Raw genomic sequence first — 72,089 nt, 5'->3', positions numbered from 1 at the left:
TCTGACGGGACCTTAAGAGCTCGACGCACCCGTCCCACTGAAAGGAGGGAACGGGAGGATTGCTTCGCTGGATCTAGTAAACCAGCCGGCCAGCCGCTTGATCATCAACGGGCGGCCGAGGGATCAGCCCCCATCACTAGAAGCGAACTCATGACCTTCATGAATGGTTTCAAAGGGGAGATCCAGGAGCTTATCAACAAGAGGACGCCTGTTCCACTAAAGGAATAGTTTGCAAGAAGACCCTCCCAATCTGGGAGGAAGAAGCTTGTAAAGGATCGAGAGGCGACTCCTTACCCTAAGCCTAGGGCGAGGGCGAGGGAGGAACTAGTGATCGACCTAACTAAGTACCACTTTCACCAGGGAAGAGAAAGCTCATCCGTCATGTTCAGCCGGACGGGTCAAAGAGAACATACTCTGGTGCTAGAATGTTTCTTGAGCAGAAGAAGAATGACCGACTGTCAGAGTTGGCCTCTACGTCTGATTTTCAAGACAGCCTACATAATACCTCCTTGAGGTATTCAAAATCAAACTATGAGAGCCAAACGCCCAGAGCCTCCTCTCGTTTTGCTTCCTAGAAGCATCAGGCGGCCCCGTGTGTGCCTCCTTAACCATACGTTCCGTAGTCCCAATATTTAATGCAGCCTACTCTTTTTGGAGGACAGGTGGCAAAGAATGTTCAGCCTTTGGACTGGCAACTTAGGTTGCTCAAACTTAGAGAACAACAATCCGCCTTCTCTAAGGAAATAATAGAGGCCGCCAAGCGGGCCAAAGTAAAAAATGTGTTGGTAGGGTCATATGATAACACTACCAACCTAGAAGATCACATGATGGCCTATACCAACCTTATGCACCTCCACGAGTTGGATGACGGCACATGGTGCAAGTGTTTCCCGGCCACATTGAAGCGAGTCGCCAAGCAATGGTTTTCCAACTTGCCGGCCGGGTGTATTAACAATTTCAAGACCCTCTGATCAGTGATATTTATGTCACTCCTAGGGTAGTTCTTTCTAGTAGTTTTAGCAATAATTCGGTTCATCCTAGTGTGCTTTTGTTATGTTTTTCCTAATTTAAGCAGTCTACCTATGTGTTGCGTAATGTGTTTTTATTTGGTTTAGGTAGGCTTTGCTCCCCTCCCTCTTCGTTGTATTACGCTTTGCCTTCCTATTTTTGTAATTGCAGATTGATTGCGGTTCGAATTGACAAGGAGCCAGAGCAAGGATCGAAGCATTGAACCAGCAGTTTGGAGCAGGCGCGCAACTATAGGCGCGGGCGCGCCACCTTGGGCGCGGGCGCGCGACTTCCTGGCGCGATCGCACGCTGAGCTGGCCTAATCCTGTGACACCCATTTTTGAGAGCGGGCGCGCTTCTTGAGGAGCGGCCGCGTCACCATCTAGCGCGCGGGCGCGCCTGTCTGCTGCGGTCCGTAACCTGAAATCAGATTTTAAAAGCAGAGAAGAGGAGAGAGAAGGCAGCATTCATTACTCACATATTGAAACTTTCAGCATATTCTTTAGAGGAACATTCTTAGCATAGATTTTAGCTTTCTTGTATTGGAAATTCTTCCATAGATCTTAGTGTAGATCTTCAATTTATCAATTTTAGCTACTTTGGGTATTTTGAGGAAGCATTTTGGAACTCTATTGGTGTTTGTCATCTCACTTGGTATTGGATGAAACTATTGGTATTCTTCTTTTTATTCTTTTGTTATATGCTTAAAGTTCCCATCTTTGTTGGTTTAATTGGTGAAATTATCATCGCTCTCATTAATTTTTAATTACTTTGTTGATTAGTGTAATTGAAGTTAGGGTTATGGATTGTGAGTAGTTTTCTTATTGCTAGGGGTTTGGTGGAGACATGCTTTGAATTTGATGTATGATAGGCTAGGCTAGTTTGGAATACTTGCAATTAAATCTTCCTTGCGCCTATACTTTTTGGCTACTCCATGTTTATGGCCATCTGCATGTTGTGGTTGAGTGACTTGAATTAAATCATGACGATAGTGTGATTTAGGAATAGTCATTGGGTGATTGATTATTGTCTAACCTTAGTATTGCATGCCTTATGACGATAGTGTAAGTGCATGTTAACTAGGAAAGCTCTTAATCCCGATAGGTGATTAGAGAGTACTCTTGACTTTGCCTTGTATGAGTTGCTTGGTTTGCATGTAAACCTACTTCCCTAAGCCTAGCTCCTTTGACTTTATAGCATGTTCGACCCCTACCCCTAGCATTTATTTGAACTAATTTTACATACTCTTTAGTCATTAATTCATCCACTACTTTCCTTGACCGAACTAGATTAACTTTAGGAGATAGATAGCAGTGCTTAATCGTTTCCCTGTATTCGACCCTTGACTTGCCTCTATACTCGTTTAGTTGCATGTTTAGGACCACAAATATCATTTGATAGAGGTGTCTTAGTAACAACCTAAAATACCCTTTGTCAAATTGGCGCCGTTGCCGAGGAAACGGTTTCCATTGTGTGTATATTTTCTTGTTGAGACTAGTTCATTCGTTTTCTTTCTATTGTTTTTCTGTGTCTTGTCAGTGCTCACTTTTTGCTTAGCTTTGTATATGCACAGGAGGCTTAATAGCTCTAGGCCTTTGGTGTCCATAGACCACGAGCTAGAGCGTACTCTAACCCAATTGAGGAGACAAGCAAAGGAGAGAGGTGAAGACCCACTTCAAGAGGAAGTGAGAAGTTCCCCTACCCCATCTTCACCCAATTCAAGCGAGGAGAGTGAATTCACCCACAGGCTCAAATCCCCAACCCATTTGCCAATAACCATAATCAACAAAGTATGGGTGATCAAGGAAACGTGGGTGATCAAAGGTCACTAAAGCAACTTGGAGCACCCGAACCATATACCTCTCAAAGTGGGATCCTAGCTTCCTACTACCCAAGGAAACAATTTTGAAATCAAGCCTAACTTCATCTCCTTGATAGAAAAGAGGCAATTCACGGGTGGTAAGTTTCAGAACCCACAATGAGCATCTCAAAGAATTTCTCAAGTATTGTGACACCATCAAGATCAACGGAGTAACCCAAGAGTACATTCGATTGAAGATGTTTCCATTCTCTCTTATGGGAGTAGCCGAGCATTGGTTTAATAATGACGTGCCTCCCGGTTCTCTCACAACATGGAATGAGGTTACTACGGCATTTTGGCAAGGTTCTATAATCATAAGAAGACTGCCGAGGCTCGTTCTAAAATTCAAAGCTTTCGCCAAAGGGGAGGTGAGTCTCTATGTGAGCTTGGGAAAGGTACAAGGAACTCCAAAAACAATGCCCTCATCATGGCATTCCCAACTACCAAATTCTTCAAACTTTCTTATGGAGGCCTTTCACCCCAAAGCAAGACAAGTTTTAGATGCCGGGGCCGGTGGCCCTATTATGAACAAGAGAGAGGACGAAAGTGAAAGCATAATAGAAGATGTGGTCCGGAATTATGAGGATTGGTATGAAGGTGAGAGGGAAGCCACTTCAAGCAAAGGAACGGTGCAATCCATCGAGCAAACCAATGCCATCACAAATCTTTCCAACCAAATGGCAAAGATGGCGAAACAAATGGAGGAGCTCATGAAATCAAGCACTCAAAATACTTCCTCTCCTTCTACCAAGAGAGGCCATGGTATGAATCCTTCTACTTCTTCTCCCTCTAATTACAATGCTATGCCTCCCGGTTGTATGTTTTGTGATATATGTGGAAACTATGACCATAATTCCGAACAATGCATGTCCATTAATGAATATCAAAGCCCTTCCCAAGAAAATGATGATGATAATTTTGAAGATGTTAATGCTATGAATTTTGTCCCCCGTGAGGGAAATGTTGGAATGCGGCCAAATTGGAATCAAAACCAAAACCGCGGTTGGAATCAAAATCAAGGTTGGAATCAAAATCAAGGTTGGAATCAAAATCAATGGAATCAAAGTGGTGGTAGTTATGATAACCAAGGCCAAGGTAAGGGGAACTCTTCTAATTACAATGGAAGAAGTTACTCAAACCAAAGGCCCAATTGGAATCAAAACCAACAACACTATTCCAACAACCAACAACGTTTTAATTCCAATCACGGTTCCGGAAATGGAAGGCCTCAAAATAGACCTCCCGATTTTGAACAAATTAGGCCACAAGCCCAAATTTCTAACACACCTCCTCCTCAAGTTGAGGCCGCTCCGAAATCTATGATGGGCATGCTCCAAGCTTTCATCAAGAATCAAGAGAGCTACAACAAGAGTCAAGAGGAGGAAAAGAAACAAATTAAGGCACACATGAAAATGCTTGAGACCCAAATCTCCCAAATTGCCCAACCAAGTTCTTCATCCTCCCCTTCTTCCTCTTCTTCTTTACCTAGCCTAGGTGTCAACCCCAAATCTATGTATGCCATTACCACTAGAAGTGGGAAGATCCTTGAGAGTGATTTAAATGTTGAGAAGAGTTCCAATAAAGGGATAGGACTTGAGGTTGAGGACGAGTCTTCAAGAGAGGGTGAGGTTCTAGAAGGAAGTGTCGAAAAGCATGAGAGGGGTGAGAGAGAAAAAGAGAAGGAACCCGAAAAAGGAGAGCACCAAAGAGCAAACACCTTTACCCCTTAATCTCCAACCTAGGAATGAGAGGTTGCCTTTTCCCCAAAGATTTGCTAGGTCTAAGCTTGATACCCAATTCGGAAAGTTTTTTAGAAGTAGTTAAAGGCTTGCATGTTTCTATACCCTTTAAGGATGCTATGAAGGAGATGCCTCACCACTCTAAATTTATAAAAGAACTTTTGAATGGAAAGAGAGGAGTTGAGACCGTTAATCTAACCGCAAATTGTAGTGCCATTCTCTTTAGTAAGCTACCAACCAAATTGCAAGACCCCATAGTTTTTCCATTCCTTGTTCTATCAATGAGATCCATTTGGGGAAAGCTTTGTGTGACCTAGGTGCTAGTGTGAGTTTAATGCCCTTCTCGTCTACCAAAAGCTCAACGTGGGAAGCCTTTCACCTACAAACATCACTATCCAACTAGAGGATAGGTCCACAAAATTACCTATAGGGAAAGTAGAGGACATCCCCCTTAGAGTTGGTAAGTTCACCTTTCCGGTGGATTTTTATGTCCTTGAGATGGATGAAGATGAAAGAATTCCTATAATTTTGGGTAGGCCATTCCTAGCTACTTCTAAAGCGATCATCGATGTCAAAGAAGGTAAGATGACCTTGAAGGTTGACAATGATTCTATTGAATTTGACTTGAATAAGGTAATGAGACAACCCTCCTTTAGTAATGAATGCTTTAGAATAGATACAATTGAAAATTTGATGAATGAGTTTAGATACCCTCATATGCATGCTTCTAATGATCTACTTGAGAATGTTTTGTTGAATGAGAATGAAGTAGGCGATCAAAAGGAGATGCAATTGTATGAAGAAATACTTGATGAGAAAGAGAAGACAATCACCGACCAAGAGATGCTCCAAACACATGAAATCTTCAAGGTAAAGAAGGAGGAGATCTCCAATGGTAAGGGAGCTCCGAAGGTAGAATTGAAACCTCTACCTTCGGGCTTGAGGTATGTCTTTTTGGATGCTAATGATACTTCCCCGGTTATTGTCAATGCTAACCTCACGGAAGAGCAAACCTCCTCATTGCTAAATGTCCTGAAAAAGCATAGGAAGGCTTTGGGTTATACTCTTGATGATCTCAAGGGTATAAGCCCCTCCCTATGCATGCATAAAATTGATTTAGAGGAGGGTGCTAAGTCGCGTAGGCAACGGCAAAGGAAGCTTAATCCTTCCATGCAAGAGGTTTTGAGGAAAGAGGTTTCCAAGCTACTTGAAGCAGGGATCATCTATCCAATTGCTCATAGTGATTGGGTATCCCCGGTTTAAGTAGTGCCGAAAAAAGGAGGTATGACGGTAATGGTCAATGATAAGCAACAATTAGTCCCAACCCGGCTTGTTACGGGTTGGCGTATGTGTATTGATTACCGCCAATTGAATGCCAACACTTCCAAAGACCATTTTCCATTACCGTTTATTGATCAAATTCTTGAGAGGCTTACAAAGCATGCCTTCTATTGCTTTCTTGATGGATATTCGGGATTTTTCCAAATCCCGATTGATCCCAAGGATCAAGAGAAGACAACATTTACTTGTCCCTATGGTACCTTTGCGTACCGTAGGATGCCTTTTGGGCTTTGTAACGCTCCCGCTACATTTCAAAGATGTATGATGTCAATCTTTAGTGATATGATTGAGGATGAGATAGAGGTCTTCATGGATGATTTCTCCGTTGGAGGGACCACCTATGAAAATTGTCTATCTAACTTAACTCGTTGTTTGGAAAGATGTGAGATGGCTAATCTTGTGTTGAATTGGGAAAAATGCCATTTCATGGTAGAGAATGGGATTGTTCTTGGCACAAAATTTCCCATGCCGGAATCGAGGTGGATAAAGCCAAGGTGGAGGTCATAGAGAAAACTCCCACCCCCTACCAATGTAAGGGAAGTGAGGTCATTTCTTGGCCACGCCGGGTTCTATCGTCGTTTTGTAAAAGATTTTTTCTTTAATTGCTAAGCCACTCACATCTCTCTTGCAGCAAGATAAAGATTCTGTATTTTATGAAGCTTGCCATGAGTCATTTTGTAGGTTAAAAAAGGCTCTTTGCACCGCCCCCATAGTCAAAGGACCGGTTTGGTCTTTACCATTCGAGCTAATGTGTGATGCAAGCGACGAGGCCATTGGATTGGTTCTAGGACAAAGAAAGGATGGGAAACTTCATGTTATATACTATTTGTCCAAGACTCTCAACGATGCTCAACGGATTTATACAACTAGCGAGAAAGAGTTCTTGGCGGTTATTCATTCATTTGAGAAGTTTAGAACCTACCTCATTGGTTCTAGGACAATAGTGTATACCGATCACTCGGCTCTCAAATATTTGATAAGTAAGAAGGAGGCCAAACCGAGGTTGTTGAGATGGGTCCTGGTCCTTCAAGACTTTGATTACGAAATGAGAGATAAAAAGGGGGCCGAGAACGTGGTGCGGACCACCTTTCTAGGTTGGGAGGTGCAAGAATACACGAGGATGGTTTGCCAATTGAAGATGCTGATGAGTGACATTTATGTCGCTCTTAGGATAGTCTTTTCTAGTAGTTTTAGTAATAATTCAGTTCATTTTAGTATGTTTTTGCTATGATCCTCCTATTTCGAGTATTCTACCTTTGTGGCGCGTAATGTGTATTCATGTGGTTTAGGTAGTCTATACTCCCCTCCCCTTTCGTTGTATCACGCCTTGCCTTCCTGTTCCATGATTGCAGGCGTATGCTGTTGATTCAGAGATGGAAGGGATAAGGGCAAAACAGGAAGAAGTCCAAACCAGACGAATGGCGCGGGCGCGCAACCAAAGGAGCGGGCGCGCATCTATAGAGCGCGGGCGCGCTGATGAGCGGGATCAACCATTAAATACCCTCTTTGGAGCGGGCGCGCATTTCTAGGAGCGGCCGCGCCATCATTTAACGCGCGGGCGCGCCACTGTTGGGCGCGGACGCGCCTCTCTGCTGCTGATTCAAATCCCGATTTCAGCCCAAGTTAAAAGGGGAGGGGGGGAAAAGATAAAAAAAAAATAGCATAGAAACCCAAGGAGAGAGCTCAAAAAATATCAATTCCTAGGTCTTTGATAGAAAAATTTTGTATTGAACAATCATATAGCTTTTAGTGTAATTCTCATTGTCTATCAACATTAGTTTTACTTTTAGTTTTTGAAGAAGTAATTTTGCAACATTGATGTATGGTCAAGCTTGGAGATTGAAGATTGAATGATGTGTGGCTCTTTATTTGGATTTCAATGAAGGTTTTGGTATATTTCTCTATTGTCTCTTGCTTTTATGATTAAAGCTTCTACTCTTGTTAATTTAGTTGATAAAAACTTTGTCTTTCTTACCATTTCATTGGTTATAATGTTGCTTAGCATGATTGTAGTTGTAGTTATGACTAGTGAGTAGTTTCTTGTTGCTAGGGGTTTGGTGAAGATATACTTTGAGTTTGATGTATGTTAGGCTAGGTTAATTTGGAATATTTGTGATTAAATCTTCCTTGTGCTTATACTTATTAGTCACTCCATGTTTATGGCCATATGCATGTTGTGGTTGAATGACGTGAACTAAATCGTGACGATAGTGCGATTTAGGAATAGTCATTAGGTGATTGATTATTGCATGACCTTAGCTTGTATGCCTTACGACGATAGTGTGAGCGTATGTTAGCTAGGAAGGCTCTTAATCCCGATAGGTGATTGGAGAGTATTCTTGATATTGCCTTGTATGAGTCGCTTGGGTTACATGTAAACCTATTTTCCGATGCCTAACTTCGTTGAAATCAAAGCATGTTTGATCCTTCCCCCTAGTACCTATTTTAATTGTTGTTCTATCCCCTTTAGTCATTACTTTACCCACCACACTTCTTGATCGAATTAGATTAACATTAGGAGATAAATAGCGGTGCTTAATCGTTTCCCTGTGTTCGACCCTTAACTTGCCTCTATACTCTTTTAGTTGCATGTTTAGGACTACAAATATCATTTGATAGAGGTGTCTTAGTGACGACCTAAAATACCGCCTGTCAAATTGGCGCCGTTGCCGGGGAAACGGTTTCCATTGTACGTTTATCCCTTCGTTGAGACTAGTTCACTTGTTTAATTTTCCTACTACTCCTTGCTTGTCAGTGCTCACTTTCTACTTAGCTTTGTATATGCGCAGGAGGCAACGAAGTTCTAGTCCTTTGGCGCCCATAGACCCAGAGCTGGAGCGCACCCTTGCTCAATTGAGGAGGGAAATTAGGGATAGTGTGGAAAACCCTTTCCAAGAGGAAGTTAGTAGCTCTCCTACTCCTTCACCCTCTTCTAGTGAGGATCGTGAATCATTTGCAGGTTTAACTCCCAACCCATTTGCCCAATACCATAATCAACAAAGCATGGGTGATCAAAGGTCACTAAAGCAACTTGGAGCACCCGAACCTTATGCCTCACAAAGTGGGATCTTAGCCCCCACCACTCAAGCGAACAATTTCGAGATAAAGCCTAATTTCATTTCAATGATAGAGAAGAGGCAATTTACCGGTGGGAAATTTGAGAATCCCCATGAGCATCTCAAAGAATTTCTCAAGTATTGTGACACTATCAAGATCAACGGGGTGTCCCAAGAGTACATAAGATTGAAGATGTTTCCGTTCTCACTCATGGGAGCGGCGGAACATTGGTTGAACAAGGATGTTCCTCCCGGTTCCCTCACGACTTGGAATGAGGTAACTACGGCGTTCCTAGGAAGGTTTTACAATCACAAGAAAACCGCCGAGGCTCGCTCAAAGATTCAAAGTTTCCGCCAAAGAGGTGGAGAGTCTCTTTGTGAGGCATGGGAGAGATTCAAAGAATTACAAAGGCAATGCCCACACCATGGGATTCCTAATTGGCAAGTTCTCCAAACATTCTACGGAGGACTCTCCCCTCAAAGTAAGACTAGCCTTGATGCCGGAGCCGGAGGCCCAATCATGAACAAAAGGGAAGATGAAGTGGAGAGTATCATAGAAGAAGTTGTGCGCAATTATGAGGATTGGTACGAAGGTGAGAGGGAAGCCACTTCTAGCAAAGGAACGGTACATTCCGTCGAGCAAACCAATGCCATCACAAATCTTTCCAACCAAATGGCAAAGATGGCGAAACAAATGGAGGAGTTCATGAAATCAAGTTCCCAAAATGCTTCCTCCCCTTCTCCCAAGGGAGGCCATGGTATGAATCCTTCTACTTCTTCTCCCTCTAATTACAATGCCATGCCTCCTGGTTGTATGTTTTGTGATATATGTGGAGGCTATGATCATAATTCTCAACAATGTATGTCCATAAGTGAAGGTCCCCCTCCCCATGAAAATGATGATAATGTTGAAGATGTTAATGCCATGAATTTTGTGCCCCGTGAGGGAAATAATGGAATGCGACCAAATTGGAATCAAAACCCAAACCGTAGTTGGAATCAAAACCAAGGTTGGAATCAAAGTCAATGGAATCAAAGTGGTGGTGGTTATGATAACCAAGGCCAAGGTAGGGGAAACTCTTCCAATTACAATGGAAGAAGTTACTCAAACCAAAGACCCAATTGGAATCAAAACCAACAACACTATTCCAACAACCAACAACGTTTTAATTCCAATCAGGGTTCCGGGGGTAATAGACCTCAAAATGCTTCTACTTTCTCACAAAATAGTAGACCCCCCGGTTTTGACCAAGTAAGGCCCCATTCTCAAATTCCCCCTACTCAACCCCTCCAAATAGAAGCCCCTCCTGATCCTATGATGGCTATGCTTCAAAATTTCATTAAAAATCAAGAAAACCATAATAAGAGTCAAGAGGAAGAAAAGAAACAAATCAAGGCACACATGAAAATGCTTGAGACCCAAATCTCTCAAATTGCCCAACCAAGTTCTTCATCCTCCCCTTCTTCATCTTCTTCTTTACCTAGTCAAGGTGTCAACCCCAAGTCTATGTATGCCATTACTACTAGAAGTGGGAAGATCCTTGAGAGTGAACTAAATGTTGAGAAGAGTCCCGATGTGAGGATAGGACTTGAGGTTGAGGATGAATCATCAAGAGAGAATGAGATTCTAGAGGGAAGTGCCGGAAAGAATGAGAGGGGTGAGAAAGAGAAAGAGAAGGAACTCGAAAAGGAGAGCACCAAAGATCAAACATCTTTACCCCTTAATCTCCAACCTAGGAATGAGAGGTTGCCTTTTCCCCAAAGATTTGCTAGGTCTAGGCTTGATGTCCAATTTGGAAAATTTTTAGATGTAGTAAAGAGCTTGCATGTTTCTATACCCTTTGTGGATGCTATGAAAGAGATGCCACACTACTCTAAATTCCTAAAAGACCTCCTGAATGGAAGGAGAGAAGTTGAAACCGTTAGCTTAACCGCAAATTGTAGTGCTATTCTCTCCAGTAAGCTACCAACTAAATTGCAAGATCCCGGTAGTTTTTTCCATCCCTTGTTCTATCAATGAAGTTCATTTGGGGAAAGCTTTGTGTGACCTAGGTGCTAGTGTGAGTTTAATGCCTTTCTCGGTCTACCAAAAGCTTAATGTGGGAAACCTTTCACCTACAAACATCACCCTCCAATTAGCAGATAGGTCCACAAAATTGCCTATAGGGAAAGTAGAGGACATACCCCTTAGAGTCGGTAAGTTCACTTTTCCGGTGGACTTTTATGTTCTTGAAATGGATGAAGATGAAAGAATTCCTATAATCTTGGGTAGGCCATTCCTAGCTACCTCTAAAGCAATTATTGATGTCAAAGAAGGCAAGATGACCTTGAAGGTTGACAATGATTCTATCGAATTTGATTTGAATAAGGTGATGAGACAACCTTCCTCTGACAATGAATGTTTTAGAATAGATACAATTGAAAACTTGATGAATGAGTTTAGATACCCTTATATGCATGCTTCTAATGATCTACTTGAGAATGTTTTGTTGAATGAGAATGAGGTAGGTGATCAAAAGGAGATGCAATTATATGAGGAAATGCTTGATGAGAAAGAAGAGACAACCCCCGACCAAGAGATGCCCCAACCGTATGAAGTCTTCCAAGTAGAAGAGGAGGAAATCTCCAATGGTAAGGTAGCTCCGAAGGTAGAATTGAAACCTCTACCTTCGGGCTTGAGGTATGTCTTTTTGGATGTTAATGATACTTTTCCGGTCATTATCAATGCTAACCTCACGGAAGAGCAAACCTCCTCATTGCTTAATGTTTTGAAAATGCATAGGAAGGCTTTGGGTTATACTCTTGATGATCTCAAAGGTATAAGCCCCTCCCTATGCATGCATAAGATCGATTTAGAGGAGGGTGCTAAGCCGTGTAGGCAACGGCAAAGGAAACTTAATCCTTCCATGCAAGAGGTTGTGAGAAAGGAAGTTTCCAAGCTACTTGAAGCAGGGATCATCTATCCAATCGCTCATAGTGATTGGGTATCCCCGGTTCAAGTAGTGCCGAAAAAGGGAGGTATGACGGTAATGATCAATGATAAGCAACAATTGGTCCCAACTCGGCTTGTTACGGGTTGGCGCATGTGTATTGATTACCGCCAATTAAATGCCAACACTTCCAAAGACCATTTTCCATTACCGTTCATCGATCAAATGCTTGAGAGGCTTACAAAGCATGCTTTTTATTGCTTTCTTGATGGTTATTCGGGATTCTTCCAAATCCCAATTGACCCAAAAGATCAAGAAAAGACCACTTTCACTTGTCCCTACGGAACTTTTGCTTACCGTAGGATGCCTTTTGGTCTTTGTAATGCCCCGGCCACCTTCCAAAGATGCATGATGTCAATTTTTAGTGAAATGATCGAGGAAGAAATGGAAGTTTTTATGGATGATTTTTCCGTTGGTGGAGGCACGTATGAGCAGTGCCTAATGAATTTATCTCGTTGTTTAGAAAGGTGTGAGAGTGCCAACTTGGTGCTCAATTGGGAGAAATGCCACTTCATGGTGGAAAACGGCATTGTTCTTGGCCATAAAATCTCCCAAGCGGGCATCGAAGTCGATGGTGCGAAGGTTGATGTGATCGAGAAGCTTCCTCCTCCCACAAATGTGAGAGAAGTGAGGTCCTTCCTTGGTCATGCCGGCTTTTACCGCCGCTTCATCAAAGATTTCTCTTTGATTGCTAAGCCTCTCACATCTCTCTTGCAACAGGATAAAGAATTTGTATTTGATGAAGCTTGTCATGAGTCATTTTGCAGGTTGAAAAAGGCCCTTTGCACCGCCCCCGTAGTCCGAGGACCGGATTGGTCTCTACCATTCGAGCTAATGTGCGATGCAAGCGACGGGGCCATTGGATCGGTTCTGGGACAAAGAAAGGATGGGAAACTTCACGTTATATACTATTTGTCCAAGACTCTCAATGATGCCCAACGAAATTATACAACTACCGAAAAAGAGTTTTTGGCGGTTATCCACTCATTTGAGAAGTTTAGAACCTACCTCATTGGTTCTAGGACAATAGTGTATACCGATCACTCGGCTCTCAAATATTTGATAAGTAAGAAGGAGGCCAAACCGAGGTTGTTGAGATGGGTGTTGGTCCTTCAAGATTTTGATTACGAAATGAGAGATAAGAAGGGAGCCGAGAACGTGGTGGCGGACCACCTCTCTAGGTTAGGAGCTGCAAGAATACATGAAGACGATTTGCCAATTGAAGATGCCCTAATGGATGATGTCTTATATGCTCTTGAGGCGAAATCGGAGCCTTGGTATGCGGATATTGTGAACTACTTGGCTTGTAGTTCCATACCTCCGGATTTCACTCCTCAACAACATAGAAAGCTCAAGCATGAAGCAAAGAAGTATATATGGGATGACCCCATGTTGTTGAAGAGAGGGGTGGATGGACTCTTGAGAAGATGTGTTCCTAATGAAGAATTCCAAGATGTGCTCTCAATGTTCCACTCATCCCCTTGTGGTGGTCATATGAGTGCTCAAAAGACCGCTTCCAAGGTTTTGCAATGTATGCTCTTTTGGCCGTCTCTATTCAAAGATGCTTGGCAATTTGTTAAGACTTGTGATAGGTGCCAAAGGACAGGGAACATATCACGGCGCGATGAGATGCCCCAAAATCCTATTCTTGAACTTGAAATCTTTGATGTTTGGGCAATTGACTTCATGGGCCCTTTCATCTCATCCCAAGGAAACCGGCACATTCTAGTTGCCGTTGATTATGTCTCCAAATGGGCGGAAGCCGTGGCATCTCCCACCAACGACTCAAGGGTGGTCATCAATTTGTTCAAGAAAGTCATCTTCCCAAGATTCGGTGTTCCTAAGGCAATCATAAGTGATGGAGGCTCACACTTCAAGCACCATGCATTCAACAAGCTTCTTTCAAAGTACGGTGTATCTCACAAGCGAGGCCTTGCTTACCACCCCCAAACAAGTGGTCAAGCGGAGGTCACAAATAGGGAGTTAAAAGTCATCTTAGAGAAGACTGTTGCTAGAACAAGGAAGGATTGGTCCAGTAAGCTCATTGATTCATTGTGGGCATATAGGACCGCCTTCAAGACTCCTATAGGGACTACCCCCTATAAGCTTGTTTATGGGAAGAATTGCCATTTACCCGTAGAGATGGAGCACCGAACGCATTGGGCAATCAAGCAAATCAACTTTGATCTCCACAGTGCGGGTGAGCAAAGGCTTCTAGAGCTTCATGAGTTGGAAGAGCTGAGAATGAATGCATATGACAGTGCAAGCCTCTACAAAGCAAGAACCAAGGCATGGCACGATGCTCGAATTTCCAAGAAGGAATTTGTGGAAGGACAAAAGGTCCTGCTCTACAATTCAAGACTCAAGCTCTTCCCCGGGAAATTGAGATCTAGATGGAGCGGTCCATTTCAAGTGTCCAAAACCTTTCCTTATGGCTCGGTTGAGATTTTCAATGACAAGTACCCTCCATTCAAAGTGAATGGGCAGCGTCTCAAGCCATACTATGAGGGTCAGCTAATTGAGAAGCCAGAAAATTTATCTCTCATTGATGTTTCCAAATCACCATGATTCCGTGTGAAGTACGTCAAGCTAGTGACGTTAAAGAAGCGCTTACGGGAGGCAACCCGGTTTCTAACCTCTTTGATTTTATTTTCTTTCAAATCGCTTGAACTAATTCACCTAACGCTCTCCCCAACCAATTCTGATGCAGGCGTGATTGCGTGTGTCCACGAGGAAAGAAAGGCAAGAGCAAAGCAGAAAAATTAAAAAAGAGAGGAATTTTGAAATTTGTGCTCGGATGAATTCTAAAGAAACAGAACCTCAGCGCGATTTGAACGCGGCTGTAGCGCGATCCGCAGCAGCATTAAAGCGCGGGCGCGCCTGGTTTCGTCGCGGGCGCGCAATTTTTATGAATGAAAATTTCTCCAATTCCAGGGAGTTGGAGCGATTTTATCGCGGCTGAAGCGCGATCCGCAACAGCAGTAAGGCGCGGGCGCGCCTGGTTTCATCACGGGCGCGCCGTTTTTGTGAATGTAAATTCTCCAATTCCAGGGAGTTGGAGCGATTTTATCGCGGCTGAAGCGCGGCCCGCATGAGCAGTAAGGTGCGGGCGCGCCTGGTTTCTTCGCGGGTGCGCCTGGTATACGCTTGAAAATTACTTCCATTCCAGGAGGCAGGAGCGATTTGGCCACGATTGCAGAGCGGCTCGCGTTTTAAAGAAGGCGCGGGCGCGCGCTGTAGTTTTACTGATTTCCAGGAAGTTGGAGCGATTTAGGCGCGATATAGGAGCGGCTCGCGTTTTCTTTAAGGAGCGGGCGCGCCTTAATCGGGAGCGGGCGCGCCTTTCTGGTTATCAGAAAAAAAAAATATGGTGGCTTCTTATATTCCCGCAATTTCCAAATCCTCACAAACATAAACCAAACCCTCTTTGCCTTTCTCTCTCTTCGCGGCCGCTCCTCACCACCATAGCCAAGATCATCTTCTTCCACCTTCATAAATCAATCATTCTCAAAATATAAACCACATCAATCATCCTCAAGCTTCAATCAATCATCCTCTCCGTTTGTTCATCTTCAAAGGTAGCAATTGGGCATCAAGGGCACAACCGCAACGAACCCCCCCCCCCCTTCCTACTCAAATCCTTCACCAAATCGACACCAAAACAGCAATCTTCCGCATAAAGGTAAAGGTATTCGATCTCCTTAGTTAATTATTCTCTTGGATTAATTTTAAGTAAGGATTTTGATTATCTTAGGTTATTAGCGAAATTTGGTTGATTATTGTTGAAATTATTGCTGGATTCTGTTGAACTTGTTGTTGTTGATTAGTATCTTAGGCTATATTCGTTGCGTGGTTGGATTATTATTGCTTGTGAACAGGTACATTGTAGTTTTGTGGAGGTTAAGGGTGGAAATAGCCGGAGTTGGCTTTGAAAAGGAGTGAAAAAAAAAAAAAAAAAAAAAGAGGTGGGCAGTCATGAGTCTAAGAATTGGGAAGAAGAGAAAAACTGCAAAGTCGGGACAATCGTCCCAAAACCAAGAGTCAGACCAACCCAATGCCTTACCCACCCTAAAATTTTTACACAAAAGCCACTCCTCCATACACTCGGAAATGCAAAAACGTAAGTTGCGACCTTCTAGACACTACCATCGTGGAGACATGATAAACTCGGTATTAATGATGATTTGTGGATTCTTTTTGACAACCTTCGATTAGGGTCATTCATAAACTCCTCATTCATGACCTACAAAGAACCCACATTAGAGTTTTTCTCGTCTTTTCAAGTGGATAGTCTAGAAAATGACGACTTTCGAATTTCTTTCCAACTCTTCAACAACCCCCACACCATGTCATTGGCAGAGTTCAACCGAGCCCTCGACCTTCACCCCGATGCCGACATTCACTACCCTCTATATGAGAGCTTTGGGGAGTATAGTGAGTACGCTTGGTGGCGTTCCATTTCAGGCAAAAATGAGTTTTACACCCGGACTTCCTTAGCCAGTGAGATTTGGCACCCTGCCCTTAGGATCCTACACCGTTTATTAGGGTATTCTATCATTCCTAAGCAGGACCTAGGGAAGCTGACTAAGGAAGAGGTCCTTTGCCTATGGATAGCCACAAAGCCAGAGCATGCTCGGAGGTTGAATTTGGGTTTCCTCTTCATGCAAACCTCCCAAGCCATAGCAAAGGGGAAAAAGCCAGGGGAGATACACTGCGGGGCGATGGTCACTAGACTGGCCACCAAATTAGGTTACACTGACCTTCTACCTCTATGCACGGCCGTAGGTAGTAGTGGGGATATTTACCTTGATTTGGACCAGCTTCGCCGTTCTGATTTTATTACCCCCACGGCGAACCCCAATGCTTTTAGGTGGCTAGTTAGAGGAGCCCACCATTGTTTCCTCCCCAAGCCTCACTTCACTTCTCTCACGCGTCAGTCCCCTAATGTGTGGAGAGTTTTGAGAGATAGCGGGCGAGTGCCCGATGTCGATGGGGACGATGAGGTTGGAATGGGTAATGAGGAGGAGGTTCAGGAGGAGGAGCAGCAGCAGCAGCCGGTTACCCAGCAACCCGCAGGTACAGGTACATTTCAGCTATCTGATATAGCTAGGCAGTTGCAGGCAATTTATGAGTCACAGCAAGGCCACCATCTGCAGCAGCAGGCCCTCTATGACTCCGCTGTGGATAGAGGAGAGATTGCCCCCCCCCCCCGTGAACTACCCCAATTAGCCACCTCAGCACGGCCCTGTTCCTTCTTGGGGGGGGGGACAATCTCCCCACTTACCCCTACTGGCAAGGTCCTTCCGAGCCTAGTAGGGAGCTCCGCAGCTTCCCAGAGGACGGGCAGTACGATTATCGTGTGCCCGGCGGGTGTGACTTTAGAGGGGACCCTGCGTACCCCTATGCACATCCTGATCACCCCGCCCCTCTGTACTCTCAATCCGAGGACACTCCCTCTGATCCTTTGCCTAGTTGGCAAGAGGATCTTTACAGAGGTCACTACGGTTGGCCGCCGGGCTTTGACGGTGGTTGGGGCCTTTTCGGCCCCCCTAGTGGCTTCACTTATGACGAGCCGCCACGTCGGTCTGGCTCACCTAGTGAGCCCGGCTCTAGTGGCCAGTAGGCTGCGTCCTTGAGTATATCTCTCTCCCTTGTTTTTGTACGCTTATTTTGATGAGTTGGAGATATACTCTTGGTAGGGAGTGACTTGGTTGGGATTCTTACTTGCTCGCCTGCCGGTCTTTCATTGTTTTCCCTGTACCTTCATGCTGCTGATTCTACTGAGTTACATGACTGTTTTCTTTGGTTGACTTTGCCCCTGTTCACTAATACTGTTGATGAGTTTTTGATATGGTTTTGATGATGATGCTGCTTTGGGGACGCTTCTCTCGGTTTGATGGATACCGCTGAGTCCGCCCCCCGTTTTCCCTGTCGATAATGATGATTACTGGTATTCGCCAACATGGCGATTCACCAGTGCAGGTATGTATTTATGGCTTGATGATTTTTGAGGTAATGTTGATTTTGGTGAAGATCTAGAAATTTTGTCAAGGGTAGATTAGTTTATAGCGAAAAAAAAAAAAAAAAAAAAAAAAAAAAAAAATTAATTTGACTTGCGTTCTTGAATGTCTTTATTCCTAAGGATTAAGAGTTTCCGCGTTCTTGGATTGCCATTGGTTGACTCTAAGATATGTCTATGCTAAGGTAGTTGCTAGAACTCGTAAGGCCCACCGAACCCAAATTCACTTGTTTGTGGTAAGATGGCGTTGCCCTCTTTGGGGGATTTGAAGCCCTAAAGGTAGTTTTTGTAACCCATGTCAGATTTATTGTTCAAGCCTCCACCACTTATTGTATGAGCGGCATAGGATCCTTACCAAGGCATGCTTCGATCGAGAACTTGTTGTCTAGCTACCCGAGATCGCGACCGAACTATATCTAAGGACGATAAAAGCATTTTCTTCGGTGACTATTTTGCTTTTCTAGGTTTATCTTTCCTTTTGTTGCTTCTTGATAAATTATATTTATTTTTTTATTTTTTTTTTCTTTTTTTTCTTTTTGCGTTTGCCCCTTGCTAGCCATGATTGAGCCTGCACCTCTTTGTTCATAAACACATTCAAACCCCATGACCTTTTGTTTCACTTTTCGCCCAATGACTTGTGAAGTTTGAGACATGATAGTTTGTAATGATTTAAAATCGGAACGTTGCAAGGTGATGGTTTGGAATTTGAAATAACAAGCAAGGACAATGGAAGTTCCCCATAAAAAAAAAAAAAAAAAAAAAAAAAAAAAAAAAAAAAAAAAAATTGTATATAGTTTGAGCATTGAGGGCACTGCTCATTTCAAGCTTGGGGGAGAGGTTCTACGCATTTTGTATATACTTTTGTGAGTTTGTGCTGAATAAGCTTGGGGGAAGATGTATTTTGTTTGGAAATTGGTGATATTCTACTTTGTTATGAGAATTGGCGACATCTTCTGCTTCACAATTAGGATTTACCACCAAATTTTCATATTTACTTATTTTATTTTATTTATTTATTTATTTATTTCTTTCCTCACCCTTACCTCCTAGCCTGCATTACAACCCTAAGTCCTTTTAACTTGGATTGGTTGAGTCACTAGTCGGTGGAGGGAGCTAGATTTCAAGCATATGGAGAGAGCATGACTTGGTAAGATGTCGGGTCACCCTTGTTTCATTTGTTCCGGCTCCTTCGTGGAGTCATGAGATACTACCTTGAAGGGTGGATTTGAATCCAGATGAGGGAACGCGGTAAGAATGTATGGAATGCGGGTGGAGTGGAGCATATTAGAGTTCTCTATGCTTAGAATAACTTATCTTTCAATCAACCATTGGCATCCAAAAATGTGTTTACTCTTAGTACCTAGAAAGATTGTCATCCATCTATGCTTGTTTGTAGTTGATTTTCTTCTTTATTTGCTCCTTTGTTTTGGTTTGTCTTGAGCATGTCGCCAAGAGTTGTGGGTTAAACTCTTTGGAAACCCCCACGAGAGCATACTCGTCCTCATTGGCGACTTTGAGGTTTAAATGGCTTGTTGTTTATGTTAAAAACAACCGTGATTCCTACGAAAGTGAGTTAGTGTAAATTCCTTCCCCCCCTCTTTTTATTTTATTTTATTTTATTTTATTTTATTTTATTTTTATTTATATTGCTTGTGTTTGGATAATCGTTTCTCAATCTTCTTTGCCTTTAGCTTTGCTCGAGGACGAGCAAAGGTCTAGCTTGGGGGAATTTGATGAGTGACATTTATGTCGCTCTTAGGATAGTCTTTTCTAGTAGTTTTAGTAATAATTCAGTTCATTTTAGTATGTTTTTGCTATGATCCTCCTATTTCGAGTATTCTACCTTTGTGGCGCGTAATGTGTATTCATGTGGTTTAGGTAGTCTATACTCCCCTCCCCTTTCGTTGTATCACGCCTTGCCTTCCTGTTCCATGATTGCAGGCGTATGCTGTTGATTCAGAGATGGAAGGGATAAGGGCAAAACAGGAAGAAGTCCAAACCAGACGAATGGCGCGGGCACGCAACCCAAGGAGCGGGCGCGCATCTATAGAGCGCGGGCGCGCTGATGAGCGGGATCAACCATTAAATACCCTCTTTGGAGCGGGCGCGCATTTCTAGGAGCGGCCGCGCCATCATTTAACGCGCGGGCGCGCCACTGTTGGGCGCGGGCGCGCCTCTCTGCTGCTGATTCAAATCCCGATTTCAGCCCAAGTTAAAAGAAAAAGGAGGCAAAAACGGCTAGGGGGGAGGAAAAAGAAAAAAAGAAAAACTAGCATAGAAACCCAAGGGGAGAGCTCAAAAATATCAATTTCCTAGGTCTTTGATAGAGAAATTTTGTATTGAACAATCATATAGCTTTTAGTGTAATTCTCATTGTCTATCAACATTAGTTTTACTTTTAGTTTTTGAAGAAGTAATTTTGCAACATTGATGTATGGTCAAGCTTGGAGATTGAAGATTGAATGATGTGTGGCTCTTTATTTGGATTTCAATGAAGGTTTTGGTATATTTCTCTATTGTCTCTTGCTTTTATGATTAAAGCTTCTACTCTTGTTAATTTAGTTGATAAAAACTTTGTCTTTCTTACCATTTCATTGGTTATAATGTTGCTTAGCATGATTGTAGTTGTAGTTATGACTAGTGAGTAGTTTCTTGTTGCTAGGGGTTTGGTGAAGATATACTTTGAGTTTGATGTATGTTAGGCTAGGTTAATTTGGAATATTTGTGATTAAATCTTCCTTGTGCTTATACTTATTAGTCACTCCATGTTTATGGCCATATGCATGTTGTGGTTGAATGACGTGAACTAAATCGTGACGATAGTGCGATTTAGGAATAGTCATTAGGTGATTGATTATTGCATGACCTTAGCTTGTATGCCTTACGACGATAGTGTGAGCGTATGTTAGCTAGGAAGGCTCTTAATCCCGATAGGTGATTGGAGAGTATTCTTGATATTGCCTTGTATGAGTCGCTTGGGTTACATGTAAACCTATTTTCCGATGCCTAACTTCGTTGAAATCAAAGCATGTTTGATCCTTCCCCCTAGTACCTATTTTAATTGTTGTTCTATCCCCTTTAGTCATTACTTTACCCACCACACTTCTTGATCGAATTAGATTAACATTAGGAGATAAATAGCGGTGCTTGATCGTTTCCCTGTGTTCGACCCTTAACTTGCCTCTATACTCTTTTAGTTGCATGTTTAGGACTACAAATATCATTTGATAGAGGTGTCTTAGTGACGACCTAAAATACCGCCTGTCACTAGGGTTGTAATGACTTAGCTAAAGGTAAAGGTAGGGAGATCATTTGAAATAGTGGTGGAAAATCCTAAGTGAAGCAAGAGAATGGCCAACTCTCATAGACAAAACTCAAGAAACGACCACAACTCAAACAAACATCCATCATTTAGATTTCATTACATTACCACCCTTATTCAAGGGAAAGGAACTTCAAAGATCTCATTTTTTTTTAAACTTCATTTGATCCTCTTACATTGCATCTTTCTTCTCAAACTTTTCTTGCATGTTCATATACAAGCTCAATTTTCAACTCTTTGCTTAAAACCAATTCTCAACATAATTCTTGCTCATATTCACTATGCTCACTACATTACCCTCACATACCAAATGCTTCACTAACTAAAAGGGTTGGTAAAACATAGGTTGTTAGGCTTGTAATGCGGTTAAATCAAGAATGGGAAACATTAGGCTCAAATTGGCTAGCAAGTAGGTTGGTGCAAAATAGAAAATCAAATTTGTAACTAAACAAAAGAAAATATAAATGAAAATGAGAAAAGGTGCCCTTTTCCTACTCTAAAAGTGCTAGGTCACGATCTCGGGAGCTAGAAATCAACACAAGGATTAAGACACACATAGTTGAGGATCCTAAAATGTCGCACAACAAATTGATGAAGGCTTGAATAAAATAAACCTCACAAGGGATGAAAAAGGTAAGAAAATGCCAACTAAAGGGCTTCAAATCCACTATAGGGAGCAACTCCATCTTACCACTTCCCATGAACTAAGGATCCAAACGTCCTCACAAGTTCTTAACCTTGCTACCTTAGCTAAGATTCGTCTAATTCAACCAAAGGCAATCTCAAATTGTGCATCTCATCATAAAGATAAGAAGAAACAAGCATTCTAAGGCGCATCATCAAGGAAATAGAGTCCAAATGTATAAGCAAATTCCAAAACACATTCATATCATCTTGCCATAATTATGTTTGTCACACAAAAATGAAAACTAAACAAGAGAAAGAGGAAAAAATCAAAAGGGTACGCAAATGAGGCATATAAATCCAAATAAATCCTAATCGACATACAATGATCGTTCGGTATCAACACCAAAGATCCCAGGTTCCTTAGAACCAAATGCAAACAACCTCGAACCATTCAACTTCTTCCTATACTAGTCCTAAACTAAGCACGCCAAAAGAAAGAAAAGAGAGAGTGAAGGAAGGATCTCACCCATATGTCTCTTGAAGAATAACAAAGCAACCTTACGATTTACATGGCTCCAAAAATTGCTTCCAATTTTCTTCACAGCTACAAAAGAGAGAGATAAAAGCAAAACAAACACTATACAAAGAAAAAAAAAGTTCGAAAGAAAAAGAGAGAAAGATCTATCAACTCAAATTCTTGGGCATAATCAATTACCCAAACCCAACTCATTCTCGAATCATCATCATCAAGACATCATTGACCAACAACAAGTGAAAACAATGCTACCAAAAAGCTTATCAAAAACACCCAACAACAAGACCCAAACCCAAATCCCCTCATCATTCCCATGAGTCTTTGGTGCCTTCCCCCACAGTTACCCAAAAACACTCCCTTTTGACTTAAACACCCCCCCACACTAGATAAGAGCATCGTCCTCGATGCTTCACATGCAAATGGATTGAAAGGGAGGGACCAAAAAGGGAGGGAGAAACAAATAGACTGAGGGGAGAAACTATTGGCCACTAGGGCCGGCACCATCGTCATCCGCATTCCAACTATCGTATGAAAAGCCCGAGGGGGGGCCATGGGGTCTCAACCTCCGGTGTAACCGGGAGGCCACCCATAATGACCCTTGAAAAGGTCTAAATGGGATGCGAATAACTGGTCAAATGGCTCGGGTTGAGCTAGAGGCAAGGGGTGAGAGGGATCAATGTAGGGGTAGTTAGGGTCACCCCAATAATCACTCCAACCCGAAACCCGGTAGTCGTTATGACCGGACTCATCGGGAAAGTCAAGCCTTGGCACATTGGGGTTTGAGGGACCCTGCCAATAAGGGTACGTAGGTTGGTTGTCACCCCCCTAAGGGCCCTTGTTGGGCCGACACATAAGGGTAGTTAACCGAGGGAGTGACATCCCCTCTACGTACGCTAGCATCATATAGGGCATTGGTTTGGAAAAAATGAGTTGTTGGGTGGCGATCATACCTTGCACGCCGAGTTGCATGCTCTCCATTTGAGCCCGCATCGCCGCCATCTCTTGATGGTAGTCAAATTGTTGTTGATTTTGTTGTTGTTGTTGTTGTCTTCATCTTCCATGTTGATGTTGTTGTTGTTGTTGCTGCTGAAACGGAGGGAACTCTTCCACCTCATTATCATCCACCTCATTACCATCATTATCCTCATTACCTTTTTCCAACTTGCATTCTCGCAACCGGGAAGACACCGGAATCCTTTCTCACCCACCACGGGTGATTAACTCCCTCCCTTGTAAAAGAAGTGAACTCCGGTTTGGGGAGGAGCCAATGATGCTCATGGGAGACAAGCAAGCTCTAAGTCCTTCCTCTATCCTCCATATCCCCAATAAAATTCACCGTGTTCAATTGGTCAAGGTCTAACCAAATGTCACTTCCATCACTCTTTCCAATGGGGGTGCAAGAACGTAACTTGTCCATATGACCCAACCTTTCGGCCAACCTCGTGACCATCCTTCCACAATGAATTTCCCCCTTCTTTGTCCCCGAGAGAATTCCTTCAATGCACTTGGTGAATAGAAAACCAAAATTCACTCTTCGCCCCAATTCCGGCTTTGTAGCTAGCCACAAAATTCGGATCTCTTCAGCGGTGATCTTTCCCAAGTCATGCTTATTGAAAACCATGTACCCAAGTATTCGGTGAAGAAGTCTGATAGCGGGCTGCATGATTTGACAGGCCAATGAATATTTGGCATTGAAGGCATCCATCATCGAGATGCATTTCCACCACTCAAGGGGGTTATAATCATGAAGGGACTCGTGCTCCAGGAAGAACATGTCGGCATCAGGGTTAAGGTCGAGTAGTTGGTTAAATTGGAGAAGGTTTATGGTTTTTTTATTAAAGAGATGGTGAGGTCCCTTTATCCTGCAGCGTGGCATTCGAAAGAGGCTAGAAACTCGAGAGTGAGCTCTTTGTATGTTCGGTAAGCACTTGACACAAAAGAGCCTAGCCTTAGATTGTTGAATAGGAACCAAAAGTCGTCATCGATGTCAAGCTTGGTTGTAGTTGGTTGGTGGTAATTTTTGGTGGGTCAAAACTTGCGATTTTGCAAGTTGCGTAGATGGTTTTGTGATTTTTGTTGTGAAATTTGAGAGGTGGCAAAGGTGGTGGTGGTTGTTCTTCGTTTTGGGGGTTTTGGGAGGTAGAACTTTGGGGTCCCTTCCCACTCTTTCTCTTCTTTCACCCAAACACCATTTTGACAGTAATCAAGCTCAATCAAATACAACTTAATCTACCCAATTCAACAAGCTTTCACAAATACCACACCTTGAACTTCACTCAACAACACCAAACAACCAATAATACTCTCCAAAAATCAACAATGACAGCAAATAATTAACAAATAACCAAGCTATGAAGACAATACAACATGAATCGGCATTTAATCATCAAAAATTTTCAAACAACATCTAAAGAACAACAATGTTTCTCATCAAGAAATTACTCCAAATTTTAATTGAAACTAAAGAAAAAGTAAGATATACCAACATAGAATGATCATACTCCACTCCACTAGCCCTTTTGAAGAAGAAATTTGAGCTACCTTCAAGAAATCAACAATGGAGCCCCAAAAGAAATCCGCGAGAAAATGCCCCGTAGCAAGCCTTGAATGGTAGAAATTCCGGATTTTTGATGAGGAAACCGAAGGAAAATGAAGAAATTTGATGATTTTATGATGAATTTGTGATGAAAATTGATGGATTTAAGAGGTTTGAAGGTTAGGGTTTGAAGGGGATGAAGCTAGAGAGAGAATTAAGAAGGAGATGTCGAACTGGGAAAAATAAAAGAGTGTGAAAATGCTATTAAAATTTCAGAGAAAATCGCAAACCCGCAGTGTCGCGTCCGCAGGCTTGAATGTCGCGCCCGCGGGTTTATATACCGCGCCCGCGACACGTAGACTGCGCCCGCTCCTAGGGCGCGGTGAGGCATCTTCAGAATGTTTTGAGGGGGCTTACTCTTCTTGTCTGTGCTCGCGGGTCTTTCTGTCCGTGCCCGCGGGTTTAAGTGTCGCGCCCACGGGCCTTTGGTGAAGGCTTTTCCTTGGTGCACTTCTCCTTATAGCTCTTGAAACATAAAATTCGACCCTTCCTTCTTTCATAACTCCATCTTGACTCTTCAAAAGGACTCCCTTGAGATGAAAACATCCTCAAACCTTAATCCACAAAAGTATTGCCCAAAAATTCAAGTACATACAAAATAACAACCAAAGATCATAAGACACAAACACTTAAAAGAAATCAATCAAAAACGACCAAATAGAGGAAATAAAGAAAATAAAGAGTGGAGAACTCGAGTTGCCTCCCGAGAAGTGCTTGTTTACGAGGTCACTAGCTTGACCATGAGAAATTATCATCCAAAGGGTGGCTCAAGATCCATCGGATCAAGCCTCATACATTCAATCAAGCCAACTTCTTCCTTGCAAAAGTAGTGCTTCAAATGATGACCATTAACCATGAACTTGTTGTCACCCGCCTCTAACTCAAAAGACCCATAAGGAGTAGTCCTTGAAATTACAAAAGGCCCCGACCATTTGGATTTGTGCTTTCTGGGAAACAAACGAAGCCTAGAGTTGAACAACATAACCTTGTCCCCAACCTTGAAGCTCTTGTTCCTTATATGTTGATCGTGTCATTCTTAGTTTTCTCCTTGTATAGCTTCGAGTTCTCGTAGGAATCATATCGAAGCTCCTCAAGTTCATTGAGCTTGAGCAATCTCTTCTCACCGACCAACGACATATCCATGTTAAGCTCCTTGATTTCCCACCAAGCTTCATACTCCAACTCAACCGGCAAATGACAAGCCTTCCCATAGACCAACCGATAGGGGGTTGTACCAATTGGAGTCTTGTACGCCGTCCGCAAGGCCCAAAATGTGTTGTCAAGCTTAAGGCATCAATCCTTCCTAGACTTGTTCACTATCCTTTCGAGAAGGTTCTTGATCCCTCTATTTGACACCTCCACTTGCCCTTGAGTTTGAGGATGATAAGGTAGACCAACTTTGTGATGAACTCCATACCTCTTGAGAAGAGCCTTGAAATTTCTTCTTGGCGAAATGAGAACCTCCATCACTAATTAGCACCCTAGGAACCTCAAACCGCGAAAATATAATTTTCCTGAGAAGTTTAAGTACAACCTTATGATCATTGGTAGGGGAGGATATAGCTTCAATCCACTTAGTCACATAGTCCACCGCTACCAAGATATATAAATTCCCACATGAAGAGACAAAAGGCCCCATAAAGTCGACACCCCAAACATCAAAAGGCTCAACTTCCAAAATATTTTGTTAAGGCATTTCATCTCTTTTGGTTATGCCACCACTTCTTTGGCACTTGTCTCATCTTGAAACAAACCTTTGGGCATCCTTATGCATCGTCGGCCACCATAGGAGAGATTGAGAAATCTTTCCCACCGTCTTATCAACTCCCCCATGTCCTTCACATGGCAACGAGTGGCAATGCTCAAGAACTCCTTCGATTTCATGGTCCGGAACACATTTCCGGTAAAGGCCATCTCCACACTGTTTAAACAAGTAGGGGTCATTCCAAAAGTACCTCCTCACTTACTTGAAAAACCTCTTCTTTTGTTGAGAAGAAAACTCTGGGGGAATGACCCCGCAAGCAAGATAATTGGCTATATCCGCATACCACGGGCTAGATGTTGAAGCCATAACCATGAGAGTTTCAAATCCTACTTCTTCATTGATTAGCACATCCTCCTTGTTCTCAAAAGGAAGCCTAGACAAATGATCCGCCACATAGTTCTCCGCTCCCTTTTTATCTCTCATCTTCATGTCAAAATCTTTGAGCGAAAGAACCGAACGGATGAGGCGTGGCTTAGCTTCCTTCTTGGTCATAAGATACCAAACCGCTATGTGATCCGTGTACACAATCACCTTGGAGAAAATAAGATAGGACCTAAACTTGTCCATGGCAAACACAACTGCAAGCATTTCCTTCTCCGCCGTTGTGTAATTTTTTAGAGCTTCATCAAGTGTTCTACTTGCATAATAGACATGAGATATTCCTTCTTTCTTTTGCTCGAGCACTGCACCTACTGTAAAATCACTCGCATCGCACATTAGCTCAAAAGGCAAGCTCCAATCCGGAGCTTGCACAACGGGAAAGGAAATGAGAGCTTCCTTGAGTTTTTGAAATGCCTCAAGACAAGCCTCATCAAAGTTAAACATAACATCTTTCTTGAGTAATTCGGTAAAAGGTTTGGCAATTAATGAAATTTTTTTGATAAACCTCCGATAAAAAACCGACATGCCCTAGAAAAGCTCTCACTCCCGTAACGGAAGTACGAGGGGGCAACTTTGCAATCACTGAAACCTTGGCCGAGTCAACCTCAATGCCCTTCTTTGACACTTTATGGCCTAGGAAAATTCCCTCCTCAACCATAAAGTGACATTTCTCCCAATTTAAAACCAAACTCGTCTCTTGACACCTTTTCAAAACTTTTTCAAGATTATAAAGGCAAGTGTCAAAAGACGAGCCACCAACGCTAAAATCGTCCATAAAAACTTCAATCTCATTTTCAAGCATTTCCGAAAAAATGGAAGTCATGCATCGTTGGAATGTTGAAGGAGCATTACATAACCCGAATGGCATTCTTCGGTACGCAAATGTTCCATATGGGACATGTGAAAGTAGTTTTCTCTTGGTCATTTGGGTGGATAGGGATTTGGAAAAATCTGGAATATCCATCTAAGAAACAAAAGAAAGCATGGTTAGAGAGTCTCTCCAACATTTGGTCCATGAAGGGGAGAGGAAAATGGTCTTTCTTTGTATTTTTGTTCAACTTCCTATAATCAATACACATTCTCCACTCGGTTACCGTCCGGGTGGAGATTTCCTCTCCTCCTTCTCCCTTGACGATGGTCATTCCACCTTTCTTTGGAACCACGTGAACCGGGCTAACCCACTTGATATTGGAGATAGCATATATTATGCCCGCTTCACGCAATTTCAAAATTTCCTTCTTGACAACCTCTTGGAGGTTGGGGTTCAACCTCCTTTGAGGCTCATCGAGGTGGATTGATCATCCTCAAGATGAATACGATGCATGCACAAAGAGGGGCTAATACCCTTGATATCATCAATGTTATACCCAATCAGATTTCTATATTTTCTCAATACAACAAGCAATTTTTCCAAATCAAGACCATCAAGGGTAGCATTGACAATAATAGGGTATTCCCCTTCATTTCAAAGAGGGGGGGAGGGGTTTGAGTCCTACCGTGGGAGGAGGCTTGGAACTCTCCTCCATTTTCTCCTCTAGTTCAAGCTCTTCTTTATCCTCTTGTTGTTCATGGTCTTCCTCCATTTGAGTTTCCTCCATGGCCATGACAAACTCTTTTGCTTCTTGAGAGTGATACTTTCCTTGCATGTAAGAGCTTTTGGATCTTGAGGCTTCATCATAACCCTTCCCAATCGATCCAACTCCTCATTCACAACATCAACCCTATAGGAATTTTTCAATCATGGGGGTCTTGAGCAACTTAAAGAACTCAAACACAATCTTTTCATCGGCAACCTCACATGTAATGGTGTTGTTCTTGCAATTGATCACCGCCCCCAAAGTCTTAAGAGCTTCACGACCCAAAATCAAAGGAGTATCAACATCTTCTTCCATATCCATCACTACTAAATCACAAGGCACATAAATATTCCCAACTTGAATAGGAACATCTTCAAGCTCACCACAAGGCAACTTCACCGAACGGTCGGCCAATTGGATAGTATTCCTTGTAGGGATCATTTCAATGTTAAGCTTTTGAGCAATGGATAGAGAAAAAAACTAACACTCGCCCCAATATCGGCTAAGGTGCCCCTAGCTTCCATGTTCCCAATCTTCACTAGCAAAGTAAAACTTCCCGGATCTTTTTGCTTCTTAGGAATCTTATGTTGAACAAGTGCACTCACTTGATGGGGAAGAGTGATAAGATCATCATTGAGATTCCTCTTGTTGGTGAGAATATCATTGAGGAACTTGGAGTATGAAGGCATTTGTGTGACAACTTCGATGAAAGGGAGGTTGATGTGCAAATTCTTCATCATACTAAGGAACTTTGCAAACTTGTCATTCAACTTCCTCTCCGCAAGTTGACTGGGAAATGGAACCGGCCCATCAAGATTCCTAGCTTCACTAGGAGTGGAAGTTGTATTCTCATGTTTAAGATTCTTCTTCTCCATGCTTCTTTCTTTCTCTACAACTTTCTCTTCTTCAACTTTCTTGTCTTCACTCACACTCTCTTCTCCTTCCTTCTTTTCCTCACTATCCCCCTCCTTAGGACCCTCATAAGATGTACCCGATCTCAATGTGATTGCCTTGCAAGAGTCGGGTTTCATAATGTTGGAAGGGTTAGTTTGTGATTGTCCGGGTAGAGTAGAAGGTGAGTTGAAAGGGACTCTCTCGGCCAATTGAGCTAGTTGTGAATCAACCATCTTGTTATGAGCCTTGACCTCTTGCATTTTCTGATTCATGGCTTGAAGTTGTTGAAGAATTTGGGTTTGAGTAGAATCGGGTTGAGATTCTTGCTCTTGACTCTTTTGAGCCGCTTGATTTTGATTGTGGTAATGGTTTTGATTATTGTGTTGGTTGTTTCTTGGGTAGTTTCCTCTTGGGTTTTGGGATTGAAATGGAGGTGGGTTTTGGTATTGAGGGTCGGAGTTGTATGATTGTTGAGCTTGTTGATTCCATTATTGAGGTTGGTGAGCAAATCCGGGTGGTGGTTGCCTCCAAGCTACTCCACCGCCACTTCCCCTATATCCATCTTGCCTTGTGTTGTATGTCGGCACATGCTCGGGGCTCAAACCTCCACAATAAGATGTATCGTGGTTCGTTCCACCACAATTTTGACAAGTGAACAAATTGATTTGAGAGGAGCTTGCCCCACTATTGACACTCGTATTCAACTTTGCAAGCCCTTTTGTCAAAAGCTCAATTTGATGTTGCAATTGATCAACCTTCTCCGATTCATATTTTCCACCCTTCTTTGGTGCATTCCTCCTTCTACCACCTCAAGAGTAGTTCTTCACTACCTCTTCAATTGTTGTTTCAACTTGATTTTGGGGGACCTTAATCAATTGGCCGCCCGCCCCTGCATCCAAGTTAGCTCTAGACATAGGTTTCAATCCATCATAGAAGAATCGCATGAGCAAGCTTTGATTGTATTCATGGTGAGGACATGCTTGTACAAACTCTTGGAATCTTTCCCAAGCTTCACTAAGACTCTCATCCGCTTCTTGTTCAAATGATGTAATCTTCCTTCTCATCTCGGCGGTCTCTTCTGCAGAAATGAACCTCTTCAAAAATGCCTTGACTATATCTCTCCATGTTGTAAGAGAATTTGGCTTAACTTGTTTTAGCCACTTCTTTTCCCTACTCGAAAGAGATTGTCGAAATAAGTGCATACGGATGTATTCTTGAGAAACTTGATTGGTTTGAATCATGGCACAAAGCTCAAGGAATCTATCAAGGTGATCAATAGGATCTTCACTTGGAGAACCCGAAAATTATTCCGCTTGTACCATTCTAGTGTATTGAGGATGAATGGTAAAGTTGGTTTCCGTGACGGGTAGCAAAATCCCTCCCGTGAGCTCGTAATCCTCAGGATTCCCAAACTCACGAAACAAAACATCATCTTCTTGCCTCACCATTTCCTCGCTTTGAGAACTTGAAGACCAAGAATCACTCTCACTATCAACAATAGCACCAAGACCTCGGACCTCTTCTTGAAAAAGTCTTCGGACTTGTCTCAAAGTGCGGTCGATTTCGTGGTCAATGTAGTGTGTCGGAGGTCCTTGAGATCTCCTTTGAATCCACCAAAGCTAAGCAAACAATTAGAAATGACTAGCAAGAGAGTAAAGGAACAAAATAAAAAGCAACAAATCCAATAATAACACAATAAGAGTGCAAAAACAAGTCGTTTCCCCGGCAACGGCGCCCAAAAATTTGATCGAGGAACAATAGGTCGTTAGTCTACTACCCAAGATCAAATCAACAATTTATAATCCTAACCTAACTCTACAATTTTACACTAGATAGCGGTAAGCTAGGGTCGAACCACAAGGAAACGGGGTATTGCACAATCAAGGTGAAATAAAGAATCTATTGCAAGTAACAAGGGGTATATTGGTTTGTTTTTGAGAATATCCAAGATTAAACTATCTACTAAGAAGTGATTAAAACAAGCAAATAAAGGAGTTAAACTAGAGCCACTAAAATAAAGATGAAAGACAAGATTTCAATGGAAATATGATCAAAAACACTAGGGAGAGGAGGTCCCAATCATGATCTACTAAGACAACTATGATAATCATCATGGATTTATAATAAGGAGTATAAACTCTACTAAACATGATAATTCTCATGCAATCACTGAAAGCAAGTCAAGGAAATCGATCAGACCTAAACTAGATCATTTTCATGCATCTAATCTAGAACTCAAATATTGGGGCTAAAGGTGCACAACAATAGCTCCAAGCATAATAAGCACAAAATCATCAACTAAAGACAAAACCCAATCAATCATCAATGTAAACTCAATCAATTATGATTTTCACCCCCTTCCCTAGCTAGAAATCTATGCTAGAGAAAGGAAACTAGCCATATCAACTACACTAACACATGTATTCAATCCCAACAAAACTAAACATGATTCAAAAGCAAAGAAAAGGCAATAAAATAAGTAAAAAGCAAGAATCTTTATGGAAATAAACACTATTAAGCGCAATAAAACCAAATAAAAGATAAGGGATAAAGAGATTACTATTATTAAACTTGAAGGATTAAGCAAACATGGACTAGTTGTATTGAAAAGATGAAAGCTTGAAGAAAACTTGAAAATATCTTGATTACATCAATGGAAACTTGAAGGTTAAGCTATTTTCTCTCTCTAAAATCTTGATGTTCTCTCTCTACAATGTTTTTCAATGGAATAGTGAATGATAGTCAAAAGTTGTCATCAAATTCAAGCTAAAGACTATATATAGTTTCTTGCTTAAAACAAAGAAAATGGGTGAGGGAGAGGCCTCTCTAGCAAGGCTGTCGCGCCCTCTCTGATGTGGGTACGTAGTGAGAAAAACCGAGCTCGCCGCGCCCGCGACTTTGAATGTCGTGCACGCAGCCACCTATGCTGCGCCCGCAGCCTTTAGCTGCCGCGCCCGTGGCCATCAGGGTCGCGCCCTCTCCTTGCCATCTCCCAGCCATCTCCAGAAACTAGGTGTTTAGCTCAGGACCTTTGTCCGCTCCCGCAGCTCTAACACCCGCACCCGCGGCTTGCTGTGGCAGCGCGCCCTCTCCCCTTTTGCATTTCCTTTCCTTGGAACAAGCAACTCTAGCAACTTCGACTCTGCTTAGAATTTTAATTCCGCTCAAGATTGCTAGGAGCTATCAAAGCGATCAAATAAAGGGTAAAAAGCAAAAGAAAAGATAAAAGGAAAGGAAAAACACGAGAAAGAGTGAAAGTAACTAAAATAAAGGTAAAAATGGTAAGAAGAGGTACAAACAAGTGACAAATAAGGGGAATTCACTAGTGAAAAAGGGTGAAATGGTGGCATAAACATCACTCATCAAGAGGGAAGTTTTAGGGGTTGGTTTCGTGTTTGCTAATTAGGGTTTGATCTTACTGATCACTGAATATTCTATTTAACCCTAGGCACCTAGTCTGTTTATAATCTCATTATAATAAGACTAGGAAGCAAAGCCTAAACCCTCTAAACCTACCCACATGGTCGACCACCTAGGGGATGAGGCCCATCATCGGCCTCTTCCTCCTATGCTTAATCTAGGCCCTTTGTATGACTTTATAGAATCCGTTCAATTAAGCTTTGGCCTATTTTACTAGCCCAAAGATCGTTAGTGTATGGGATAGCTCCCGCTAAGCTATCACCAGGCTCCCGGCCTGACTCATGGGGTGCGCACTTACCGCTAGAAGGACACTCAAAGGGGCTCACCAGCTCGATAGAGTCAGCCCGCAGGTTGACCAAGTAAGACTCTCCACAAAGGAGATCGTACACCTATAAATAATGGATAAAGTACAACGGAAAAGAGGTTAGACACACAAGTTATTACACCTTCTCTATCTCTCTAAGTACGCTTTTTCTCTCTAAACACATTCTAACTTAAGAATCGGAGGGGGGTTCCTCGAGCCACCCCTGAGGGCACTCACGTGTGTTACCTTGCGCAGGTTTCTAGCTGGACCCAGCTTGCCCCAGTCAGAACCATTGGATCCGGACCCGGAATAATTGACGCTAGAAGGAGGGGACGGATCATCACAACCTTAGGTTCGCCAACTGAGCAGGGACCAGCTAGTTAATCGCCATGGCCGGAGAGGAAGCAGCGCAAACACCAGTTTCCAAAGTCATTGAAACCAGTCAAACACCACAAAAAATAGCGTCAGTAACCATCAATCCTAAAGGATCAACCGAAAAACCCAAATCAAATGTATCTTAGAAAACCAACCCCGTCGGATCAACATCTGGTATGATTAAAGCAGTGGTAAAACCAGTAGATCCGGTAGGATCCATTTCTTCTTTTAAGTTCGGAATTCCAGTGACAGGTCCGAACAATGAACCTATCATTCAAACGCCAGTAACCTAGAAATCTCAGCCTGTCAATATGCCAGCCATCCTTCAAAACCTCTCTAAGTTCATCAAGGAGTAATTAGCGGCGATGACGGCAGTACTCACCAATCTTGGCAAAGGGAAAAGCTCCACATCAGTAGCTGCTGCTACAAAACCATTCGCTAAGAAGGCTGCATCTCCAACTCTCACCCCAGAGCAAAAGGAGTTGATCTAGTTAAGGAAGAGGGTGCTAGAGCTGGAAGCCTGAAATCTGAACCAGGAGTAGGGAGAAGATGCAGACACGGATAAGGGCATCCTAGAGGTACGAGCCACTTGTAGCAGGTCACCGATCTCAGAGCGAGGGCCAAGCCAGGATAGGGAAAAACGTGCGCGGATCTAGGTGATTCCAGATTATTCCCCATTTTGCAGGGAGATTCTGGAGGAGTCGATGCAATAGATCAAACTGCTAAGCTGTAAGTACAATGGTACAACAACACGTAAGAACCATGTCTCAACCTTCGAGAATCACATGATGCTATACACCATGACGGACTCAGTCTGGTGTAAGGCATTCCCACCGACCCTGGAAGGACTGGCCGTCGAGTGGTACGACGCCATTCCAAAAGGATCTATCTATTCTTACAGCCAGCTGAAGAGGATGTTCATGGAACACTTTGTCACATTGGTATATCGGACTAAAAGATTACCGAGCTGATGTCATTAGTTTAGGGAAAAGATGAACCTCAGTGGGACTTCATCACCCGTTCAACAAAGAGGCAACAACCATCCCAAACATGAGCCAGGAGGTAGCCCTGCTAGCAATGCAGAGTGGTCTCCTACCAGGCTCACCATTTAGAGCATACATGGGACGAAAAAGCCTCAAGACACTAGATGAAGCGCTTGGAAAAGCGCACGAGTTCATAAAGGCAGACGAGATCGACAGAGCTTTGTTGAGCAGAAGAGCACCTAATGACCTAGTTAAGCGGGCTGAAGTCACCCGGGCTGAGAACACAATCAAGGTGGACCAGCCTAGTAGGGCTGAACAAGGTCACAGAGATGTAGATAGGTCAGTGGGAATCAGAAGATCTGACCAAAAACGAGGAGCACGAGCCGGGAGGTTCGATCAATATACTCCACTCACCCATTCAAGATCTCACATCTTCAACGTGAACAAAACTGATGATTAATGGTAGAGGCCACCTAGAATGGTGAATAGAAATAGCAACCCCAGCATGTGGTGTGACTTTCACAAGGACCACGGACATACCACTGATGAATGTATGCATTTGAAAGACAACATACAGGACTTAGTCCGACGTGGGTACTTGAGCCAGTTCAAACAGTACTCTGACTACAGCCGACGAAGAGAGGAGGATAAGTCTGACAATGACCACAGAAGAAGTCAGAGAGACCAAGATGAAGGCATAAACTGAGATAGTAAACCAAAGGGCAGGGTACGGTGTATGTGACCAACGGTGGACCAGTGCATCGAGGAACAGTGAATAGGGCAAGGGCCGACCTGTGAGCAATAATTTACCAAATAAATTACAATGGAAAGTGTAGATGGCCACTACTCCCCCCACGGCCGCGAGTAGTATTTGACGAGTATGACCAAGAAGGCATAGTCTATCCTCACGATGATCCTCTGGTAGTCAAGGCGAGAATTACGAATTGGGAAGTGGATAAAGTACTGATTGATGGTGGTAGTTCAGCCAACATAATATACATCAGCGCGTTTCAGGAACTGAAATTAGACAGGAAAGACCTGAAAAGGGTGAGTTATGAAGTCACCGGTTTCAACAGGTCAGGTCTCATTCCAGAAGGCATAATGGAGCTGACAGTCCGTGTAGGGGAAGGGTCTAGGCGATGCAATGTTCGGGCTGAGTTCTTAGTAATAAACTCACCTTCACCTTACAATGTGATCATCGGAAGACCGCTCATTCATAAGATAGGTGGGGTGGTCTACACTTACCACCTTGCTATGGCATACACTGCCAACGATGGAAGATCTATAAAGCTCAGAGGGGGCCAAAAGATAGCACGCAAGTGCTACATCACAGCCCTGAAGCAGCCAGCCAAAGCAAAACTGCAATCCAGCTCAGAGCCGAAGCTAGAGGGCCAGGGTGAAAGAAAGTTGAGAAACAGAAAACAAGAACAATACCGTAGGGAAAAAGATAAGAAAAAGCTGGCAATGGAAAACTTTGAGCCTGCGAAGAAGGAGGCACCTAGGCCAGCACCTAGTGGCGAGCATGAAACGGTTAAGCTCGCAAAGGGAGATAACTCTAGAACAGTAAAGATTGGAAAAGACATCGAGCCACAAGTAAGCGTGAATCTTGTGGAGTTGCTGAGAAAAAACAAGGACATTTTCGCGTTTCAGCGGATGAAATGCCTGGAATTAACCCGGAAGTCATGGTTCACAGGCTGAATGTGAAGAAGGAAATTAGACCAGTCAAGCAGAAAAAACGAAGTTTCTCCACAGAAAAGAACCAGGCCATTCAAGAAGAAGTGGACAAGCTGCTAGAAGACGAGTTCATTGAGCCTTGTGATTACTCGGAGTGGCTTGCAAACGTGGTCATGGTCAAGAAAGCAAATGGTTAGTGGAGGATGTGCGTTGATTTCACATATCTCAACAAAGCATGCCCGAAAGACTGTTACCCGCCGCCGCGAATTGATCAGTTAGTAGACGCAACAAGTAAGCACGCATTGCTAAGCTTCATGGATTTTTTTCAGGATATCACCAGATCAGCCTGCACAAGCCAGACAGGCAGAAAACTGCATTCATCACTTAAGGGGGACTGTACAATTACATAACTATGCCCTTCGGGTTGAATAACGCAAAGGCCACATTCCAGAAAACAATGGATAGGGTGTTCATTCATCAAAAGGGGAGAAATGTAGAAGTGTATGTCAACGATTCAATTGTCAAAAGCATCACACAAGCAGGGCGCATCCTAGACTTAGAAGAAACTTTTCGCCATATTGAACAAGTATCATGTCAAGATGAACCCGAAGAAATGTGTTTTTGGGGTGAATTCTGGAAAATTCTTAGGCTTCATGGAAGTAGTTTTCAGTCTCCTAGAGCCTAGATGTACTAAAGACATTATGTGCCTGATAGGGAGGAATAACAAAGGATAGTGGTGCTGACCCGTTTCATTAGCAAGTCAGCCGACAAAGTATTGCCACTTTACCAGCTGCTGAAGGGAAACAGAGAGTTCAAATGGGGTGAGACAGAAAGGAATGCTTTTGAAGGAATCAAGGAGCACCTAACCAAGCTCCCTACTATGATCAGCCCGGAGCAGGGTGAGAAGCTCTAGCTGTACATTTCAGCCTCAGTGCAGACAATGGGATCGATCCTCCTAGTTGAAAATCACTAGCAGCAGAAGCTGGTATATATATTTTGTAAGCCATGTATTAACTAATGCTGAACAAAGATACCTGCTGGTAGAAAAGCTAGCTTTGGCAGTGGTAACAGTAGCGAGAAAGCTGAAGCCCAACTTCTACACGCATATAATCCAAATTCTTACAAATCACCCACTGGAGAAAGCCCTGCAGAAAATGGACGCTTCGGGAAGGCTCCTAAAATGAGCAATCGAACTTTCTGAGTGTGAGTACGAAGTCAAACCTAGAGCAGCTATAAAAGCTCAAGCTTTGGCTGACTTCATAGTAGAAGTATCGTATGAAGAAAAGGAGGATGAAATAAGAGTTTAGAAGGTAGCAGTGGATGGATGGATCATCAGCCCAAACAGGTAGCGGAGCTGGAATAATCTTAACATCACTAGAAGGCAATGTATTTGAATATGCCATCAGGTTTAAGTTCAAGGCATCGAACAACGAGGCTGAATATGAGGCAACCTTGGCTGGATTGAGAATGAGTATTGCAGCCGGAGCCAAGAAAGTGCACTTGCAGACTAACTCCCAGCTAGTAGCTAGCCAGCTGAAGGGGGAGTATGAGGCTAGAGAGCCCAAAATGCTGAAGTACACAATAAGAGTAAAGAGTTAGCAGCCCAATTGTTACACTTTCAAGTGGATTTGGTCCCCAGGGCAGAAAAACTCTTAGGTCAATGCATTGTCAAAATTGGCCAGCTCCACTCTTCAAAGCCTCACAAGGACAGTTATGGTGGAAGTCTTAGAGGAAAAGAGCATCGTTGAAAGCAAGCAGGTGAATTATACCACGCAGTAGCAAGCATGGTTCTCTGACATATTGGCATATAAAATGCACGGCGTGCTGCCAGAGGACATAATGATGTCTAAGAAGGCCAAAAAGGATGCCAACTGGTACGTTGTAATGAACGGAGAGCTAAACAAAAAAGGTCTCCAAGCCACTCTTGAGATGCATCCTAGAGTGGGAGCAATAAGGAATCATGGAAGAGGCACACTCATGAATTTGTGCAAACCATATTAGTGGAAAGGCTCTAGGATTTTAAGTACTCCAAAGAGGAGCAAACTGGCCAACTTTAACACAAGACGCTTTAGCATATGTCAAGAAATGTGAAAAGTGCCAAAAGTATTCCCAAGTCATCAATCAACCAGCTAACGACCTGACCCCGATTCTCATCTCGATCCTGTTCGCTCAGTGGGGAATGGACATATTGGGACCTTTCACCACTGGGTCAACGGGTAGGAAATATCTCATAGTGGCAATGGACTACTTTACCAAGCGGATTGAGGCTGAACCCACAAAGTACATAAAGGTGTCCCAAATCAGAACATTCATATGGAAGAATATCATTACAAGATTTGGGTGCCTCAATGCATAGTTTTCGACCATGGTTGTCAGTTCGAATGTGACACCATCAAAGACTACTTAGAAGAGATGAGCATCAAGTACACAACCGCTTCAGTCTGTTACCCGCAGAGCAATGGCCAGGCAAAAGCAGCAAACAAGCTGATACTAGTAGCCTTGCAGAGAAAGCTGAGGAGCACAAATGCCTTTAGGCTAACCTAATGGCAGAAGTGATGTGGGAAAACAGGACAACGGAGAAAGAGGCCACTGGAAAGAGCCCATTTGCTTTAGCTTACGGAACAGACGTTGTTGTCCCAATAGAAGTGCAAATTCCCAGCCTAATAATTTAATATTACGAACAAAAAGGAAATGAGAAGCGCCTGCTGGAAGAATTGGACTTCCTTCCAGATATGCGGTTGAAAGCAGCTCTCAGACTGGCAGCCCAAAATAGCAGAATCTCGAAGGCTTTCAACAAGAGAGTAAAGCACCGAGAATTACTGCCTGGAGATCTCGTTCTCAGAAGGACTGCGGCAGTAGGAAGAGGAAATCAGCACGGAAAACTGTCAGCTAATTGGGAAGGCCCTTTCCTCATTCATGAGCAAGTAGGACCAGGTGCTTTCCTCCTCTCTGATCAAGAAGGTCAAGTTTTAAGGAACTGTTTCAATGCAAATGTGTTAAAGAAATATTTTGTTTAAAGTCGTATGACTAAGTGGAAGCATAGAAAAACTTTATTTAAATAATGCAATGTTATTCAAGGCAATCTAAGCCATTTGAATTCAGTGAAATACGAGCCTTTGCGTGAGGAGTATCCTACATAAACCTGTCTGAGCATGTTTATTCGTTGCATTATGCTTTAGCATCATACAATAACATGCAGGAATATAAGAACAGACCTAAAGTCGTCGTGTCAAAGCCAAAAACGTCAAAGCAAGAAGCGGGAAGACACGTTAGAATCACTCAAACTCAAGAAAATCGTCACTGCCTAAATTCAACCTGCCAACTCAAAGTAAAACAGGGTACCACCTCGGGAACGCCTGAGGGGGAGGCCTGGCACGTTCAACTTGAGCTGGGAGGCACGAATGAAAGACAAGAAATAGAGCTGAGTGGGAACCACCAAGGTTCTCTTGGTCTCACCCATCTCGTTTTTTGTGGGGAATAGAAGCGATGGATCATGGACAAGCCCCCACATAAATTAAGTAAGGAGCATAAGCAAAAAGTCACAGCCAAACAAGCTGAATGACATCCACACAAGCCCTCACATAAATTAAGTGAGGGGCATAAGCAAAAAGTCACAGCCAAACAAGCTGAATGACATGTACACAAGCCCTCACATAAATTAAGTGAGGAGCATAAGCAAAAAATTCACAGCTAAACAAGCTGAGTGACATGCGCACAAGTCCCTAAAAAACTAAGTAGGTGACATAGAATGCAAGCCCTCGTCACAAAAGATGAGTGGCACAGACTTAAAGTCCTCACCTAGTTATGTGAGTGACAAAACAAATAAAGCCCCATACAACCAAGTAAGGGAGCAAAAGATTAAGTGCAACAAGAAACCCAACCTTTGTGGTTTCACCCGGAAGAAGAGAGGGAATGCTGAGTTAAGGTTTAGGTGCTACTATACCATGACTCAACAAAAGACCTCAGCAGGGAGGATGAGAGCCAATAAAAGAAGGAATAAACAAGGTAAAAACAAACGTTATCAAATACATACATTATCAAGACAAACCTCCACCCACCAGGGTATAGAAACATTCAGCCAGAAGTTAAACATCCACAAGCTGAACCCTCACCCACCAGGATGAGGAAACTTTCAGCAAAAAGTTGAAAAAACAAAAAAATCAAGTTAAGCTAGAAAAATCCAGCAGAACAGAAGCAGAAAGTGTTAAGTACAAACATATAGACAATACAATCTTTGGCGGCTATACACCCCAAAGACAGAAACAAAAACTACCTAGTGACTACAGACCTAGGTGAGGGAAACTCTGAAGAACCACTGGAGGATGGGGAAGACAGCCGCCAAAACCTTTATTGCTCATCAGCCAGAGTCTCCACTCCAATGACAACAGCAACGTTAGGGCAGAAGGGCACTTCCAAATTCAGCATAGCATGGTTGGGAACATTGCAGTTGACAACGCGGGGGTGGTCAGCAGGAAGATTATGGCAATCAGCTTGCCCAGCAAGGTCAACCGAGGCCCAAAAGGCATTAAATGAGCTTGCTGCTCCACACTTCTCCTGTACAGACTGCTCACGCAACGGGCTGCCGCTTCCCTGCCCCCATCATGACGGTTAGTGAGCAACTTGGCAAAAGCTTGCGAAAGCATAAAAGATTTAAGTGCTTCCCTCCTGGCTGCCTCAAGCTCGCTCTCTCGCCCGGCCTGCAGACGTGCCATATCAGCCTCCAAAGATTGCACCCTGGTTGGAGAAAATCCCAACTCCCTCTCACAGTCTACCAGTTTAGTCTTAAGGGGCAGGAGTTTTTCTAGCTGAAGTTGTAGGGTACCCACTCTCTTTTTCAGAGGAACCACCTCACTAGCTAGTGCATCCCTCTCAGAGTTGACCCGCTGAATCTCCTTGCCCTTCTCAATAAGAGTCGCATTCTGATTCTGATACTCTTTCTCCACTGTGAGCAAGGCATTGGCTAAGTCACCAACAAAAGTTATGGGTGTCAGTATCCTTGGCAGCATTCTCACCAAGAAGCCCAATATTGGCAGAGTGAGAAGCAAGGGGATCTAACATAGAAGAGGTGCGAGCCCTTTTGGTAGCAGGCTGTCCATCGCCAATCGAGGGCGAGATCACTAGGTCATCCTCCAAATCGATAACTAGATGAGCCTGCTGATGCGACCCCGTAGGCTGAGAATGACCATCTCTGTTAGCACTTCGCAGGCGGCCTCGAAGCCCAGTTGAGCAAGAAGTAATCTTGGGGAGCTCCATGATGGTCTCATCAGGCAACTCAAATCAAGAGTTTTAGTATGGGATCAGCAATTTCCTTGGCAACAATGGTAGTACCAATACTAGTAGAGAACATAACATGTTCAGCAGAAGTTGTGAGTTTCTCACCCACCACAACATTAGCCTCAACCTTCCCCTCAGGGGGAAAATTGAGAATGCTATCAGCAAAATTATCAGCATTGTCATTTTTGGGATCATTAGAAGCTTGTATCTCTGGTTAGTGTACTTGGGAGGACTGAGGTGCCACCTGGCCGGAAGCCGCAGCAGGATCCTTCATAGAAGATGAAGTACCCTGCGGCACTAACGCCTCAGGTCCCGAAGTAACTTCTTTCGGCATATTACGAATTCCCCGCCGACTTCCCACAGTAGAAGAAGAAGGCTCAGCTTCAGCTCTGCCAGACCCAGCTTGGTCTGCAGCGGTCATAGTACCAAAAATAGACCTCAATTCAGCAGGAGCTAAACAAATTTCACCTTTTAAGGCACCAGCATGAACCTCCATAGTATCAAAGAGCTCAGGAGGATTGTCAGGGGTGGTAGTGATAGGATCTTTCCAATTGTCCTACAGGCTAAGGATTCGCCTATCCAACTTGTCATAACCTGAGATATCAATCAAGCAATAGAAAAGGAAAAATTTAAAGACAAGGCCAGATAGACGCAGGAGAAAAGAAAACACTTAAACAAAATAAAAGAAAACATACTAGACTCATGAGTAGAGCACAAGCACATGGCAGAAAGCTGCGCGTTGCCTACAATGTAAAGAGAGTAGGGTAGCCGAATCTTAGGATACATGGAATCGCCTGTACCCGCTCCATGCAGCGCGTCAAGTGTCTGCGCTTCTCAAGCAGCCTCAGTAGGAACAACAATAACCGAAGCCATATTAGTACGAATGAACCTGAAGTTGCATGGTACAACAAAAGGGGATGGGATAGAAACCCAGAACAACTTGCCAGTCTAGTCCCTGAAGCGACCAAGCTTGGGATAAGACAACACTCTCCCTTCCTTAGGAGCCACGTAATACCAGCTGGACTTAGGGGAGCTGGAGGACGTTTGCTTCAGGCTCATCAAAGACTTGAATAAGTTCAACGATTTTGGATAACGCCAGAATTGCGAGAACCACAACAGACATATCAAGGTAGTAAGGAGGCAGGGTGCAACAAGGCAATGCAAAGATTGAAAGCGCGAAAGACCTTATCCAAAGTTTGGTCTAGAGGAAAGCGCAATCCCAAAACTAGCAGGATGAGTTGGCAGCACTAGCATCAACCCGCAAGTATGCGAGCAAGCAGATGCTAGCAGCGCTAGCACTAGCCCGCAAGCATGCGAGCAGGCCTAGTAGTAGCTCGCTAGCGCCCAGCAGCTCGCGTGGGCTTACGGCGTGCTAGCAGGCCCAACCAAGGGCAAGGCTGCCAACTGGGCGTGCCTTGGAGCCCAAGGCTTGGGGCCTCCAAGAATAACTTCCTTTCCTTCTAGGATCCATCAATGATGATTTCAACATGATCATGAGTCACGCCTTCTAAATTGCCCTAGCTTAGGTTGTTACTGATGCTGGTACTCCTTTGATTTCCAGCATGATTATTTGCGTTTCCTGCAGTCTAGGCGGCGCCTTTGCTCCATCTATTCTTCCAGTGTTGCCCAAGGTAGATGATGTTTTCTGGTTTGACTTTTTCACATTGTTGAAGGTAGCCTTGTTTCTTATAAGCCAAATGCTCCAGAGAGTACTAACAAAATCCATAATAATGTCATCTTGGTTGTTGTCCAAAGAGAAGAAGTAAGTGATGAAGTTCTGGATCCATGTTCCGATGTCGAGCTCTTCGCCGTTGTCGGCATTGATGACCAAGCTGCTGCCTTTCCAAATACTTTTAAAGGTGTCGCAATCTCTAAATATATGTCCCTGAATTATGGCCTGTGATTTACATAATTTGCATACACGATATAGAGATAGAAAGAGTAACTTTTATTAATTATATACACAATATAATCCATATTTAAAAGTTTAGTCCATAAAAATTAAGCTACTAAGCAACATATTAGAGGAAATAATAGAAGCAAGTTGAAAACTTGAAATCAACAATAGTTTGATTTTCCTTTCTTTAAAAATGGGCTGAGGAAAATTCTAGAACTCCATCTAACTGCCACCCATTTCCCTTGTTTACCTCCTCTTAAAACCCTCCCTTTTCTTATCCTGTCCTCACTTCTCTACTCACTTCCCTCCTCTCTCTTCTCTTCTCTCTCTCCCTTACCTTCCCGCAAACCCTAATTCTCTCTCCCAATTCTCCATTTTAAGAACTGATTATACCTTCTCAATAAAAAATGGCGTCTTCAGCAGCCCATATTCATGTTCTTGGCGCCACCCCCTTTACCACCTCATCTTCCAAACCCTCTTCTTCGAGGCCAAACTCTATCTTCTTCGGCCAGAAGATGAGCCCTAGCACAGCCTCTTTTGGCACCCCTAAATCGGCGTTTTTGAGGCTAAGGAAGAGCTCCGGAGGTCGTCGACGGAGCGCCGGCGTTGGTCCGGTCAGGGTTGTTGCTGAGAAGGTCGTGGGAATTGACCTTGGTACAACGAATTCGGCGGTTGCTGCTATGGAAGGTGGGAAGCCGACAATTGTGACAAACGCCGAGGGTCAGCGCACGACGCCATCCGTGGTGGCGTATACGAAGAATGGAGAGAGATTGGTGGGGCAGATTGCGAAGCGGCAGGCGGTCGTTAATCCCGAGAACACGTTCTTTTCGGTGAAGAGGTTTATTGGGAGGAAGATGTCGGAGGTTGATGAGGAGTCGAAGCAGGTGAGCTATAGGGTTGTTAGGGATGACAATGGTAATGTCAAACTTGAGTGCCCTGCTATTGGTAAGCAGTTTGCTGCTGAAGAGATCTCTGCTCAGGTAATTACTGTCCTTCACACCATTTTAATGGACTTTTCTTTACATAATTTAATGTGAGTAAATGGTTTCTATATTGAGTAATTGAGTTGATGCTTTTTTCCTTTCTCATATTGAGCTAGAAATGATTCTTAAGTTTGCCAATGTTAGCTTTTGGATGGTTCATTATGTTTAAGAGTAGACAAATTATAGGCATATGGGTTTGTTATTGACTTGTTACTTTGTAATTGTAGTGTTATTTTGTCTTATTATTTGTATTTCCTTTCATATTTGTTTTTAACTTTATTTTTTTTAAAGGGTAAGGAAAAAGACAACATTAGGAACCCCTCCTCACGAGGGGATTTCCTTTCATATTTTGTGGTGGTTGGAATTTTAGGGGGGTTTGGTTCTGGGTGGTTGAAGTTGGTGCACATTTTAGTTACTTTAATCAACCTTTGTAATAGTTATGTGCTTTTTCCCATTGCTTTTTGAGATGGAGGAGAGGCGATGACGGCCGAGTTGTGGTGTTGGGTCCTTAATGGTAGTTGAAAGTTATTTTAAATCTAAATATTGGAATTGAACTGTGTTTTCATGGTGTAGGTGTTGAGAAAGCTTGTAGATGATGCTTCAAAATTTTTGAATGATCAAGTAACCAAGGCTGTTGTCACTGTGCCTGCTTACTTCAATGATTCACAAAGGACCGCAACAAAGGATGCCGGGCGCATTGCTGGATTAGAAGTTCTTAGAATTATTAATGAGCCTACTGCTGCCTCTTTGGCTTATGGTTTTGAGAAGAAGAACAATGAGACCATTTTGGTTTTTGACCTTGGAGGTGGTACATTTGATGTTTCAGGTACTTCCTTCCCCCTTTTCTGTAGCTGTTCTTAAAACTAGGCATCCATTTAATTTTTCAGTTTTGTATTTATATGTTCTTTTGCAATGTGCGGACATCGTCTTCATCTATTTGGTCAGAATTTTTTACGGTAGTGTTATTTGCCTAATAAAATAATGTTGTTTGTTCTATTCCAGTCCTTGAGGTTGGTGATGGAGTGTTTGAAGTATTATCAACCTCTGGAGATACACATCTGGGTGGTGATGATTTTGACAAGGTAAAGTGGAAGATTAATTGCTTTTTTTTTTTTTTGCAGTATTGATTTCCTGAATTTGTGTCCTATTCATCTTTAATTAAAGTATGAATGCTGGATTATTTACTGTAATAATGATTGAGTTTTGGGTATAAACAGAGAATTGTTGATTGGCTAGCTGGAAACTTTAAAAGAGATGAAGGAGTTGACCTTTTAAAGGACAAGCAAGCTCTACAGCGTCTAACTGAGACAGCTGAGAAAGCCAAGATGGAGTTGTCATCTTTAACTCAGGCAAACATTAGGTATTATCAACTTTTATGACTATATTTTGCCTTTTAAGGTTTCCCCAAATCTTCAGACTGTTAAACACGTGGTACTTACAGCTTACACTGTATATGTTCTTCTCAGCTTGCCGTTTATCACTGCCACTGCTGATGGACCTAAGCACATTGAGACTACTTTGACAAGGGCCAAGTTTGAGGAGCTGTGTTCAGACCTTCTAGACAGGTGCTGCATTTTTCTTTGCTCTGTGCTTTGGTTATTTGCTGCATTGTGAATGCTGTTGATTTAGTATCAGTGTGGGCATGATTTAGTTCCTATGTTTATGGTATCTTAGATATTAGACTGCTGGACCCTGGTGCCTCAAGTCATGCATAGAGAAATTTTGTATTTATAGATATTATATTTCCTTTTTTTGGTTAAAAAATACTTCATATTTTGTAATATTATTAGAATATTTGAACAAAACAGTGTAAGAAGTTTTAAATAGATACAAGTATTTGTTTAATAAGTTGTAAAATAATCTCCTTAATAGATTTAGTTGAAAATAACATTATGGAAAAAATTATGTACCGTAATATTTGTAGTCTCAAATAGTTTCCATATTGTGTTAAGATTCCCTTCCATTAAGATGGTATGACTTATTCAGCTCCATGTATATATTTGTATGTAATTAGTGATGATTATATATGAACACCACTTCTGTTTCTATCATATTCAGATTGAGAACACCTGTAGAGAATTCACTGAGAGATGCAAAACTCTCCTTCAGTGATTTAGATGAAGTGATATTAGTGGGTGGCTCAACACGTATCCCAGCTGTTATAGAGTTGGTAAAGAAGATGACTGGAAAGGACCCTAATGTGACAGTTAACCCTGATGAAGTTGTTGCTCTTGGAGCTGCAGTGCAGGTTTTACTCCAGATAATCTCTCTGACTAATTATCTATTTTTGGTTTAATGTCTACCTATATAACAAAAAGTCAGCTACAGAAATGTTATGTGATCAATTGTTTGTGAATTTCATTTACTGAGTAGAATTTTTATGATGTTTTCATGTTTGGTTCAATGGTTATACCTCAATATTTTTGGTGTCCCATTGCAATGCTTATGGTTATGCTACAGAATGGCTATAATGTAATCCTGGTGTGTGATGTCATGGATGGGGGTAAATTTTTGGGTTGACATTTACTACCGTCATTGCCTGTTTGTTATTTTGTTATTTGATGTTCTCTCATATTGTAGGCTGGTGTCCTTGCTGGAGATGTAAGCGACATTGTACTTTTGGATGTTACACCACTATCTATTGGTCTTGAAACCCTTGGTGGAGTAATGACCAAGATTATCCCCCGAAACACAACCCTGCCCACATCCAAGTCAGAAGTCTTCTCAACAGCTGCTGATGGACAGACAAGTGTTGAGATTAATGTCCTTCAGGGAGAACGTGAGTTTGTAAGAGATAACAAATCTCTTGGTAGCTTCCGTCTAGATGGTATTCCACCAGCTCCTCGAGGTGTTCCTCAGATTGAAGTCAAATTTGACATTGATGCCAATGGAATTCTCTCTGTTACTGCCATTGACAAGGGAACAGGAAAGAAGCAAGACATAACAATTACCGGAGCAAGTACACTGCCTAGTGATGAGGTTTGTGTTCAAGCGTGATACATATAAGCTTCTGCCAAAATACTGATTCTCTTTTTATTGCTATATTAATTATTATATTTCTGCTTTGAAGCATACTGGTAACTTTCTAAGCAAGCAATGACACTAACGTTGGGTATCAATGTTTCTAGGTAGAGAGAATGGTTAGTGAGGCTGAGAAATTTTCCAAGGAAGACAAGGAAAAGAGAGATGCCATTGACACAAAGAACCAGGCTGATTCTGTTGTCTACCAGACAGAGAAGCAGTTGAAGGAACTTGGCGAAAAGGTTCCTGGCCCTGTTAAAGAAAAGGTAGAAGCTAAACTGGGAGAGCTAAAGGATGCTATCTCTGGGGGTGAAACTCAAGCAATTAAGGATGCAATGGCTGCTCTCAACCAGGAAGTAATGCAACTTGGCCAGTCCCTTTACAACCAGCCTGGTGCAGGAGGAGCACCAGGTACAGACCAAACTCCTGGAGCTGAGTCCAGCCCCTCAGATTCAACTGCCAAGGGACCTGAAGGAGATGTCATCGATGCTGACTTCACAGACAGCAAGTAAGCTTGTGGAATTTGTCATACGGGTTAATCCTTTTTCAACAGCTGTGTATAAGATTTTTTTAGGCAGCAAAAGCCTGTGTTTCGTTCCAGGTTACCTTGTTAGCTCTGAGGAGAGAAATTGGTAGGAGAAAATAGTTGTCAAGGCTCATTTACGAATTTTGTTATAATCTTGTTGCATATTTTGAAGCTTATAGAACCTGGGTGATTCATGTAATCAGAATTTGAGATCAATAATAGGCCTAGTAGAAGGGTTTTTTTTTTCTTTTTTCCTCCTTTTTTTTGAACAAAATATAAAAATCACATTAGCTCCGAGAACCAGAACATGTTCTAGCTAACGTTGCTGAGTCATGAGCCCTCTTCACTTGTGATCTAGGTACATGATTAACAGAAATATAACTGAAATTTAAAACATTTATGGACTCAAGGATATAGTTGACCAGCAATTGAAGATCTGTTTGGGCAGTCTCTGGATTCCGCGGTGCCATAATCAACTCCCTGCAATCTGACTATACTTCTACCTTGCACGTGTGTTGAGCAGCAGCCTTCAGCCCAAACAAGATAGCAAGTAGTTCTGCTTGTCACGCTGAGCTCGCCAGAATCTTGTCCCACCCTTCGAAGACTTCATCAAATTGAGAGCATAGCTTCCACCCTATCCCTGCAGCATCTAAGTCTCCTTCCACCTATTTCCAAACACCATCCGCCTCCAGGCTAGCCACCTGTCCATCACCTTTCTCCCCTTTTGACCAACTGAGAGCTTCTTTAGCTGACAACTTCTCCAAACAATGCTCTGGCTTTCTATCAATGATCATTTCTCCCCATAAGCTTCTCAGTTGTCTTCATGGTCCTTATTGGAGAACAAATACCACCTTTAAAAAGGATGCTATTTCGCTCCACCCAAATGCTTCATATTGTAGCAAAGAAAACTTCTATGCTCGAGGAGTCAGAATCAATCCTTGGATAGTAAAATGATACGTTTTTTTCTAGATACAATCATTTCCATTGTTATGATTAAACTTCAAATAACTCAAATTATATATAAATGGATTCGCGGGTTATGTGAGTATTTCACATGGGTTTTGTGCGCGAGCTACAGGAGTAGGTGTTTGTGTGGGTCTCATTATAGTCATTTACGTCACTTTCTTTTGTAGTAATTAACTTTTTTAGCACCAAGAGTTCTTATTTGTAAAGAGTTTACTTACCTTAAAAATGTAATTTTTAATGATAAGACTAAAGTCAGCTTAGGTACCACATAGATAAAAGGTCTTGGAATCACTTAATTCAATGGAACATTTAGATTTAATCTAAGTGTCATAGCTACCAAGTTTGTTATGGTGCTTTATTTTAAACATAAATTTTGAACTTTGCCTTATTTAGTTTGTAGATGAATAGCAACAATATTAACAATGTTTCACTTCCAAACGCGATGGAAACAAAGCTCAATTTTACTAACTTCAGCGATTGGAAAAGAAACCTTAAAGGGATCACAAATTGGAATATCCCTTGGAATGTATCATTCCCAAGCACGCGAAGGCATGACAACTAATATACATCTGAAAATTCTTTCGGATCACAACAAGGACATGACGCTGATGCTAAACTCAATCCTTAGGAGTTCAGTTGAGAGGTTTGTTTGCTATGCGCATTATACATGCTACTCAAACACTTGTGTGATATTTGTAGAGGAGTAGTTCGTTCCTTTGGGAATTGGAAAACTGATGGGCACGTTGAGGAAATCGTTAACTCGATTTCCAAGATTGACCACTCTTAGAGTGACAACTTGAGGTATGAGGCTTACATGACTCATGGTAAGATTATCACTAAGAAACACAAGCATGGTGACTGTGCACGATCATCTGACAGAAATGATAAGATTATCTGGTCAAATGAAACTGCCAAGGAGACTAATAGATGATATTATTGCTCATGACATTATAAAGCATTCTTTCCATGGTGGATTCGACTAAGTCAAGCTCGTGCTTGATGATGAAGACTCTACATGTAAGCTTATTGATTTGATCACTAACCATTGCACACTAGAGAGTACTTGAAGGTAGTTACGAGCAAGTGTTTAGGTTTAACTACCATCCGTCCTGAAGATTCTGCGCATAACTCTCAGAGTCGTGCGCAACATGTTGCACGCAAACAAACTAAGTTGCGCGGATTGGTGCAGCGCAACATGTAATGTTGCACTCGCAAAAAGATCTCGTATTTCTCAAAGATTCAGGATAAGATCTTCCTATAGTGTCGCACAATTTCCGAACTTGCATAACAATGGCAGGCGCAACTGAAGATATTATTGGCAATGCCTCGTGCGACTTTCAATCCTGTGCAAGCCCTCTATTGTTGCATCAATTAATTAACCCTAACCTAGTCATTAGCTTATAAATAGGGGTCAATTAACAACCTAATGATGAGGAAAAAATTAGAGAATTTATGTACAAAGAGTAGCTTGAATATTATGGACTATTATTGGGACTTTTAGACTTTTGTACTTAAACACTTTAACCCAAAATCAATAATCATAACGTGTTGGAGGTTCCATCACTAATCTAGTCCTAATACATGTTTAGATATGTAATGGGCCTAATTTAAAGAGCGGACTTGGTTTGTTTAGATTGTTTGACATGGTTTGAGCTCACATAGATGGCTATAATTTGAAATAGGTTTTGAACATTTAGAAGTCCATAATTGTTCTAAGCTTGATCTGTAAGGCGTCAATCAAAGCGCGCCTACTTAAGCATGTTGTGAATAATGCTTCACTATCATAGGAAGTGGGATTTGACATTGTACGATAAGGGACAAAAAGTAGGGAGCCGCCAACAAGTTTTTAAAGGAACTTGTAAATCGTTTTGGTCATTAAAGACAACCATGAAAAGAGATCAAACGAAATGCAACAACAATCTGATCTGTGAGGGTTACACTCCATTCGTAATCCATGAGATTACTAACTCCATATGGTTACGAACCACAAATGAAGGATCGGGGATGATGTTACTAAGTTGAGTCATGGAAGTCAACTTCGCATGTATTGGCCTCTACACGATTCTTAAAGTGAAAAGTATTACCTGTGATCTCAAAGGGATACAAACAAAGATTCAATTTGTTCCCAACTAAATTACGCTAAATTGGCTGAATATTAATGCACACATAATTCTAAATATTTGTGATCATTTTGATTAACAATAAGATTAAAAATACCTAAACCGGTTGTTCAAATTATCTTATTAGTTGTGATTTTCAATTACATGTTCCCATTAAGCATGCGAAAGGTGATAAACAATACGATAGAATACACAATAATATTGGAAGCAATTTAACCATAACATAACGATTAATATATCAAAATTATAATAGCATATCGTTAGTAATATAATAAAGAGCATGATGTCCTACTTTGACTGCATTTGTTTGCAACAATAAAATTAATTAATGGAATGCATTTGTATCATTTGTCATATATTCATCTACTCGATCGTTTCTTTAAGCAGTGTAACTTGTTTTACTTTCTTTGGGAAATCTTGTTGGGTTTTACGGTGTGCGAACATCGCGCGGAACCAAAACCCGCCCAAGGACCACATGCATAAATTAAAGCGACTAAACTAAAACATGCATATAATTAATAAAACAATAAACACATAATAGAGAGAGATAGAGAGAAAGAGAAAGAGAGAGAGAGAGAGAGAGAGAGAGAGAGAGAGGAGGGAAAACACGTTCATACCCTTGAGGCGTGTTTTCCACCTAGCACGAACACGAACCCACAAACGGAGCTAGAGTCTCAGATGCGACTCCTCCAACGAGCTCCACCCGCGCGCCCAAACTTTGGTCAATATTACCGGCTAGGGTAATATTAACACTATTAACAAGAGGATGTCTTTATAAGGTTTTCTCAATGGAGATGCCTTTTATAGAGTTCAACTCTTGCAAATAATTCCCAAGGCATACTTGGGTATTTATAAGCATGGCATTTGATCTCCCACAATAATCTTTCTATGTGGGAGATGTGGTAAAGTGAGAAAAGCTAGTATTTAATTTAATTCTAAATTAAATTAAATAGCTAGAAAAAATATTCAAGCAACACTTGTCCAACAATTAGAAGGGTTAGGTGAGGACCACAATTCACTCCTTGATCCCCAAGCAAAACCTCCACCAATCACAAGCACTTATGACCGGTTAAGGCTTGGGCAACAAGGCTTGCCAAGGTGGTAGCCTTATGCCTCGGTTGGGCTTACTAGTCGCAACAAGCCATGCGAGCATTTGCTCACTGCTGACTAGTGGGCTGGGCCGGTACGCGTGAGCAAGCAAGCTTGCTGCTAGCTACTGCGCTGCTGTGTTACTACTGCTAGTGTGAGCTCGCTAGCGGGCTTGTGCTAGCAACGCTGCCAGCCCTGCAAGCATGCTCACACAGCATGCCCCGCATGGCAAGCATGCTTGGCAGGCAACAAGGCCAAGCGAAGGTCCAGCACCCCATGAGCCTTGCCCTCACATGGCTAGCGCTTTGCTAGACCATTGAGAGGCTATGGCTAGGGGTTTTGACTAGTGACGTGTTGTTTGACTTATTTGTTCGACTCGTTGATTCTTCGAATCGACTCGACATTCGACGCTCGGCTTCGATGCTCTAAGCTCGGAATCCGACGTCGGAATACGTATCCTCTTGTTTGACGTATTAAGAAATTCGGCTTAATTCGTCGACTTAGTTCGGTTGTACGCTTGGGTGAACCCGTTAGGTTCAATGAAAGGAAAGCTGTGAGATTAATTAATCTCAATGATCAGAGATGGCCTCTAGCCCGACTGTCCGATCACTTGACTTCACTGAATAATTAACTCTGTAATTAGTTCTGCACCCTCTATCGGAATAATACAGTTGTTCGAAGGACACCATTTCTTTCAAATCTTCCTTATTGTTTGTTTTTTTTTACGTTAGAAAGGTTATCAATCTTTGAAACCGGTAACTCAAGGGGTAGCCCCCTAATACTCTAGAAAAAGATAGGGTATTTGCCTTGTTGGCAAAGAACAATATCTACCTCAACAAGTTTTTTGGCGACCACAGTGGTAGATTACTAAACTAAATCTATTTAACTCCATTAATTGGATGTTTTTTCTTATGGCTCCTAAGCGTTCAACACGTAAAGGGAATACTCAAGAAGATGTTAATTCAAACTCAATCCTGAGACCATTTTAGAGGATCAGCAAGATCTAGAAAATCAACTACCAATTGAACATATGGCACACTCTTCTAAACAATTTGAGCCTCACACTCAAAGGCAAGACGAGTTAATTTTAGATGGAGCGGAAGGCTGTTCTCCCACCAAAACTTACTCAATACAACATACACGAAATACGTGGACATTGTAAAGGGTCTAATGGAAGATTTAAAATAAAATAATAGAGAGCAGTTTGATAACTGCTATCGTGTCATGGTAGAAGAAATTACGAAAGTGGTAACTGTCGAGTTAAGAAATTTTGACTCTAATACCAGACAAGTGGATAGGATTATTCTAGATAGTAATGAAACTATGAACGCAACTAACGTGGCTTTATCAAAAAGTGTAGCAATCGAAGTAGTTACAAGGCTTGAACCTTTAGTGGAAAAACATAACTAACTAAATGAGAAGTTGATGAATGTTCTAACTGCTTTAGGTAGTGGGATTACTGAAGTAAATCAAAGGGAGAATATCCCTTTGGGATACCCTAGAGTAGAAAATATGACTAGATCTCATGCAAATTTGCCCCCTCTGTCGGTTCCAAGATGTATCCCTCCTATTGGTTCTGATGAGGGGTATCGGGGTTAAGGGAGAGTTAATGGTTTAAGGCCAAGTTATGAGTCAGGCTATAACCATAATGGTCAGGGTCCATCTTCCTCATCTTTGCCCTCACTTGTTACTGCACACCCATTAACCTCTTCAATGAGAATATATCTCTTATGGGAGCAGATATTATTGTCAGTTATGCCAACAATGGTATTTAAAACCTTCCAGATACATGCTATACACAAGTTGCTGCATCTGCACAAAGGGTGCTTGTAGACACCTGATTGTGTCTCCCCACAAACGAAACTCAGTGATGAGTACCTTTCATGTCTTTGATTAACGAGTTCGGTAAAGAGTTGAAGAGTCTTGCGAAGTTTCCTTAAGCCTTGACCATATTCTAACCTTTCCTAAATTGTTTTAATCCAAAATAATCCATTTCGTGTCTTTTGATCCAAAATCATCCTTCGTGTCTTTTATCAAAAATCATCCATTTCGTGTCTTCTAATCTAAAATCATTCATTCGTATCTTTTAACCCAAAATCATTCATTTCGTGTCCTTAGAAATCATTCATTTCGTGTCCAAGTCATAAAAATGTCCAAACCTGATTATTTTGGTCCATGATCCCAGTCCAATTATTGTTTAAATGGGGCTTGAAAAGAGATTTCCAACAATATATTATAAGCCTAAATCAGACTTAAAACGAGTAAGTTATGGCCAAAATACTAAACCGAGCCTAAAACGAGCCAAGGTCTACCTTAGCTATGACCCAATTGTTGTGTGGAGTCCAAGTATCTTATTTAGGCCCCATATGATCATATTCCTAATCCTAAACCAATTAGGACTCTGTTAGAAGTCTCTAGAAGATTCTAATTTATCTTTTAAAGATTAAAGAGTTTGAAATCAAATAAAACTTCTCTTTTTGATACTCGTCATTCTCAGACGATATATCTCATGACACAAGGCGGCATCGCCACTGTGCTCCGGGAGTGAATCCAATGCTAGACGCATGGCCTCCCAATTAGCCTCTTCATCATAGAGCATGATTCAAAGTGTTGGCTCATAAAGTTCAATAGGCAGGATGGCTTCAGTGCCGTAGGTCATGAGAAATGGGGTTTCACCGGTTTCCCTTTTTTCAGTTGTTCTGATGGCCCATAAGACATGAGGCAACTCATCTTCCCATAGACCGCCAGCCCTTTCAATTTTCCTCTTAATGCCGTCTGAGATGAGCTTGTTGAAGGCTTCAACTTGGCCGTTTACTTGGGGACGACCGACTGATGCAAAACAATGTGAGATTCCTTGATCTCCCAACCAACTCTTGAGGGTAGGCGTTTCAAATTGAGGGCCATTGTCAAAGACCATAGACATAGGTACCCCAAACTGGGTGATGATGTTTCTCTAGATGAAAGAGATGACATCCTTTGTCTTGATGCCCTTGACCGCCTCTACTTCAACCCATTTGGTGAAGTGATCTACAGCCACCAAGATATACCTCCGCCCGCCTGTAGCAGGCGTATATGGACCCAAGATGTCCATGCCCCAATTTGCAAATGGAACCGGGCTATAGATAGCCGTCAAATCAGTAGTCGGACGCTGTATGAGTCGGCTAAATATTTGACACTTATCGCACTTCACCATTTCTATGGCGTTTGCCTCAAGAGTGGGCCGAAAGTAGCCTTGCCGCCTGGCCCTTTTTGCTAGGGTTTTGCCGCCTATATGTGATGCACAAAAGCCCGAGTGCAGATCCTCTAGAACCCCTTTTCCCCTTTCAGGGGTAACACATTTTAGCAACGGCTGGAGGTAACCCTTCTTGAAGAGTTCCCCCTTGTAGATCTCAAAACTTGTGGCTCACTTCTTCAATGTAGCCGCTTCTGAAGGGGCATCCGGCAAGGTGTCGTCTGCCAAGTAAGCCCGGATGGCATCCATCCAGGTAGAGCTTCGGTTAAGAATTCCAACGGGATCATGTTCAATGCTTCTTTTTTCCATAACTTCCCAAAAGACTGACCTAGTCGCATCACAAGAGGCGGATGATGCTAACTTAGACAGTGCATCTGCATGGTTATTTTCTGACCTGGGCACCTGACTTAGATGGAATTCGTCAAGTGTCCCGGCCTCGTCCTTGACCGCATGCAAAAATTTGATCATAGCCGGATGGATGGCCTCGTAGTCACCATGGTATTGGTTAACGATCAACTGAGAATCTGAGCAGGCGTCAACTTTTCTTGCCCCTGCCGCATTACACATGTGGATACCAGCTAGCAGGGCCTAATACTCCACCTCATTATTCGAGGCTTGGAACTTGAACCGTAGTGCATATTCATATTGATCCCCTTCCGGAGATTTGCAAATTACGCCTGCACCACAACCGTTCATAGTAGAGCTCCCTTCTACATATACCTTTCAGACCTGATCAACATTGTGCGGCTGTTTCGGCCTTGTCATTTCCACAATGAAGTCGAACGCTAGACCCTTCACTGCCTTTCTTGGTTCGAAGGTGATTTCTTGACTTTGCATTTCAATAGCCCACTTGAGCATTCTACCGGATGAATCCAAGGTTGTTATTGGCCGCTTGAGGGGTTGGTCTGTGTAGACCACCACCGGATGCGTCAACTTCTTGATTGCCATGAACAAGGCGAGGCTAAATTTTTCAACCAAGGGGTACCGCAGCTCAGCATTTCGAAGAACTTGGCTAATGAAATAGACCGGGATATGAATGTCGTCTCTCTCAGCTAGGAGAACGGCACTAAGGGCATGATCTAAGACGGCCAAATACATATAGAGAACCTCTCCTGCTAGAGGGCTGACCAGCCGTGGCAATGAGTGAAGGTGCTCTTTCAATTTCTGGAATGCTGCCTCATCATTTTCTCCCCATTCGAATCTAGTCTTCTTTTTGATTGCCTGGAAGAAGTAGAGGCACTTGTCGCCTAATCGGTTGAGGAATCTCCCCATAGCCGCCAGACAACCGTTAAGTTTTTGGACTTCCTTGACAGTGCAGGGTGACTTCATGTCTATTACCGCCTGTACCTTTTCCGGGTTGGCCTCTATCCCCCTTTGATCAATAAAAAATCTAAGAAACTTCCCAGACTCAACACCAAAGACACACTTTTTGGGATTAAGCATGACCTTATGCCGCCTTAGGGTAATGAAGGTTTCTCGGAGGTCGGCAAGGTGATCCGTCTATAGCATAGATTTGACTATCATGTCATCAATGTACGCCTCTACATTCCTCCCAATTTGATTAATGAAGACTGTATTAATCATTCGCTGGAAGGTAGCAGACGCATTTTTCAGCCCCAACGGCATCACCGTATAACAGAATAACCCTTGATCAGTGACGAATGCCGTCTTCTCTTGATCTTTTTTCCACAAGGGTATCTGATGGTAGCCTGTATAGGCGTCCATGAAGCTCATCAAGGCATGACCGGCTAGAGAGTCGACCAGACTGTCGATCTTTGGAAGCGGATAGCTATCCTTTGGACATGCCTTGTTCAGATCTATGTAATCAACAAACATCCGTCAGGTACCATTCGGCTTTTTAACAAGGATAACGTTTGCTACCCAATCCGGGTAGTAACATTGCCGAATGAACCCAGCTTCCAGCAACTTCTTGACCTCGGCGGCTGCCACATGAGATCTTTCCTCGCTGTGGTTCCTCTTCTTTTGCCTAGCCGGCTTCTTTTTTGGATCTACGGCGAGTTTGTGGACAACAAGATCCGGGCTGACGCCTGACATCTCTTCCACTTCAACGACAAAAATGTCTTTGAATTCCTTCAGCAGTTGGTGCAAATCTGCACCCAACTTGGCAAAAGCAACCGTCCTCATTTTTACGGTTCGTTCCGCACGGCTGCCATCTAGAACAATGTCAATATTTTCACCAGCTAGCTAGGGACGGAGATCATCTGACTGTTCCCCAATCAGTGATTGCTATTGCTTCTCTTTTTTGACAGCCACCAAGTGGTCCGCCTTTCTCTTTTTGCCGGCTGCTTTGGGAGCAGGCGTGGCTTCCTTGAAGTCATCAAGGTCAATGGGCTCATCGCCTTGGCCGGCTGCGGCCACAGCAGGCTTGACGTCTGAGAGATAACACTCCCTTGCCATCTTCTGATCCCCATTCAGGGAACCCACTGACCCATCATCCCTCTCAAATTTGATCAGCATGAGGGATGGGATGATGACTGCCTTGGACTCGTTGAGGGTCGGACGACTCAAAATTAGATTATTGGTAGTTAATTCCTCGACCACCAAGAACTTGAAGACCATGTGCCGTCCCTCCCTCTTTTCTCCTAGCCGGATGGGTAGGTCAATCCTCCCCACCGGATGCACTACCCCTCCCCCAAAACCAACTAAGGGGTGAGAGAATTCGTGCATGTTGCTAGGCTTGTACTTGAGCTTCGCCAAGCACCGATAGCTTATAAGGTCAGACGAGCTCCCGGTATCAATAAGGATCCGACCCACTAGTTGGTTGGAAACCTTGCATTCGATGACTAGAGGGTCATCATGAGGCCGCCTGACCTTGTCCCGGTCATTCTCAGAGATGATGACCTCAGGGAAGGTGTCTTTTGATGCCTTGCCCTCATCCACTGGACCTCCAGCTTTCTGATGTTGTCCTTGGTACCCCGGATGGTAGGACCTCCTCCTGCGAAGCCGCCTGCTATAGTAAAGATGTGCTCTTCATCAGTGTCAGAGCTTATAGCAAGGTTGTTAGGCTTCTTGGACGGTTGTCCATTGTTTGTTTTGGGGTTACCCTTGGACTTCAGCATATGGGACTTCAAAGCCCCCTCATCAGCCAGACGGTCCAGTAACCGCCTGAGGTTATAGCAGCCATTGGTGTCATGGCTTATATCCTCATGGAAGTGACAATGCTTGCTCTTGTCCCGGATTTTGATGGGACTTTTCATTGCTGACGATTTTTCAATGGTCGACCGTTCTTTGATCTTCATGAGGATGGAGGAGCAGTCCTTGTTGAACTCATACTTGGGGACATACGGCTTCAACTCTCTCTTTTTCTTCTGGGACGGCTAACCAGAATGGTCCGCCACCCAGACTTCTTTTCTTTTCTTGTTCTCTTCTTTTTTAACCGGCTGAGCAGACCGACTTTCTTTTTTGTCGGACTTTTTAGGGTTCGACGGCTGCTTGATGGCATAATGCTACGTCGCCTGTATGTAGGCTTCGGCTTCCATCAATGCCTCTTGGAGGGTAACAACCCTCTTCCTGACCAGGTCAAACTTAAAGGTCGACCCGTCCTTCAGACCCTTGAAGAAGTCTGTGTAGGCAACTTCGTCAGACAACCCTTGAATCTGAATTCTCATCAGATTGAACCGCCTGATATAGGACCTTAGTCCTTCTCTATCTCCCTGCTGAATAGCCCCCAAGTCGAGACTTGTCTTTTTGGCAGGGATGTTCATAGAGAAGTTGGACGCGAACAGGTATGCAAGCGTGTTGAAGTTGTTGATGCACCCGCCTTGCAGATTGCCAAACCGTCGTTGGGCTATGCCCTTTAATGTCGCCGGGAAGCATCGGCACTAGGCGGCGTCATCTAACCCCTGTAAGTACTTGAGGTTGGTGTAAGCCATTAGGTTGTCTTCCGGGTTGGTGGTACCGTCATAGGTACCAACCAATACATTCTTAACCTTTGCCGGCTAAGCCGCCTCGGTTATCTCCCTGGAGAACGCCTACGACTATTCCCCAAGGTTTTAGCAGCAGGAGCTGCTAGTCCATGGGCTGGACATGTTGTGCCGACTGACCCCCAAAGAGGGCCGGCTGCATGTATGGGGATCCATACGGCATGTATGGCTGTTGGGACACATACGGAGCCGGTTTGATAATCCGAGGACCAGTGCGTGCGGACATGCTGCGTAACTAACTCTCTCGGTTTGTTTCCGAATACTTCATTGAAACATTTTGGAAACTGTCAGGGTATGTCAACGTTGAGGCCGACTTAGACAATTGCTGACTTCACTTCTGCTGGATTTACATCCGGGCATCTGAGTAAGTCCTTTTTGACCCATCCGGCTGAACTTGCCGGATGACCTTCCTTTGCCCTGATTCAGGGAAACGAAGTTTGGACAGGTCATTCATGGGCCCGTCCGCCTCCTTTGGTTTAGGGTGTGGAGTAGGCACACGATCTTTCACATGCTTCTTCCCGGAGGAAGAAGGCTTCTTAGCCGACTAACCCTTGTTGGTGCCAGTTGACTTGTTTATCAGGTCCTTGATCTCCCCTTTGAAACTGGTCATGAATTTCATGAGTTCGTCTCTAGTTACGGGGGCAGCACCCTCCGCCGCCTGGGGTCGCCCAGCCGGCTTGACGGTTGGGCTGCTAGGACTAGCTTTGTCTTTGCCCCGTTCCCTTGTTTCCTTGGAACAGGTGCGCCTCGTTCTGAATGACCTGTCTAGGGCCACATAGGTGTCGAATTCAAAGTCGTCACCACTATCTTGGTCCGTGTGGACCTTAGTTTCGGCCATAGGCCGTTTGCCTTCACCAGGAGATACAGACTATGATGCCATCTAGGAAGTACTCTCCCCACAAACGACGCCAAATGTTTTGGGGTTTTGGAGTCCCTCGGGAGAGTTACAACTCCAAGAATGCTCGTCGACCGTCTGTACCTGCAAAACCACGGAAACTCTGGTTGGGTGGAGTTCCGCCTCCGACGATCAAGTTAGAACGTTTCCGGATGTATAAAAGTGCGGAATGTAAAGGTTTTTCTCTCGGATTTCGAGAGAATTCTCCTATTAATATTGCTTGGGTTTTGTGTGTATATTTATGAATATGTAATAAATGAGGATTTTCCTTTATTTATAGTGAGAGGGGATCAGTTCCCCTTTCATATGCTAGAGTGCCACGTGTCGCCAGAGGATTGGCTCTCTCAGAACCCCTCTGATGCTGACACGTGTTAGTACGTGATTGAGCCACGTGGATAGAGTATTTTTACCCTAAACACGATACATCTGTCTTTGAATAATGTTTAGAAATTTGAATTAAGATACCATGTTTTAATTTTATTGTAAATATAAATTCTTAATTATTTTCAAAATTATCATGCATCTTCATATACTTTATTGCATAAACATTTTTTTTTACGAGTATTTCTTTAATCTAATTTAATCTTTTAGGGGTTGTTCTCTTCACCTTATAAAAATAAGTTTCAGGTATGATAGGTTCAGATCAGCTACAATAAGGTCCAATAAGTTTAATGAGTTCTAATAAGTTCAATAAGGTCTAATAAGTTCAATAAATTCTAATAAGTTAGATATGGTCTAATAAGTTCCAATAAGTTAAATAAGGTGTAATAAGTTTTAATCAATTCTAATACTAAGGTCCAATAAATTTAGCCAAACTACAGTTCCCTGAGCCAGGGAAGAGGAAGGCCATCCGGCATGTACAATCGGATGATTCAAAGAAAACATATTCTGATGCCCAGATGTTAATCTAGCAGAAGAAGAACATGTAAATGTCAGAGTCGGCTTCAACGTTGAATTTGCAAGACAACTTTCAGGATACCTCAATGAGGTATTCACAATCAAACCGAGAGAACCAGACAGGCGGCATGTCCGCCCACTCTAGTCCTCAGATGCTTCATACGGCCTAGTATGCGCCTCAACAGCCATATATGCCGTATTGACAACCTTACATGCAGCCGACCCTCTTTGGGGGACAGGCGACACATAACGTCCAACCTTTGGATTGGCAGCTTCAACTGCTAAGACTTGGAGAACAACCCTCTGCGTTTTCCAAGGAAATAACTAAGGCTGCACAGCCGGCCAAGGTGAAAAATGTGTTGGTAGGTACCTATGATGGTACCACCAATTCAGAAGATCACTTTATGGCATACACCAACCTCGTGTATCTACAAGGGTTGGATGATGCCGCATGGTGTCGATGCTTCCCGAACACAATGAAGGGCGTCTCCCAACAATGGTTCGGCAACCTACCAGCCACATGCATCAATAATTTCAAGACGCTTGCATACTTGTTTGCGTCCAACTTCTCAATTAATATCCCTGCTAAGAAAACAAGTCTTGACTTGGGAACAATACATCAGGGAGAGAAAGAAGGGCTACGGTCATACATCAGGCGATTCAATCTGATGAGAATTCAGATTCAGCAACTGTCTGATGAAGTGGCCTATACAGACTTTTTCAAAGGTCTAAAGGACGGGTCGGCCTTTATGTTCGACCTTGTTAGAAAGTGAAAGGAATGGTGTCCTTCCAAAAAGTGTATTATTTCGGTAGAGGGTTCATAATTATTAGAAAGTCAATTCTTCAGTAAGGTCAAGTGATCAGAATGCCTAGGTGGAGGCCGTTTCCGATTAGTCATATTAATGTACAATTCATATTACAGCTTAATCTTGACTGAACACTTTGGGTCGAACGTAATCGAACAACCGATCCGAGACGACGAATCAATCCGAAGGATTTGATAAGTCGTCAGAGTTTTAAGAACAAAGACGTTGGATATCGAGCTTAGAGGGTCGAGACCGAGCGTTGCAAGTCGAGTCGAATTTAGAGTTTGACGAGACGTGAAATCAATAAAGTTACAAGTTCGAGTTAGGACGTAGCTTCGCATTGGCCTAGCCAAGCGAGGGCTAGGCTATGTCAAGCTAGCATGCGCATCGCAATGCTAGCCGCAAGCCTAGCATGCTAGGCGTGCTAGGGCAATGCGTGCTAGCTAGCCATCCCCTAGCCATCGCAGCCAGGCACCAAGCTTTAGCATCGCACAACGCAACACATTACATCGCAAGCAATGCGTGTGTGCGAGGCTGTGCGTGCTAGCTTGGCAAGGCATCGCTGCACGCTACGCGTGCTAGGCCTTGCATGGCAACAGCCCAGCGCCTCCCACATCGCAAGCAACACGCACAAGGCAGCAGCATGCTGGGCTGTGCTTGTGTGCTAGCAAGCAGCACCACGCCACTCGCACAGCAGCATGCAGCAAACAGCAGCGATGCATGCGTGCTGGCTGGCAGTGTGCTGGCTGGTGTGCATGTGCGTTAGCAGCACAGCCTTGGTGCTAGGCACCAGTTGGCTGCCTTGGTAACCAAGGCAGGCTGCAAGCGAGCCACTTGGAAGGGAGGTCCAGTTTTGCTAAGTGGGGACCAATGCATGGTCTTTGCCTTGGGGAGCAAGGTGGGATGGTCCCCTCCCTTGGTGGTCCTTACCTTCTCCCTCTCCTCTTATTGCCACTTGTAACTTGGTGATTGAATTGCAAATTTATTTGTTTTGATTAAAATAAAATGGGGAAAATTGCAAATCTCCCACATTGATTGAGAATGGGAAATCAAGGTTCATTTCCCTATTAATACCTAAGTTTTGGGGTTTGGTAAGAACACTTGAGTGGAACTAAAAAGGCATCTCCTTAGAAAAGTGAGAAAACTTGGCCTTAAATTCTTAAAACTCCAGTTTTTATTGGTCAAGTCCCGACTAACCTTCGGGACTAGGACCGTTCGGGTCGGGTTCGTGGGTACAAGCTGTTGGAGACCTTCGCATTTGCGAGGTTCAAGTTTTGAAGTAAGAGCTCGGGATCGAGCGAAGCATGCGCCAAGGGTATGAATGTCTTTTTCTTATCTCTCTTAATTGTTGTTTAATTGTGATTGCATGCTTAGTTGCCTTAATTAGTGGGCGGGTTTCTCTTCTGTGCAGAGTCGGACTCTACGGAACCCAACAGAAAGAGGGTTGCTACCCTCCAAGAAGCACTGATGGAGGCGGACGCCTATATATAAGCGACCGAACTTTGCAATGTTAGTAAACAGCCAGACTCCAAGAAGTCTGACAAAAGAGAGAGTCGGTCATTACAGCCGGCTAAGAAAGACGAAAAGAAAAGAAAAGAAGTCTAGGCGGCCGACAACTCTGAGTAGCCGTCCAAGAAGAAAAAGAAAGAATCTGAGCCATACACCCCCAAGTATGAGTTTAACAAGGATTGTCACTCTATCCTCATGGAGATTAAAGACAGGGTGACCATTGAGAAGCCGGCTGCTATGAAAGGTTCCGCCAAAAATCGGAACAAAAATAAGTGCTGTCATTTTCATGAGGACGTTGGCCATGACACCAATGACTGCTATAGTCTCAAGCGGCTATTGGACCCTGTGGCTGATAAAGGAGTGCTCAAATCCTACATTCTGAGGTCCAAGGTTACGCTACAAACTAACCCTGGGCAGTTGTCCAAGAAAAATCTCTACTTGCTAATAGTTCTGATACTGACGAAGAATAGATTTATACAATAGCAGGTAATTATGCTGGAGACAACCCAACCACTCGAGGAACCAAAGATTACATCAGGCGGCTAGATGTCAGCTCAGTTGATGAGGGGCAAGCGTCTAAGGAAACTTTCCCTGATGTTTTCATCTCTGAGGGAGACAGGGGCAATGTCAAGAGGCTACATGATGACCCCATTGTCATTGAATGCAAAGTGGCCAACCAAAAGGTTAGCCGAATCCTCATTAACACCGGCAGTTCCTCTCATCTCATCAGCCACAAGTGTTTGACCAATCTCAAGTACAAGCCTGAGAGCATGCACAAAGTCTCTCATCCCTTCGTGGGATTTGGGGGCGGAGTTGTGCATCCGATAGGTCGAATAGACTTACCCATTCGGCTGGGAGAAAAGGGAGAGGGACGCTACAAGGTGGTCTGGTTCTTAGTTGTTGAAGAGCTGACCGCCTATAACATGATTTTGGGTCATCCCACCCTAAATGAATCTAAAGCTGTTATCATTCCTTCCCTTATACTTCTCAAGTTTGAAAGGGATAATTGAACAGTCGGCTCCCTACGGGGAAACCAAAAGACGGCTAGGGAGTGCTATCTCTCTGACGTCAAACCCACTGTCATCGCATTCGGTCCTAGTGGAGAAACTATAGAACTTGACAAAATCAAGGATGAAGCGCCTGCTCCCATAGCAGGTGGCAAAAAGAGAAAGACCGACCAATTGGTGGCCGTGAAAAAAGAAAACCAATAGCAATCACTCACCGGAGAACGATCGGATGAACTCCGTCCCCAGCCGGCTGGTGAGCACATTGATATTGTTCTGGATGATATTCGTCCAGAACGTACTGTTAAGGTGGGGACAGCTGCTTTTGCTAAATTAGGTACAGACTTGCACAACCTATTGAAAGAGTTCAAAGACATATTTCCCTTTGAAGTGGATGAGATGCCAAGCATCAGCCTAGATCTAGCCATCCACAAACTTGCTGTGGATCCTAAAAAGAACCCGGTATGGCAAAAGAAGAGGAACCATGGTGTAGAAAGAAGTCAGGCAGCAGCCGCCAAGGTTAAAAATCTTTTAGATGCTAGGTTCATTCGGCAGTGTTACTTCCCTGATTGGGTTGCCAATGTTGTGCTCCTAAAAAAGCCGAATGGTACCTGACGTATGTGTGTAGATTACACGGACTTAAACAAGGTATGTCCGAAGGATAGCTATCCCCTTCCAAAGATCGACAGTCTGGTCAACTCTATGGCCGACCATGCCTTAATGAGCTTCATGGACGCCTGTTCAGGCTTTCATCAGATACCCATGTGGAAGAGAGATCAAGAGAAGACGCCCTTCGTCATAGATCATGGGTTATTCTACTATACTGTGATGCTGTTTGGTTTGAAGAATGCGCCTGCTACCTTTTAGCGAATGATTAATACAGTCTTCATTAATCAAATTGGAAGGAATGTGGAGGCGTATATTGATGATATGATAGTCAAATCCAAACTACAGACGGATCATCTTACAGACATCCGAGAAACATTTGCCACACTCAGACGGTTGATGAGTGGCATTTATGCCACCATTTCAACCTCTTTCACTAGCGAATTCCCATGATTTGTCACTTGTTTGCACCTTTTCTTACCGTTTTTACTCCTATTTCAGTCTCTTTAGCTCCTTCTCGTGTTTTTAGTTTCCTTTTATCTTTTCTTCTACTTTTTACCTTCCATTTGTGCGTTTTTATAGCTCCTAGCACTCGTGGGAGAATTTTGGATTGCTAGACGAAGTGGAGTTGCTAAGGAGGGTCGTCAAGGGAAGAGGAGATGCTGCAAAGGAGAGGGCGCGCTGCTCCAGCAACCGCGGGCGTGGACAGGGGGTTGCTGAGCTATAAAGCAGATTCTATAGATGGCTGGGAGATGGCCAGCCGCGGGCGCGGCAGAGAAGACCCACGAGGGTGGCAATCAAGGCCACGGGCGCGACGCTCTAGGTCTGGCGAACTTCTTACTCAGCTAGGAGAGGGCGCGGCAGCCTGTTCGGAGAGCCCTCTCCCTTGCCCATTTTCCTCATTATAATAGAAGACTATAAATAGTCTTGGGCTTGAGTTTTCAATCATCAACCATTTCTTTGCCTTCAAAATCACTTTGTAGAGAGAGAAAATGCATGTCTTTTGAAGAGAGAAAACACTTAGTCTTCAAGATTCAGTCTTGTAATCAAATATTTAAGTTTTCTTCTAGATTGTTGCAACTACTTTGATAATTGGGTAATCCTTCAACATTTATAATAGTAATCTTTTCTCTTATTTCTCTAGTACTTAGTTTTATTGTTCTTATTCATATTATCTTCATCAATTTTTATGCTTTATTAGTTTTATTGATTTCTTTTTGACTTAGAATCATGCTAGATTGTGTTAGTATTGAATATATGTTTAGCTTATTTGTCATGGCTATTTTCCTTTCTCTAGCTTAGATTTTTAGCTAGTGAAGGGGGTGAAAATCATGTCTATTTGAGTCCCTATTGATTATTGATTGGATTTTACCTTGAGTTGATGATTTGTGATTAAATATGCTTGGAGTTATTGTGTGCACCTATAACCCCAATGTTTTAGTCCTAGATTAGATGCATGAGAATGATCTAGTTTAGGGTTGATTGATTTCATCAACTTGCTTCGAGTAGTTGCATGAGAATGAATAACTTTGAGTAGAGTTTGAACTCCTTGGTATATTTCCTTATTGATTTTCATTAGTATCTTGTTGGTCATGATTGGAACCCCCTCTCCCTAGTGCTTTTTGCCAATTTTACTTGTATAATCTTGCACTTCATCTTCATTTTAAAGTGTCTAGTTTAGTCTTCTTAATGGTGGTTTAATTTATTCTCTTTTGATAGATAGTTTGATCATAGAACTCTTCAAAAATCAAACCATAAAACCCCTTTTTGTTACTTGCAATTTATCCTAGAGTTTCCTTGGGATTCGACCCTAACTTGGCACTATCTAATTTAAAATTGATAGATCTAGGTTAGGAGATAAAAACTGTAAATTTGATCTAGGTAGTAGTAACGACCTATTATCCATCGATCAAAATTCTGGCGCCGTTGCTGAGGAAGCGACTAGTTTTACACTTTCATTGTGTTATTTTGGATTTGTTGCCTTTTTATCTTGTTCCTTACCCTCTTGCTAGTCATTCCTAATCGTTTGCTTAGCTTTGGTGGATGCAAAGGAGATCTCAAGGACCTCCCTCACACTTCATTGACCACGAAATCGACCGTACTTTGAGACAAGTCCGAAGACTTTATCAAGAAGAGGGGCGAGGTCTTGGTGCTATTTTTGATAGTGAGAGTGATTCTTGGTCTTCAAGCTCTCAAAGCGAAGAAATGGCGAGGCGAGAGAATGATGTCTGGTTTCGTGATCCGGAGGATTATGAGCTCACCGGAGGGATATTGCTACCCGTCATGGAAACCAATTTCACCATTCATCCTTAATACACTAGAATGGTTCAAGCAGAGAAATTTTCGGGTTCTCCAAGTGAAGATCCTATTGAGCACCTTGATAGATTCCTCGAGCTTTGTGCCCTGATACAAACCAATCAAGTTTCTCAAGAATACATCCGAATGCATCTATTTCGACAATCTCTTTCGGGTAGGGCAAAGAAGTGGCTCAAACAAGTCAAGCCAAACTCTCTCACGACATGGAGGGAGGTAGTCAAGGTATTCTTGAAGAGGTTCACTTCCGAAGAAAAGACGGCCGAGATGAGAAGGAAGATTGCATCATTTGAATAAGAAGCGGATGAAAGTCTTAGTGAAGCGTGGGAAAGATTCAAAAAGTTGGTACAAGCATGTCCTCATCATGAATACAATCAAAGCTTGCTCATGAGGTTCTTCTATGATGGTTTGGAACCTATGTCTAGAGCTAACTTGGATGCGGGGGCGGGTGGACAATTGATTAAAGTCCCTCAAAATCAAGTTGAAGCAACAATTGAAGAGGTAGTGAAGAACTACTCTTAGGGTTGTAGAAGGAGGAATGCACCAAAGAAAGGTGGAAAATATGAGTTGGAGAAAGTTGATCAATTGCAACATCAAATTGAGCTTTTGACAAAAGGGCTTGCAAAGTTGAATACTAGTTTCAATAGTGGGGCAAGCTCCTCCCAAGTCAATTCTTTCTCTTGTCAAAATTGTGGTGGCACAAACCACGATACATCTTATTGTGGAGGTTTGAGCCCGGAGCATGTAGCGGCATATAACTCAAGGAAAGATGGATATAGGGGAGGTGGCGGTGGAGTAGCTTGGAGATAACCACCACCCAGATTTGCAACCCAACCTCAACAATGGAATCAACAAGCTCAACAACCATACAAATCCAACCACCAATACCAAAACCCACCTCCATTCCAAACTCAAAACCTAAGGGGAAACTACCCAAGAAAAAACCAACATAATAATCAAAACCAATACCATAATCAAAATCAAGCGACTCAAAGGAGTCAAGAGCAAGCATCTCAACCCGATTCTACTCAAACCCAAATTCTTTAACAACTCCAAGACATGAATCAACAAATGCAAGAGGTCAAGGCTCACAACAAGATGGTTGATTCACAACTAGCTCAATTGGCCGAGAGAGTTCCTTTCAACTCACCTTTACTCTACCCGGACAATCACAAACCAACCCTTCCAACATTGTGAAACCCGACTCTTGCAAGGCAATCACATTGAGATCGGGGACATCCTACGAGGGTCCCAAGGAGGGGGATAGCAAGGAAAAGAAGGAAGGAGAAGAGAGTGTGAGTGAAGATAAAGGAGTTGAAGAAGAGAAAGTTAATGAGAAAGATAGAATTACGGATAAAAAGAAGTCTAAGGATGTGGTGACATCCTTAACTTCTAGTGAGGCTAGAAATCTTGCAGGATCGGTTCCCTTTCCTGGTCGACTTGCGGAGAGAAAATTGAATGATGAATCTGCAAAGTTCCTAAGTGTGATGAAGAACTTGCACATAAACCTCCCTTTCATTGAAGTTGTCACACAAATGCCTTCATACTCCAAGTTCTTGAAAGACATTCTCACCAAAAAGAGGAAGCTTAATGATGAGCTTATCACTCTCCCCCATCAAGTGAGCGCACTTGTTCAACATAAGATGCCCAAGAAGCAAAAAGATCCGGGAAGTTTCACTTTGCCGGTAAAGATTGGGAACATGGAAACTAGGGGCGCCCTAGCCGATCTTGGAGCAAGTGTTAGTTTGATCCCTCTATCCATTGCTCAAAAGCTCAATATTGAGATGATCCCACAAGGAAATCCATTCAATTGGCCGACCGTTTGGTGAAGCTACCTTGTGGTGAGCTTGAAGATGTCCCTATTCAAGTTGGGCATATCTATGTGCCTTGAGATTTTGTAGTGATGGATATGGAGGAAGATGTAGATACTCCCTTGATTTTGGGCCGTGAAGCTCTTAAGACCTTGGGAGCGGTGATCAATTGCAAGAATAACACCATTACATGTGAGGTAGCCGATGAAAAAATTGTTTTTGAATTCTCTAAGCTACTCAAGACCCCCATGGTTGAGAAGTGTTATAGGGTTGATGTTGTGAATGAAGAATTAGATCGTTTGGGAAAAGTTGTGATGAGCCCTTAAGATCCAATATTTGAAGCTCTTACATGCGAAGAATAGTACCACTCTCAAGAAGCAAAGGAGTTTGCCATGGCCATTGAAGAAGCCAAAAAGGAGAAAGAGGATGATCTTAGGGATGATGAGCTCGAACTAGCGGAGGAAAAATTGGAGGAGAGTTCCAAGCCTCCTCCCAAGGGAGAACTCAAACCCCTTCCCCCATCTTTGGAATATGCTTATCTTGGAAATGAAGGGGAATACCCTATTATTGTCAATGCTACCCTTGATGGGCTTGATTTAGAAAAATTGCTTGATGTGTTGAGAAAATATAAAGATGTGATAGGGTATAGCATTGATGATATCAAGGGTATTAGCCCTTCTTTGTGCACGCATCGTATTCACCTTGAGGATGATCAATCCACCTCAATTGAGCCTCAAATGAGGTTGAACCCCAACCTCCAAGAGGTTGTCAAGAAATAAACCTTGAAATTGCGTGAAGCGGGCATAATCTATGCTATCTCCGATAGCAAGTGGGTTAGCTCGGTTCACGTGGTTCCAAAAAAAAGGTGGAATGACCATTGTCAAGGGAGAAGGAGGAGAGGAAATCTCCACCCGGACGGTGACCGGGTGGAGGATGTGCATTGATTATAGGAAGTTGAACAAAAACATTAAGAAAGACCACTTTCCTCTCCCCTTCATGGGCCAAATGTTGGAGAGACTCTCCCATCATGTTTTCTTTTGCTTCTTGGATGGATATTCCGAGTTTTTCCAAATCCCTATCCATCCAAGTGATCAAGAGATAACTACTTTTACATGTCCATATGGGACATTTGCATACCGAAGAATGCCATTCGGGTTATGCAATGCTCCTTCAACTTTCCAACGATGCATGACTTCCATTTTTTCCTGAAATGCTTGAAAATGAGATTGAGGTTTTTATGGATGATTTTAGTGTTGGTTGCTCGTCTTTGTACACATGTCTTTATAATCTTGAAAAAGTTTTGAAAAGGTGTTAAGAGACGAGTTTGGTTTTAAATTGGGAGAAATGCCATTTTATGGTCGAGGAAGGTATTGTCCTAGGCCATAAAGTATCAAAAAGGGCATTGAAGGTGATTCAGACAAGGTTTTGATGATTGCCAAATTTCCCCTTCCTACTTCCGTTACGGGAGTGAGAGCCTTTCTAGGGCACGCTGGTTTTTACCGGAGGTTTATCAAAAAAATTTCATCAATCGCCAAACCTTTGACCGAACTACTCAAAAAGGATGTTGTGTTCAATTTTGATGAGGCTTGTCTTTAGGCATTTCAAAAACTCAAGGCAGTCCTCATTTCCTCTCCTGTTGTACAAGCTGCGGATTGGAGCTTGACTTTTGAGCTAATGTGCTATGCGAGTGATTTTGCAGTAGGTGCAGTTCTTGGGCAAAATAAAGAAGGAAGATCTCATGTCATCTACTATGCAAGTAGAACGCTTGATGAGGCTCAAAGGAACTATACGACAACGGAGAAGGAAATGCTTGCGGTTGTGTTTGCTATGGACAAGTTTAGGTCCTACCTTATATGTTCCAAGGTGATTGTGTACACGAATCATGTGGCAGTCCTCTATCTCATGACCAAGAAGGAAGCAAAACCGCGTCTCATCCGTTAGGTTCTTTCGCTCCAAGATTTTGACATGGAAATGAGGGATAAAAAGTCAGCGGAGAACTATGTAGCGGATCATTTGTCTAGGCTTCCTTTTGAGAATAAGGAGGATGTGCCGATCAATGAGGAGGTGGGATTTGAAACCCTCATGTGGCTTTAACATCTAGCCCTTGGTACGCGGACATAGCCAACTATCTCGCTTGTGGAGTCGTTCCTCTGGAGTTCTCCTCCTAACAAAAGAAGAGATTTTTCAAGGAAGTGAGGAGGTATTTTTGGAATGACCCTTACTTGTTCAAGCAATGTGGAGATGCTCTTTTTCGGAAATGTGTCCCGGACCACGAGATCGAAAAAGTTCTTGAGCATTGCCACTCATTGCCGTGTGGAGGACATGGAGGCGTAGAAAAGACGGTGGCGAAGATCTCTCAATCTCTTCTATGGTGGTCAACAATGCACAAGGATTCCTACAAATTCGCTTCAAGGTGTGACAAATGCCAAAGAAGTGGTGGCATAACCAAAAGGGATGAAATGCCTTAACAAAACATTTTGGAAATGGAGCCATTCGATGTTAGGGGCGTTAACTTCATGGGTCCTTTTGTTTCTTCTTGTGGGAATCTATATATCTTGGTGGCGGTGGACTATGTGACCAAATGGATTGAAGCTATACCCTGCCCCACCAACGACCACAAGGTTGTGCTCAAGCTTCTTAAGAATGTCATATTCTCGCGATTTGGGGTTCCTAGGCTGCTAATCAGCGATGGAGGTTCTCATTTTGCCAAGAAAAAATTTGAAGCTCTT

The 72,089-nt window shown here is 42.9% G+C and overlaps 2 protein-coding genes across 2 annotated transcripts; one reads left to right on the top strand and one right to left on the bottom strand.

Annotated features, from left to right (window-relative positions):
- Positions 1-28,961: 28,961 nt before the first annotated feature.
- LOC110709216 lies at positions 28,962-29,692 on the bottom strand. Its single transcript, XM_021887427.1, has 2 exons — positions 29,423-29,692; positions 28,962-29,270 (listed from the first exon to the last, which is right to left on the bottom strand). The coding sequence occupies exons 1-2, from the start codon at positions 29,690-29,692 to the stop codon at positions 28,962-28,964; spliced, it is 579 nt and encodes a 192-aa protein (XP_021743119.1).
- Positions 29,693-43,875: 14,183 nt separating this feature from the next.
- On the top strand, positions 43,876-48,415 carry LOC110709161 (stromal 70 kDa heat shock-related protein, chloroplastic). Its single transcript, XM_021887376.1, has 8 exons — positions 43,876-44,618; positions 45,195-45,447; positions 45,624-45,703; positions 45,839-45,981; positions 46,088-46,186; positions 46,680-46,869; positions 47,202-47,600; positions 47,750-48,415. The coding sequence occupies exons 1-8, from the start codon at positions 44,046-44,048 to the stop codon at positions 48,152-48,154; spliced, it is 2,142 nt and encodes a 713-aa protein (XP_021743068.1). The 5' UTR covers positions 43,876-44,045; the 3' UTR covers positions 48,155-48,415.
- The last annotated feature ends 23,674 nt before the right edge of the window (positions 48,416-72,089 follow it).

The sequence above is a fragment of the Chenopodium quinoa genome, unplaced genomic scaffold (genome assembly GCF_001683475.1).
Source record: "Chenopodium quinoa cultivar QQ74 unplaced genomic scaffold, ASM168347v1, whole genome shotgun sequence".
Taxonomy (NCBI): domain Eukaryota; kingdom Viridiplantae; phylum Streptophyta; class Magnoliopsida; order Caryophyllales; family Amaranthaceae; genus Chenopodium; species Chenopodium quinoa.
Note: the sequence above shows the minus strand (reverse complement) of the source record. Positions and strands in the feature narration are given on the sequence as shown.

Coding starts and splice junctions, on each gene's coding strand:
- LOC110709216 (XM_021887427.1), bottom strand. CDS start 29,692: ATGGAGAAGAAGAATCTTAAACATGAGAATACAACTTCCACTCCTAGT. Junction 29,271..29,422: donor TTATCACTCTTCCCCATCAA/GTGAGTGCACTT, acceptor ATTGCTCAAAAG/CTTAACATTGAAATGATCCC.
- LOC110709161 (XM_021887376.1), top strand. CDS start 44,046: ATGGCGTCTTCAGCAGCCCATATTCATGTTCTTGGCGCCACCCCCTTT. Junction 45,448..45,623: donor TGGTACATTTGATGTTTCAG/GTACTTCCTTCC, acceptor GTTCTATTCCAG/TCCTTGAGGTTGGTGATGGA. Junction 45,704..45,838: donor GTGGTGATGATTTTGACAAG/GTAAAGTGGAAG, acceptor GGGTATAAACAG/AGAATTGTTGATTGGCTAGC.